Raw genomic sequence first — 72089 nt, 5'->3', positions numbered from 1 at the left:
ATGTGATTTCAGAGAGAATTGACAAAGTTTTCAAGATGGTTGAAATTCAGAAATCTGAAATGTCGAAGTTTGCTGGTAAAGGTTACAGAGGTTCTTATAACAATTCGGGTTCTTAAAAGAAAAACATGAAAGCTGGTTTGGGTTATAAGAAGGAACAAAATCGGAATAGAAGTAACAAGCAAAATTTCCAGACAACAACAAGTTTTGTTCAAGGAAAAAGTTTCACCGAAGAAGAAAAATTCAAAATTGGAAAACAATCTAATGCTGCGTTTGAGGCCATGAAAACGAAACAACAACAGCCAAAAGATGTGTCTAAGAAAGTTTGTTTTAAATGTGATCAAATTGGACATGTTGCGCGAAAGTGTCCAAATCCAAAGTCTGTTGATGTTAAAAATCAAAAATCTGAAAGTGGGAAACCAAGGTTAACCAGATTTGATTCGAAACAAACTTGGAGGTTTAACACAAACAGGTTTGCTTCAAATCAAAATTGGAAATCAAACCCGAATAGACAGACCTGGAATTTTCAAACACCCAGATTGAGAACAACACAGAGTCGGAAAACATCGGTTGGTGTGACAAAACCTTAAAAGATTTGGAAACCTAAAAATGTTTTTCAAACTCAAAAAGTTCAAAAAGAAACAAATTTTTACAAAAGAGGTACTCCGAAAGGTCATGTGTGGTCTGTTAAGAAAAGTATTGATTTAATGAAAGATGAGAATGTTGGTATGAAAACTGAGAAACAAAAACAAATTTGGAAACCAAAAACTGAAACAATAAGTTCAACTTCTGGGGTGAAAACGTCTGAGGATTCAGTTTTGGTTGCCTATGATGCAAATTTTCCATTAATCAAGGCTGAAAATTTTAAAATTCAGGTTGCTAGAATCAAGGTTACACCTAAGGCTGTTGAGGCCTGGGTAGACACCATGTTTGATTAAGTGGTTGGAATTGCCGGAGCTTCCTTTATCGCGAAGCATGAATCGGCATCTATCTTTATTGATTGAAATTTTTATGTCAAATTGGTTGTGTATTTGATAAAGTTTGTATGTGCAGGTGCTAAGTGCTGATGAAGATTGTGAGAGTGTTGCACGGGAAGAGGTTGAAGATCCCTGGTTTTGGTCAGACAGGGAGTTTGTTTGTTGTTTTGTATAAGTTTGTGTTGTGGTTGATGATTGTTGTTTGTTTGTTGGTTGTTTGTTTGTTTGCTTGATGATTGTGATGTTTGATGTTAGTTTACTTTGAATAAGTGGTGATGGACTATGCCGAAACCCTCACGGCGGAACAAACATGATTACTCAAAAGTTAAAGAACGGTTTTCTAATTGTTAAAATCAATGGGTTGTAAATCATGGGGGTACTTGATGTTATATTTTCTGCAAAACAAAGCATGAGAAGCAGAAAATGGATGGCGAGACAAAGCTATCAGTATCGGTTTGTCAAATTTCTTTAATGGTTTTGCATTTTAGGGGGAGAAATATTGTTAGAAAATACAAAAACATTAGAAAATTTGAAAAGGCCAAAAACATGATAAAATCAAAAATTTGAGTTTTGCGTAAAATGAGGAAATGATTGTACATCAGTAGACAGTTACAGTATGCTAAAGAATTGTAATGATTAAATAGCGTTAAACAGTCTCACTGATGATATGCCGATAGGTTTTTATACATTTAGTAAGCTTTTTCGGGATATAAACCTAAATTCTAACTTGCTTATTTCGTGGGGAACACTACTTGGATATATAGGTAACCCCTGAAATCTCGTTTGAAAGGTCTCGTATTCTGATATACTAGGTGTTTATACTCTATGATGTCTGGGGTATTATTCCGGGACTTCTGCTGAACGGTAGTTCTGACCTAGTCCCTGGCTAATACTTTATCCTGAAATGCTTGAAATATAGCATAAAGCCCTCAGCTGATTAGACAATAAAATTGATAATCAGTTGTTGTAGCTGAAAAGATTCTCTAAAGGGAACACACTGCAAAGTCGAAGCTGATATCTCTCTGCTGAACGGAAGTTCTGACCTGAGATCCCTCAGTTCTCGCATTTAACCCTTAATTTATGTACAGACATCATTGTAGTATTCTTACCTGTAAGACTGAATATAGGGATTCTGGATTCGGGAGTATATTCAAGAAGTGGGACACATGAATGAGTTTAAGTCTTAAAACATATAATTCGTATCCTGAATCAGTTGAAATTTGTATGAAAATTTAAATGGATCAGTATATCGACAATCTAAGTGAATTGTTTAATACTGAGTATGATTTAAAGCTTAACGGTACTTGTGACTTGTCAAAAACTGATATGATCCTCTGTTGCATTCTCAAAACAAAAATATTGTTTGTAAATATTGTTTGTATATATTTCTTTACAGCTTTATAATTTCAGAAAATACAAAAAGATTTTGCTTTCTGCGTTATTTTCGATAAACCGATGTTTGAAATGCTGAGTTTCAAAATCTGAGTAAGCTGGTTGTGTTTAGAAACAAGTTCATTAATTTGAAACTTGAAAACTTCAAAAACAGGTTGTGAATATCTTCAAAATCATTAATTTGGACGTGGATGATTAAATGTGAGGGAGTTGGATTCTTGTTTATTGCAATATATGTTGAGTTTGTTGATAGGGGGAGTAGATTAGAGAATTTGATTAAAATGTTCAAAATGTTGTTACTTATCATTTGTATGAGTGATTACAGGAAAGAATCAGATTACGATCCCGAAGAATCGAGTCTAAGGGGGAGTCTGAAGATAAGTTGTAAATGAGGAAGAGCTTGTAGCTGAAAAGTAAGGTGATGATCTCTAAAAGCACGGAAGCTTGATGAGAGAAGCTTGATGAGAGGGGGAGCCTACTGATGATCAAGTTGGCAAATGATCAAGACTGAAGAGGTGGCATAATAAAGAATGGTCACTGAAGACTTCGTCAATATCCGAGGGGGAGTCTGTTGGTGCATTATGTCTATTGACTTCGTCTTGTATCATGAAATAGAATAGGATAGGCTAGATTAACCAGTGCACGAGGTTCGAGAAACGAAATGTGATGAATTATCATGTTGGACCGCTTATATGAACAATGTTCATAAAAGCGATCCAAGCTAACTTGTCTGGATCGCTTTTATGGCAGTCCGTATAAGCGGTTCCAGAACTCTATATATAGGTGCTTGGTTAGTTCATTTGGTAACGGCTTGGAACTTGTAACGAAGTGCTGTCGAATTGCTTCCAGGTTGTAAACATTGTCAGAATCAATAAAGTGAAGCATTATATTTAGTTTGAGCATCTAATTCACTGATTCCGCCTTTGAATTGTAAAACGACTCTTCTGATCGACTCATTCAGGGTCAACGACGATCCAACAGAAACTCAAGTATCCCCAGTTGTTTAAGAAAAGTGCAACCACTACTGAGTCTGAAGCTACTGCAGAATTTCGGGACGAAATTCCAAACCAACGGGGGGATGATGTGACACCCCAGGAAAACCAGGAAACCACGCAACTTAACTAGCTTCCTCAGTAACCACGTGCTAAATTTCGGGACGAAATTTTCTTAACAGGGGGAGAATGTGACAACCCTCATGATTACATGTATCCGTACGATTAATTAATATTAAATTGTGCTTAATGATTGTGCTGAATTACTTAACTGCTTTCTGATTACTGTGTCATACTTACATGTGCTCTTTAACATACTAGTCTTGTGCAGAAAATTGACAAAATGGTCTTGTATGCTTTCCTAAGTGTTGGGAATTAGTAGTGACACAAAGAGTTACATAAAAGACACTATATGGAATAACTTAGCACTTTAACGAAACGGTATCTAACCGAACAACCGAACAATACCCGGGACACCAAAATATTGCAAGAAATATTGTTTAATTATTTCTTGGCTAGTCATGATCCCCGAACACCTTAACACCCACTAAATATCTAGTAAAATAACTAAACTAAATGTGCACTTGATTTTTAGCTAGTAAGTAACTAACTAGTTACAACCTACAATTAAACCCCCCCCCCTCCTAGCCTAGTAATAGGCCATACCATCACCACCTTACCTCCATGATTTTATTTCTTATTTTATTAGATCTTGTGTGATCTTGTGCACAAAATATTGAAAGGAAGATTATAAGTATGGTCCATGTCCTTGCAAGATCATTCTATATCATTCCCTTTCACTTCACAAGATAACCTCACTCATCCGTCACACTCTCCTCTCTCCCTCTCGGTTCACATTACAACTGCCACCACCACCACCTTGTCACCACCATATCATTCCAATTCCAAGTTCATTCAAGTCTAGAAGGTGATATATGGAGTTTGGAGCTTGAAGATCTTGGAGAATCCTTCTCATTTGCCTTCATCATCCACTCTTCAGCATCTTTTTCACTAGAGATCTTCCCTAGCCTTTGAGCTAGTTGTAAGTTCTTGATTAACCCTTGTTACTTCTATTTTAATGGTTAAAAGTTGTAGTATGTTGATTATATCAAGAACACCAAAGAACATGAGCTAAAAGTTTAAACATAAAGTTTACATAAAGATGAAACATGATGAAATGTTGTAGTATGATGTTGTTGTGAATACATTGTTGATTCTTGGTAATGTGATGTTAATCACTATATTGAACTTGTTAAAGTATGATTAAAAACATGGTTTAACAAGTTAGAAGGTGATTAGGGGATTACATGAAATAATCATCTTCTAGTTTAAACATGAACTTGAAGGAAAATGATTTTCTTGAAATATAAGTAAACAAGTAGGTTGATGATCATGTAGATCTGAGGTTTACAAAAGGCTTTTCAAAACAAACCAAATTCAAAAGTCGATTTTAAAAAGATCAAGACTTTTAGTTGCACTTACACCATTTTTGGTGATGAAATAAGTGTAAGAACACTTTATTTACAAGAAGAGTTCAAAAGATTAAATTTTGTAGAAAATGTTTACAAGTTGTAAACACTTAGTTCTTTCAGGAAAAGGAATTTTAAAGAAATGAATACACTTTGGAAGGTAACTAAGGCCACTAAACACTTTACCAAGTTACTACGCGTTTTTGTGAAATATCAAGTTCATGATTATTACATAAAGCATATAGTTTCTGCTCTTGGTGATGTAAAGTGTTTGTTGATGATTATTGTGATTATTTTGAAAAGAAAATGACATGCTAAATAGCATGGACACCTTCGTTTACAAAGGAAACTATGGTGAAATTTTCTAAAAATTCCAACACATAGAAAATATTTTCTAACAAGTGTATTTTTAACTATGATCTTCCGCAAAAGTCAGTGTGTGACATTAGAATTGTGTGGTATGTGATAGAATTAATGAGTAGATAAACCGTACGTAGGATACGTGTTATGCATGCACGAGAAACTGATTCTTATCTGTACCTTATTAGGACGTGTTTGATTCCTGATTATTAGAGTAACTAATTTAACCGAGCAAACCAAGGTGAGTTCACACACTTTCTAAGGCATGGGATTCCCGGTGGTTGGGAATGGGTTAATAGATTAAAACGGAACCTACATATCCTCCTTGGGTAGGATATGTACCGCCATCCTCCATAGGTAGGATGCCAATATTAATCCGGCGTATTTCTCCTTGGGTAGAATACGTACGGTCGTCCTCCTTGGGTAGGACAACAACCTTAAACTTACTATACAAAACTCTATCATTAAGTCCCTCATTTTTATGTCGACTTAATCGCCGGGCCAATGGCGAGCGGGTCATTAGTTAATAGCGCTATTAGGGTTGACAAGCCTCACACTCTGCCGGTAGGACGGGTGTGTACTAATGGATCTGGGCACTCAGTCAATGATGATAGACATTGACTTAGGGCACAACTTATGTCGCAACCCCCAATCCCAAATCCCCGGGAACGGGCGGCTGCGAGCCAGTTTCGGTGGTATCATGTTATTTGTCTTATTTGGCAGCGGAAATTTTCATCAGGACCGTAGTTAGGAAATATTTTATCAGAGTAAACCACCACACTTTATAACATTGAACACATGGGTAAAACCCAAGTTTTCAGTATACACACTTTCATAGGAATAAATCCTATTTTTATTTAAGAAAAACATCTATTTCTTTTATGTAACTTTATTGCCACTTTTCCAAGCCTTCAGTGCTGTCCAACTGGCTTCTATTTAGCTTTCACATTTTGTTACCAATCATTTTACAGTATTGAGGGCGCATCCGCAATTACATTTGTTTCCAAGATATAACAATTAACATCAGTGGTACTGTCATACTCAACTTGTGGAATGTTACCACGCTAGTAACAAATTTTGTATACAAAACCCCAACATACCCACTATAATTGTATTCTTACAAATACTCAATAACTGCTTTGTATATATTTAATTAAGTGAGGTTTTGTAAAAACATTTAACAAAAAGAGGATAACTCACATTGCTGTCTTAGGGTTTTTAGTAAGGATTTCCTGGGAATAATCTATCAATTACACAAATGCACGTGTGTTAGTATAATAACCCATTTTAACATTAATAATACCCTCCCCGAGACGGCATTCCAACGATTACGTCGGGCAGAACCACGACAGCCGTTACGGAACCCTAGATCAATCGGGCAGAGTATCTAATACGTCTCCAGGGGTTATAATACTTACATCGTAGCAGAACCTCGCTATTTAGGGGGTATAATACCCGTAGATTATGCCTACTATTCTGATTTTGAGATCGAGAAAAGAAAATTGAACGAGCAGACTGAAGGCCCGATGCCTCCTTTATATAGGGCTGTAATTAAAGTCTCTCACGGCCCGCGTAAAGGTAAGCCTAGGCTTACGCGGCCCGCGTAGTAGGGGAATAGTGTCGTAGGTGATCTGGGTCATCAATAGGTTCAACACGCGTTACGACACGTGTCAACACCGGGTTGTGCCACAATTTGGGACTCTCGTGGCCCGCGTTAGCTTAATATGGATCTCACGCGGCCCGCCTTAACTAAAGAAATCAACGAAATCAGGTTCTAACCTTGATACTGCCCGCGTAAGGTTGAGGTGGGTTCTACGCGGCCCGCCTCAGCTTAAGTAAACTTGTTTTTAATTTATTTTTAATGCTATATTGTATTTCGGGCTCGGTTTTCACATACGGGGTGTATAAAAAGACATATTTGGACATTTTAAAATATATTAGAGTGTCGGGAAAATAATCGAGGGTATCGGTTTAGTTAGGATTGTTACATCCTCCCCACCTTATTTTAGAGCTCGTCCTCGAGATCTACTGGAACAAATGTGGATATTTCTTTTGCATTTCTGATTCAAGTTCCCATGTGTACTCAGGTCCTCTTTTGGAGTCCCACTTGACTTTGACTAGAACTAATCTTTTATGCTTGAGATTCTTAACTTTCCTGTCTTCAATCTGTAGAGGCCTCTCTACAAACTTAAGTTGTTCATTTACCTCTATATCCTTAAGAGGCACTACAAGTGATTTATCAGCTAGGCATTTCTTGAGATTAGATACATGAAATACATCATGTATTCCTGTCATTTCCTCTGGCAGTTGTAACTGATAGGCTACAGGTCCTATTCTTCTAATAATTCCAAATGGTCCAACATACCTGGGACTTAGCTTTCCCCTTTTGATGAATCTAACCACTCCTTTCCAGGGAGAGACTTTTAACAATACTTTGTCACCTACCTGGAATTCTAATGGCTTACGTCGGTTATCAGCGTCTTCTGTCGATCACGTGCTGCTTTTAGTCGTTCCTTGACTTGAATGATTTTATCGGTTGTTTCCTGCACTATCTCAGGTCCAGATAGTGCTTTTCCCCAATTTCTGCCCAACAGACTGGGGTTCTGCACTTTCATCCATAAAGTGCTTCGAATGGTGCAGCATTGATACTTATGTGATAACTGTTATTATAAGAAAATTCTATTAAAGGTAAGTGATCATCCCAATTACCTCCGAAATCAATTACACAAGCTCTAAGCATGTCTTCCATTGTCTGGATTGTCTTTTCGCTCTGTCCGTCCGTTTGAGGATGGTCAGTTGTGCTTAGATTCAACTTGGTTCCCATTGCTTTTTGGAAACTTGCCCAAAAATGAGAGGTAAAACGGCTATCCCTATCAGAAACAATTGATAAAAGTATTCCATGTAATGAAACAATTTCATTTACATATAATTTGGCTAACTATTCCATACTGAAAGTTTCCTTCATTGGTAAGAAATGAGCTGACTTGGTTAGCCTATCTACAATCACCCAGATTGTATCATTACCTTTTCTTGTTTTGGGTAACTTGGTAACAAAATCCATTGTTATCAATTCCCATTTCCGAACTGGCATTTCTAGTTGTTGCAGCAAACCTGAGGGTTTCTGGTGTTCAGCTTTTACTTGTGAACAGGTCAAACATTTAGAAACATATGTTGCTATATTCAACAAAATTATAGCTCTTTTATAAAACTGGCAATTGGTGATCCCCGACGATGAGGACCCTCAAGTGGGTAATATTTAGATTTTATAACTTCTGAATATGAGGGAGCTTATGTCTCTGTCATATATTTTTATTCTCTTGTTTTTCTTAAATCTAGAACCCTAGCACAATCCTATTATGTTTTTCATTCCTATCCACCAGAAATTTTTCCTTAAATCCTGGTACATTTTATCACTTCCTGGATGCATTGTATACTTAGACTTATGGGCTTCTTCTAATATACGGTGACGTATATTTCCTAATTTAGGTATCCACATTCTTTCTTTATGGTCTCCAAATTCCATCTGTTCCTTGTTCTAATTCTTTAATCATTCCTTTTAAATTTTCAGTATCTTTCTTGATTACTGACTCTTGTGCTTCTTTTATCTGATCGTTTAAATCTACTTGTAGATTTACTTTAAGAGAACGTACCCTTTTTGGCTTTTCATGATATTTTCGACTTAAAGCATCTGCTACTACATTGGCTTTTCCTGCATGATACTGGATGTTACAATCATAATAACTAAGAATTTCCATCCATCGTCTTTGTCTCATATTCAACTCCTTTTGCCCAAAAACATACCTTAAACTTTTATGATTTGTAAATATGGTAAACTCACTACCATAAAGGTAATGTCTCCAAATCTTAAGGGCAAAAATTATAGCTCCTAATTCTAGATCATGGGTTGAATAACTCTCTTCATGATTCTTAAGCTGTCTAGAGGCGTAAGCTATAACCTTTTTACGTTGCATCAACACACATCCATAACCTAACTTAGAAGCATCACAATAGACTACAAAGTCCTCAGTTCCTTCTGGTAACGCTAGTATGGGTGTATGGGTTAATCTTTGCTTAAGGATTCTAAAGGCTTCTTCTTGTTTTGGTCCCCATTCAAACTTAATGGATTTACAGGTTAACTTAGTTAAAGGAATAGCTATTCTAGAAAAATCTCGAATAAATCTTCTATAGTAACCGGCTAATCCTAAGAAACTTCTAACTTCAGTTGGCGATTCAGGGGTTTTCCATTGGGTAATTGCCTCAATCTTTGTTGGATCCACATGAATTCCTTCATGATCGACTAAGTGTCCAAGAAATTGTACCTGTTCTAACCAAAACTCACACTTGGAAAACTTAGCGTTCAACTTTTCCTTTCTTAACAGACTTAATAGTAAGTGCAAATGCTTTGCATGCTCCTCTCTACTTTTAGAGTAAATTAGAATATCATCTATGAAGACAATTATGAATTTATCCAAATATGGCTTACATATTCGGTTCATCATGTCCATAAATGCGGCTGGGGCATTGGTTAAACCAAATGGCATGACAGTAAATTCATAATGGACATACCTTGTTCTGAATGCGGTCTTAGGAATGTCCTCTTCCTGTACCTTTAATTGATGATATCCTTATCTTAAATCGATTTTAGAGAAAAATCGAGCTCCTTGCAGTTGATCGAACAGATCATCGATTCTTGGTAATGGATACCGGTTCTTAATCGTGGCCTTGTTCAATTCACAGTAGTCAATGCACATACGCATTGATCCGTCCTTCTTTTTGACGAACAGTATCGGTGCTCCCCATGGCGATGAGCTTGGCTGTATAAATCCTTTCTCCAACAATTCGTCTAACTGTTTCTTCAGTTCCTGCATTTCAGCGGGTGCCAAACGGTAAGGTGCTTTGGCAATCGGTGTTGTTCCTGGTAGCAGATGGATTCTGAATTCAACTTCCCTGTCTGGAGGTAGTCCTGGCAATTCTTCTGAAAATACATCTGAAAACTAAGAAACTACTGGGATGTCTTTTAATTCTTTTTCTTTAGTGTTTGTTATTATGGAAATCAAATACACTATGGATCCTTTTCCTATATAACTTGCAGTTTTCATCACAGAGATGAATTTAGTGGATCTAGATGGTTTATCTCCTTTAATTGTGATCTTTTCACCCCTTAGTGATTTTACTTGAATTGACTTTTGATCACATAAAATACTGGCTTTATTGGCTATTAACCAATCCATTCCTAATACGACATCAAATCCTGCCAGATTCATTGGGTAAAGGTTTGCAATAAATTTTTGATTAAAAATTTCTATTCTTGCTCCCTGCAAGACTTCAGAAATCCTAACGGTTTCTCCATTTGCTGTCTCTACTAGACATTCGTGTGGTAGTTTAGTTAATGATTGATTTAGAAGTTCGCAAAATGAAGTATTGATAAAACTTTGGTTTGCACCAGAGTCAAATAATACTTTAGCAAAAATATCATTAACTAAAAACGTACCAGCTATGACGTCCGGGATCATCTTGGCTTCATCTGCAGTTAGAACAAATGCTCTAGCATTTTTAGGATTCTTGTTGTTTGCAGCTGGAGCCAATTTCAGACAATTTGTCCTGATGTGACCTTTTTTTCCACAATTGAAACACATTCCATTACTGGATTTCTTCTTGCATTCTTCTTCCTTGTGTCCTGGGGCCTTGCAGAAATTGCAGTGAATGGAGCATTTTCCTGAATGCTTCTTTCTGCAGGTTTTGCAGTATGGTGCAGAGGTAGAACCTACATTCCTACGGTTGGAATTCCCAGAACGGAATTCTTGGGTAAGCCTTTGGGTTAGGTTTCTCCTCTGATCTTCTTCTCTAGTACGCACCAGTACATCAGTCAAGGTATTGGCTAGTTCTACAGCTTCTTCTATGGTTTGAGGTCTAGCTGCCTTGACTACATGCCTAATCTCTCCAATTAATCCCCAGATGTAACGAGAGATTAATACCGGTTCAGGTGATGCAAGGGTTGGCACTATTCTAGCATATTTAAAGAATGTAGTAGTGTACCCCTTACTATCTACCCCGGTCATTCGAAGGTTCAGAAACTTATTTGCTATCTGCTCCTTTTCATTGGGAGGGCAGAACTTCCTTTCTACCATATTTTTGAACTCCTCCCATTCCATGTTGTATATCCTATCACTTCCTCTTGACTGGAGGATAGTGTTCCACCATTCTAGGGATGAGTTCTTAAATAGATTAGAAGCAAACATTATCTTATCTTCTTCAGCACACTTGCTTATTTTCAGAACAGCCTCAGTCTTCTCTATCCAGCGTAGAGCTGCAATGGGTCCTTCATTGCCCGAGAATTCTATTGGTTTGCAGGACCAGAATTCTTTGTAAGAACAACCATATGGCATGGTTCTTCTTCTTTTAGGAATGGGCACCTGAAGTATGGGTCCATTGTTCACGCTGTGTTCCGGTTCACTTGGTCGCTTACTATTATGCTTACTTTTATTATTCGCTTCTTGAACCGTTTGAATAATAAATAGCATTACATCTATAATTCCTTGTGCCACTATATGCTGAACGGCACTATTATCCATTTGGTTTCCATTGTTATTGTTGTTCGGATTCTCGTTATTCAGATTATCGTTATTCGAGTGGTTGTCGTTCTGAATATTATCATTCTGGTTTTCCTGATTCACTTCATTGTCCATCTGAATTTTAAACATTTACCAAATATTAATATCACCAATAATATTTGAATATAGCCAATCACATGTCACACACTTTTGGTCAAAAGCGTCGATCATTGCGACTTTTACTCTATTCATATATTATGCATCTATTACACACCAGTACTGAAATAAAAATTACAATACCGGCTGAAATTTAAAACTACACTACTAGTAGTAGGCATCCGTAGTTTTTTTTAACACACATACACACATATATTATTATATTATATTATTATTATTATTTCTACCATTTCCACCATCGATTCAGGGATATGGATTCATCCAAAAATCCATATTGCGTTCGTCGTATTTCCATACGAGACGCTCTCCCACCTGTCGCATTCTCTCACTGCTTTCTAAAATTTCCTCACCGAAAGTCCTAAGTTCCTGTACATTTTCTGCACTCATTGGGGGTGCAGGTTCTAGGACTGGGTTTGGAATCTGGGGTGCGGGTTCCTGATATGGAGGTATAGGGGCCGGGTATGGGTAAGGATTCTCTAGAATCTCCCTAATGTATGCATCGTTATTAAAATAGGGATCTAGAGTATCTAACCCTAGATAGGCTCCTAGGTTTTTCATTGGTACATCTTCGTGAATCGGGTAGCGTTGCACATAGTCCCTAACATCATCCCACCAGGGGTCGTAATTTGGATCTAGGGGATTTGGTGCAGGTACCCTAGGTATCTCCTCCGGGTTGAAATCATGCATTTCTACTTGATTTCCAAGGTTTTCTATTTCCATGGGTTGATCAGGAATTGGTGGTTGTGGTTGGGGTGTTAGCATTTGCTCCAGGTTAGGGTCAGCTGCAGTGGTTACTAAGATATGGATATTGGCTATACCCCTATTAAGCATATCCTGGGCATATGCATCGATTTCTCTTTTGGCTGCGGCTAAGGCTCTCTGGTCTTGTAACTTTTTCATACGTTTCCTACGCCCGTGTGCTCCCCTACTGAACCATCCCCTCTTTTTCTGAGGAAATGGCTCTTCAGATTGAGCCTTAAACACAAAGATTCCTTCTTCTGTATCAGCAGAGTACCCCGAAAGGCAGGCTGAGAAGAGGAGGTGCCTTCGCTTCTAGGCGAACCAGACAATTGACGATACGCGTCAGATGGTCCTTGGTCGCTCATACTGTAAACTAACAAATAGTCAGATAACACATAACAAGAAAATACAATTACGCACGTATTTTCGTAATTTATTTCCTAACACTTCGAATTTTGATGTCAGCAGAACACTTCTGTGGCTGAATCAGTGGCATAGCTCTGATACCACCTTCTGTCGCAACCCCCGATCCCAAATCCCCGGGAACGGGCGGCCGCGAGCCAGTTTCGGTGGTATCATGTTATTTGTCTAATTTGGCAGCGAAAATTTTCATCAGGACCGTAGTTAGGAAATATTTTATCAGAGTAAACCACCACACTTTATAACATTGAACACATGGGTAAAACCCAAGTTTTCAGTATACACACTTTCATAGGAATAAATCCTATTTTTATTTAAGAAAAACATCTATTTCTTTTAGGTAACTTTATTGTCACTTTTCCAAGCCTTCAGTGCTGTCCAGCTGGCTTCTATTTGGCTTTCACATTTTGTTACCAATCATTTTACAGTATTGAAGGCGCATCCGCAATTACATTTGTTTCCAAAATATAACAATTAACATCAGTGGTACTGTCATATTCAACTTGTGGAATGTTACCACGCCAGTAACAAATTTTGTATACAAAACCCCAACATACCCACTATAATTGTATTCTTACAAATACTCAATAACTGCTTTGTATATATTTAATTAAGTGAGGTTTTGTAAAAACATTTAACAAAAAGAGGATAACTCACATTGCTATCTTAGGGTTTTTAGTAAGGATTTCCTGGGAATAATCTATCAATTAAACAAATGCACGTGTGTTAGTATAATAACCCATTTTAACATTATTAATACCCTCCCCGAGACGGCATTCCAACGACTAGGTCGGGCAGAACCATGACAGCCGTTACGGAACCCTAGATCAATCGGGCAGAGTATCTAATACGTCTCCAGGGGTTATAATACTTACATCATAGCAGAACCTCGCTATTTAGGGGGGTATAATACCCGTAGATTATGCCTACTATTCTGATTTTGAGATCGGGAAAAGAAAATTGAACGAGCAGACTGAAGGCCCGATGCCTCCTTTATATAGGGCTGTAATTCAAGTCTCTCGCGGCCCGCGTAAAGGTAAGCCTAGGCTTACGCGGCCCGCGTAGTAGGGGAATAGGGTCGTAGGTGATCCGTGTCAACACTGGGCTGTGCCACAATTTGGGACTCTCGCGGCCCGCGTTAGCTTAATGGGGATCTCACGCGGCCTGCGTTAACTAAAGAAATCAACGAAATCGGGTTCTAACCTTGATACCGCCCGCGTAAGGTTGAGGTGGGTTCTACGCGGCCCGCCTCAGCTTAAGTAAACTTGTTTTTAATTTATTTTTAATGCTATATTGTATTTCGGGCTCGGTTTTCACATACGAGGTGTATAAAAAGACATATTGGGACATTTTAAAATATATTAGAGTGTCGGGAAAATAATCGAGGGTATCGGTTTAGTTAGGATTGTTACAACTTACTTTCGTCAGTTGTCGATATGGTAACGGTCTAGTGGTTCACATGGGGAAGCCCCCACTGGTTATGGTTTGGGAAAGAAGGAATTGGTTAATCATATTTTCAACTATGGGGTAACCCCCACGGCAAGTAAGCCAGCTAAAGACAAACCGTGTTTTCGAAAACAACTTAAAACAAACACCCAACTGTGAACTCGCTCAACTTTGTGTTGACTCCTTGTTACATGCCTTGCAGGCATTAGGTATCTATGGAGCTTGCACAAGGAGGAGGTCGTTGTGGGATATGGACTGTTATGTCCCGTTCTAAACATTTAAACTTTATGAACTTATTGAACTTAAGTTTTGGGTTTTACATTTTATGCTTCCGCTGTTTAATCTGAACTTGGTTAACTTGGTTGTGAACACCAATTATATTGTGTGGTTGAACTTTTAATTACTTTACTATATTGTTCAATATGATTGGTGGCTTGATCCTGGTCATGTCACGCCCCCAAGCGGTGATACTCCGCTTGTGGATTTTGGGGGTATGACATTAGAAAAAAGAGCAAAATAAGAAAAAGAAAGCTGAACCATCGCCTAGGAATCAAAGCGCATATATTTTAGCCTCGTCTTAAAATGCGCCTAGGCGCAGGAGAAGGACGCTTTTGATAACTGTGGAATCACAAAGTGCATACCTTCACTTTTAGTCACTTGCGCAGATCTGTCCTGAACCTATTTTGAAAGAATATGAGTACATCAATGGAGAATTTTCAGGTGAATATACAACGACCCAATGAATGTTCCTTATTTATGGTGAAAGAGTTATACTGGTCACCGAATCACATGTTTATACAATTTATAACACTTTATGTTGGAAGTTTTAGTATATTCATTATTTATTTATTATGTACTTTTTCCGGTTGGTTTTTACTTTTTTATTCTCATCAATGGGTCCCACTACCAGTTGTATACAATTGTATTGCCATTTATCTGACCTGATGTAATTTATGAAATGGTATGTATGAGTTGGTTGATTCAGGTAGCTTATCCGCACTGTGCTATATGTTTGGACATTGTTAACTTGGAGGTAGGGTTGTAAACGAACCAAACAAACGAGGTCATGTTCGTGTTCGTTCGTTAAGGAAATGCAGATGTTCGCGAACACATGTCGAACAGAAGTTTATGTTCGTGTTCGTTTGTTAAGGTTTTTCAGTTTCCCGCAAACACCAGTCACGAACACAAACAAACATTAAGAGGGAAAGAGGAACATTATAAAACATTAAAAACTTTTAACAAATTAACATAAACGAACGAACATGAAAAAACGTAAACGAACATATTACCGAACGTTCACAAATGCAGTCGAACGAACGAGACCTTTGTTCGTGTTCGTTCATTTAGTTTATCAAACGGAATATCTTGTTCTTGTTCGTGTTCGTTCATTAACTAAACGAACAAACATAAACGAACATCCCGCCAAACGGTTCACGAACTGTTCACTACCTGGAGGCTCTTTACTCGTCTTTTGACAACCTTTTCTTTGGACAATTAGCAAAAAGAGTTCAAAATGCCGAGACAAAGAATGTATCAGAAAACGGTAATTCAACTGCTGTTGAGAATGGAGAAGCAGTTGCAGACGTTAGAGAAACCGAATATATTCACTTGCATTTTGAAAACCAATACTTTTTTGTAACTACAGTTAAATGACAAATTCAGCCTCTCATAAGCACAGTTGTTGGTTTAACACTTCTAAGCTCTGCCCGGCCTCGTCCACGTGGCATTTTCTTTGATGCCAAATCTTCAACATCCTTGAGTTGATAATAATGAGGTGCAATTTCCACAAGCCACTCGGGTTTTATTTCACTCACCTGTCGCATGTACCCCTTACTTGTTTCGACCAGCTCGTGGTATATCACCCACCTTGGTAGTACCTTAACAACAAAAACCCAAACATCAATAACCAACACAAACAACCATCCTATACAACTTGCAATTCTACAAGTTCCTAATGTTACGACAAACTACCTGAGCTAAACCAGAGCTTGGGTGGATATGAACAACAGTCTGAGGATGTTTAACGCTCCTATAAGAACCGTACATTTGCAGCTTTGCTGAGTGAGGGAAGTATCCTGAAAAACATAAAAGGATGGTTTAGTACACAATGGTGGTTATAAACTATAATTTATAACTTATAAGTAATGTTAGTCATTCCGTTTTTGTACGACCTGAAGCTATGACCTTCTTAATTGCTTCCAAATCGCCAGGGTTTGATGTTAACTCGATTTCAACTCTTTCTAAAAGCCCCTTCAATTGATCTCTTATGTCTCGGGCACGCTTCATACTCCTCACCTGGATGTAATTCTCATAGCACCACTGAGTGGAATAGTTTGTGTCTTTCCATGAATTGTAAACCTATAATTATTAGTTACCAGCACACAAACTTAGACACTAAATGCTGACTATTAATATAAAATACACTTATGTATCTGCCAACATACCTTAAGCAGTGCTATGTGATCTCCAACATTACCCATATGAAAATTCGAGCGTGCATCGTCAGCATGAACTCGTTTATCTTTCGGACGATAAAAAATAGAACTTCCAGTTGACAACATGGCAGCAATCGAAATGATCTCATCTGAGCACCGGTACTTGTCGGATGCAACAATCATCTTGGACAACATTGGATCAAGTGGAAATTCTGCCATCTTTCTACCCACTCTAGTCAATTCACCATCTTTGTTAAGTGCACCTAACGCATAAAGTAGCTCCAAAGCTTTGAGTAATGCATCAACTGGTGGCGGGTCCATAAAATCGAAATCCAACAAGTCAGGAATCCCGAGGCTCTTTAGACAGAGAACAACATTGGCGAGGTTGGTTCGTTTGATCTCTGGGACCGTGCTCTCATCCAAATCACTAAAATAGTTGTAAGCAGTATATAACCTAAAGCACTTCCCAGGCCCCGTTCGTCCAGATCGACCCGCTCGTTGATTTGCAGACGCTTTTGAGATAGGCGTGACGTGTAATGATTCCATTCCCGTACGAGGGTTGTAAGATTTCAGCTTAACATAACCTGGATCAATCACGTATTTAATACCATCAATTGTTAATGACGTTTCTGCAATGTTTGTCGCAAGGACCACCTTGCGGGCCCCTCCAGGAGTAGGTACAAATATTTTAGCCTGAAGTTCAGTTGGGAGATTTGCGTAAATCGGACATATTATCAGTTCTGCTATTTTACTCCCTAATCTTCGTGTCCGGTGTTTAAGAATCTCTTCGGCTGTTTCGATTTCTTCCTGACCAGTGAGAAAGACCAGTATGTCACCATCGCCAGGTGGCTGCGTGACATGAATCTGAAGAGCTGTGACAATTGCAGCATCCAAGTAATCAACTTCTGGTGCTTTTGTGTAATTTATTTCTACGGGAAATTGCCTTCCTGGAATTTCAAAAATCATGTCAGAACCGAAATAGTGGCGGAATTTCTCTGCATCAAGAGTGGCACTTGAAATAAGCAACTTGAGGTCGGGACGATGCCGAGCTACATCCTTAACTAAACTGAACAAGATATCAGTTGACAATGTCCTCTCATGAGCCTCATCCACCATCACCACACTGTTTTCAAGTTGATTAATAGTTAGCCAATATATATAAACAAAATAGTAATACAATGATTAGCGATGACAGAATGATTAGATGATGAAGAAAACATACCTGTAACTTTTAAGATTAGGTTCACTAAGAAACTCTCGTAGTAACATGCCATCAGTCATATATTTAAGCACCGTCTTGTCAGAAGTACAATCTTCAAAACGTATCGAATAGCCAACCTGAAAACATAAAGCAAATACTTTCAAACTACCATATTATAGACCTATTAGAGAGAGTAAAATAAGCAAAGCAAAGCAAAACTAAAACAAATAAAACTATGAATACGAACTTTAATATGATGTTCAAGCAAACCGAGTCAAATATACTCTATGATGATTATATAATCAATGAAATGTGTATGAAAGTTTATGTATTCAGCATTTTTTAGCATAAATAAAGCAAGGATTCATAGAGAAAGCAGCCAATTGAAATGCTACAGTTCAAGCACAAAACATACCTCATGCCCAAGTTTGACTCCCATTTCTTGAGAAACTCTAGCGGCAACACTCATAGCAGCAACTCGTCTAGGCTGTGTACACCCTATCTGTATGAAATAGAAAGATACGTAAAAAGAATCATACTTTTCGTTATGATACCAAAATTCACCCATTATCATATCTCCGTAAAGCATCAAAATTATGTTCCCAAAGACAAAAAAAAAATAATAAGCTTGATAATTTGCGAAGATACCATTCCACGTTTTGTGTATCCAGCTTCATGGAGATATTGGGGTATCTGAGTGGTCTTCCCAGAACCAGTCTCACCAACAATGATAATAACCTAAAATGACAATAATCAGATATAAACCCACAATCTTAAGCGACAAAAAAAACAACCAACATGTAATGCAACGAACTCAAGTAGACCTGATGATCTTCAACAGCTTTGAGCAATGACTCTCGATAGGAATATACAGGTAATGTTTTTCTGTCTGCCTGAAGACCAAACATATAATTACATGTTAGAACATAACAGTTCAGGTAAATAATAAACCAATATACTAGTCAATGTTTTGTAAATGAATGAATATACCAAAAGCTTCTTATGTGCTGATTTTGCCTTGGATTTTTCATGTTCCTCTTGATATGCTTCGTCATCAACCTGTAAATTATAGAAACCCGATAGATTAAAGATTAGGTGAAGACCAAGAAAGAAATATCACAGCATGATAAGTAGAGTTCATACATGTTCACCACCCATGACTTGACCCTGTATGCACTCGATCTGGTCCTCAAACACAAAACTATAGAAAAGAAATACACATAATGAGATTTCCTCGTATCCATCCGATGCCCTATTCAAAAAGTCCACAAGAAAAATCTCTTAGTAATAAAAAAAAGCCAAAACTAGAAAACGCACCCGTAGTTTTCAGGCAGTTTTTTGTTCTTTGACCCAAATTTTAGTGTTGCTTTTCCTGCAAATTGATGTGACTCATTAGCTGACAAGTTAGCGATTACATATTAAAGATTAAATGTTAGCTTAGGTAACTCGAACATACTAATCTGATGATCCTCCCATGCTTCTTGTTCAGCAGACGGGTTCATCTTATCTCCATCTTTCAAGTCTCTGCAGTATAAGTAAACAAAATTATTTTAATCTCAAGTATAGCATCACGGAATAAGAAAACAGAATAATATGTTTGCAGTTTGCATGTAGGCACGTGCTATAACATGGACCGATGAACACTGGATTTTCACCTGTAGCGCTCCGTAGCTACAGCAAATCTTTTCTTTTGATTAACACCACCTTCTGCATCATAAGCATCAGGCATCCGATACTGTATTGTGTGGTAAATTCAAAAAATATTAGTACAATAAGCCTATAATATAATTAGAAAACATCGAGAGAGCTATCAAGAAGCAAAGAATAACCGTGTTCATGTTGTCATCCTCTTGAGACCGCTTCGTCACCACCTCATATATTTGCTTTTTATATCTCCAGAAATAAAAGACAAGTATCAGAAAGTGCGAAAACATAGAATACATGTATTTAGTAAAGCAAAACCATCAACACGAATTGAAATAAGATTTTAAGAGAATTACCTATAGTTGCGTTGTTCAATTTCCGATACTTTGACATCCCCAAATAGATTCTCTTCATCTACAATATCATCTCTGAAATTGAAGAAAAAATATGTGAACAAAACGAGAACAAACTATCATGTTCGTAAGTTAGAACAATCGCCATACGCTTATATTATAAAGAAATTTAACAGTACATGATCTTTTAACAATACCTGATTTCCTCTAATTTCTTCTGCTCTCTTTTCTTAAAATATTCCTGCCTCGAAAATCTCCTGAAAATGGATAAAGAGAAATTTTTCATATTAGAAAATCTTGTAGTTTTCAAAACATAAGATCTTCAACTGCTTTACTTAGTACTTATTACAGATAATTCTATGTAGTTAATATTCCGATATATCAACCGATATATCAATGATATATCGGTTATCGGTCCCCTGCCGAGATAGCGGTACTGGTGAGAATATCGGTACCGATAATATCAGCGATATTGTCCGATATTTGATCGATAAATCACCGATTTTCCCGATATCAGTACCATTCTTCTTATTTCTAGTGTTCATTTTTCTTCTTATTGCTGCTATTAGTGTTTTAAGTCTTAATTGTTAGTTGTTACTGTTAAATGTTAGTGTTTTAAGTCTTTGTCAGTTCTTACTTGTTACAATTGTTAGTGTTAAATTGCTATATATATAAATTTAGCATGATATTAAAATTACCGATATCCCACTGCGATAACCGATATCCCAAATATCGGTCCTTGACCGATATCCGATATTTTACCGCATTAACTACTCAGACAGATATTCAAATGGTTATTTAGGTATCACACTTAGTGTAATTGAAAAATAAAACTAAACTCTATAATATAACAAAAATATTAAAAGGTTTTTCTAGCGAAAGCTCAATTCAAACCTTATAGCTTCAATGCCGTCATCTGAATCATCACGGGAAACTTTTTGTCTAACTAGTCTATCTTCTTTAAGATTTACAGCTCCCTGCAGCACCACATACAGTCACAATCAGAACCAACTATTAAACGAGACACCAATACAGCAGCTTACAATTAAAAGATCAAGTTTCTATACCTCATCATCTTCATCTTCTTTGGTTTCTCTCTTCTTTCTGAAACTTTTCGCCTTTTTATCAGTCTTTTTAGACTTGACAGAACTGCCATGTTCGCCACTTTCATCATCGGCATCAGCCAACAGTTTGTAATTCCTCTGCTTTCTGGCTAGCATTGCTGCAGCCTCTTCTCGTTGTCGATAAACCTAAACAATAAGGTACCATAGTAACAATGATTTACTCTAAAAACAGCACTAACGGGCCATTTGAATTATTTAAGCACAAGGGGGGAACTCACATTTGATCCAGAACTCTTATGTTCAACCTTCCGAAATATCTCTTCAGCAAACGCATGTGTGTCGCTTAAAGATGACACTTGCATGTCTTTAAGATGATTATATACATCAGAAGGTGATGAAGCTTTCTTAGCTGAAATAGAATATTAAATAAAAACAATCAATATCTGTCTAAATCATGATATGTATATGTATAAAACTAGGCGCGAAGATAACTTACATAAACTAATCACATACTGGACCAATGTGGGCTGTGAAAATCCTATGAGGGACATCAGTTTATCTGAAACCCAGGCCTTCAAGTCGCTGCCCATGTCTAACTACATACAAAAGGCGCCAAAACACAATTATACAACTAATTATATACATATATCTTGATAGATACAAAAACAGTAATGACAATAATGCAATCATCAAATTCAATAAATACACGTGGATAGAGCATCCACAATGTTACCAGATTTCAAACTTTCACAAACTGTCACCTCAACGCCACATCAGATTTCAAATCTACAAACCTCCACAAACCCCATTAAAAATATTATATATGTGTGTTTGTGTGTATGGGGGTGCATATGAGTGAGGGGCCCCACCATTCGTCCGAAACGGTGTCTGGATTTCCAGACCAAATTTCCGGACTTGCTTTGCAAACGGCACCCACGATGTTGAACCTTGCCACTCGCGTCCGGAATTTTGATGAGTAGATTCGGATAACCCACAATGTACACATTGTTGGTGCTCTAATGGATAGCATAAGTTGTTATATAAGGTCTCATCACCAGTATTGGCTCATCCAGAAATTACATTGCCTAAAAAAGATGTATCAAGAATACCGAATTACATATTGCTAAGAATTGTAAACCACAAAAACAAAAAAACTTTACCAAATCACAAAACAGTTACGTAAAAATCAACCATAAGTGATTTAGTTTTACCATTAACCGCTCAAACCTAAGGGTTCAAAGCACATGATCATAATGAATCCATATTTGCCCAATAAGGACATACCAAACACTAAGGTAGTGTTCGTTTCACAGAATGGAATGGAATCTTGAGTGAATTGGAATGTTGATTTCACTCCTTATTTTGTTGGTTTCAACAAGAAAATAAATTGGAATTGAACAACAACATAAGAAATGGAATCCACATTCTAATTCTATCCAAATTTCATTCCATCTTGCAAAACAAACACACCTAAATTACAAATTAAATTTCAATTTCTGCGCGAATTCTTATTCCAATTCCAATTCCATTTACCTAAGTCGTGGTACTGTTAGGACCTCCTCTAGCAACCTGACCAGTGCTTGACCGTTAAAATAAAAAATATATAACATCAATCATCATGCGTCAATTCCTTCATAATCCTCGAACATAAAAGATACACGTGTACGTAAATATAATATTATTTCTTCATATCTCTTAATTATCATGCATGATTATTGTATCTCGAAAAGCTGTAGGAATGAGCGAACCCTAGATTGCGTTCAAAGACCTACAATATAATATTGTCACTAACTTAAATCCTATTCACTCACCATTGAATTAAGATCCATCGGTTTGGGGTATCAAGGCTTCATGCACCGTGTGGACCCCATCAAACCGATTGTCCTCTATGTAAACCCTAACCAAAGCTAACCGATTCAAACCCGATTTCATGAACCAACCAACGATCCCATCCAAACCGACGGTTCAACAGAGAATGGCGTACCTGAAGTGCGTGGAAGAGCCGTACACCTTCAAATTCCACTTTTTGCGTCTCCGAGGAAATTAAGCAGAAGCATGCACATGATCTCAAGGTAGGGTTTTTGTATATGGGGGCATTTGTATGTTCACCATATTTTAACTTGTTACCAAAGCAACCCAACACAAATTTGATTAATTACAATTTAGACCCTGATGTACAAGAACATCAGGGTTGTGTATGGTTTACTTTTAGAGTTAAACTAGAATTAAGCACCCCCGCGTTGCGGTAGGGGCCTAAAACTATGCCAAATAACATCAATGTCACACCTCTGGTATCGACAATCAACACTGAAGTTGCGGCGTGTTAATGCGGAAATATAAGACCGAAACATATAACATGAAAAAAATAACTATGTAGATTTAGGACACACGCGTTGCGACGAACTTGTTACATGGAAAAAATAGACGTAAAAACGTTGAACCACACACGCACGTTGCGCCGTGTTAACTCGCAAAATAACGTAAAAAAGAATAACTAAGTCAACGTAGGATCCGCCCGTTGCAGCGAACTTGCCAAATGGGGAAAATAGACACATTGCGACATACCTGTCAAATGTGAAAAAATAGACGAAAAACGTTGAACCACATACGCACGTTGGGATGTATTAGCTCGCAAAGTTTAGAACGAAACGTAAAACGAAAAACTTACGAAAGATAAAAAGTATGGGGACCAAAGTTGTAAATAAAAAAGTTTTGGGTTAAATTACAAAAGATGAAAAGTTTTGGGTTAAAACTAAACAAATTAAAAGTGTTAAAATATAAATGATTAAAACTTTTGGAATAAAAATGAAAATTCACAATTTTTTTGAAAATCCCCCTATGCTTGGAGTACAACCCATCATGCAAAAATTTGTTGCAAATTTATATTATGGAAATGCTTGGTTGGTCCCTGTGGTTTTCAAAAATTTCAGACTTGGTCCTAGTGGTTTACTAATTACACGCTTGGTCCTAAAAGTTGTCAAAAATGCACTCGGTTGGTCCCCAGCCCTAACATCAGTTAAATTTCTCAGTTAACTATGTGTGAAATGACTATATTACCCTTAAACAATTAAAAACCTAAAACTAAGAATTAAAAAATTAAAAAACCCACTGCATATCATCTTCATCACCATCATCATCTTCATCACCAACCATTTTTCATCATCATTTGGGTCTCAATGTGGGATGTGTTCCAGACAATCTCATCATTACTGCTTCAACCCAAATTCCACCATTTTTCTATAAAATTATCACTCAAATTCATTAAATTCTAATCCAAATCCCTCTAACAAACAAACACCTGTAATTCGGTTCCGGTGTGATTCGATCATTCGATACGGCTTTCCGATTAATAACCTTGCGAATTCGTCTCACTCGTCTTACAATATACCGTTAGATTTCTGCGCACCACCGCCTTCTCCGGTTTCCTCTGGCCATAAATCTTCGGTAGCGACGAAATCCTCACGGAGTTTCTCCACCGATCACTCCGTGTGCCGGATCTCGTGTTGCCAAATCGCGTATTTCCTCGACAAAATTCGAAGATCCAGAACCTCCCGAAGCTCGATTTTGAGCTTGTTAATCATGGAATTTCCAGTGAACTTTTGGCGTCGGTTGTGAAATCCGATGGCGGAGTGTTTGAATTGTCACCGGAGAAAAAGAAGGTTGTTTCAAGATCGAACGAGATATTGTATGGTTTCCCAGAACGAGAGACAGAGATGGGGTGTGGGTTTGTAATGAAGATGAAGATGATGATGGTGATTTCTTTGATTTCTCTGAAGATGATGATGGTGATTTCTCTGATTTATGAGGATGGTGATGAAAAACCTTCCAGCGAGAGAGAGGTGGATGCAGTGGGTTTTGTTAATAAGCAAGGGTATTTTGGTCATTTAACATGGACTTAACTGAGATATTTAACTGATGTTAGGGCTGGGGACCAACCGGGTGCATTTTTGACAACTTTTGGGACCAAGCGTGTAGTTAGTAAACCACTAGGACCAAGTCTGAAATTTTTGAAAACCACAAGGACCAACCAAGCATTTAACTCTTACTTTTATTGTTAAACTCTTTTTGTATTAACTTAACTCTCTTTTTCTCTTGTTATACATGTGGGACAACAATTGAATTGACGAACTGGGCTACTGTTCAATTTGGGCTCACTTGCTACTGCTGGACTCGCTGGATTTATGTGGGCTGGAATCGTGACACAATGGAAGAGATATATAACTCTCAGTTCAGAGTTATATAAAAGGGTTTTTAGTTCAGTCGGTTTAGTCAGTCAGTATTATTGATATTTTGTTCAAATTCTCTCTGTTTTCTCTCTTAGGGTTTCTAGGTGTTCGTGTCAGATCTTGTGTTGAGATCTTGATTGTATCAGTCTGTTCATCTAGAGGGTTCCAGATCATTGTGTTAATGATCTGCGTACCAAGATGTCGGTTAATGAAACATCATAACCATAACCTCGGTTTTGATAGTTATAGCGATCAATTTTGGGTCAATTAATCGTGGCTTTGGGCCTCTAGCTAAAAATATATGTTTGGGCCTAAAAGTTTGGGCTTCAATTTTTTTAACAAAAATAAGTATACCAAAAATTCAACCAAAATGATGTCATATAGTTCATAAGTTCAAACAAACATTCAACCAAAACGATATATGATAAAATCTATAAATTCAAACAAACATTCAACTAAAAACATAGAATGCTTTGGAAGAAACTGAAAACTAATGGTGAACTCTCAAAGAACAACTTGTATTTCACATTTTGAAAGGTTACAATATACATGCTATTTATAGGATAAGAAACTATATTCTAATAGGCAAGTTGCAGAATAATAGAAACCTTATCTACTGAAACAAATAATTGGCTAGCAAGTGGATATTATATCTATTTTATTTAACACTCCCCCTCAAGCTAGAGCATAAATGTTGACCATGCCCAACTTGTTACAAATAGAGTAAATTTTGTTTCCGGGCAAGGCTTTGGTGAACACATCTGCTAATTGATCTCCAGTTCTGACATGAGGCGTTGTAATCGTTTCATCTTCAAGCTTTTCCCGGGTGAAGTGACAATCCACATCTATGTGTTTGGTTCTTTCGTGAAACACAGGGTTATTTGCAATATGAATAGCTGCTGTGTTATCACACCATAAATTCATGGGTTTCGTTTGCCTAAACCCAATCTCGTTAAGAAGGTTTCGAATCCAAACTAGCTCACATGTGGTTTGTGCCATGGCCCTATACTCTGACTCTGCACTTGAACGGGATACCACATTTTGCTTCTTGCTTTTCCATGATACAAGATTGCCTTCAACAAAAACACAATACCCGGTAGTAGAACGTCTGTTTGTCGGGTCCCCGTTATAATCAGCATCTGTAAAGCCTTCTACTATATGATGACCATGACTTTGATACAAGATACCTCGATCTGGAGCACCTTTTAGGTACTTGAGGATGTGACAAACAGCTTCCCAATGTGCAGTTCTAGGGGATGACATAAACTGACTAACCACACTGACTGGAAAAGCAATATCCGGCCTAGTAATGGTCAGATAGTTTAACTTACCGATTATTCTTTTATATTTTTCTAGATCTTCAAGAGGGTCCCCATCATCTGCTTTTAATTTCATGTTCGGTATCATCGGTGCATCACAATTCTTAGCTTCAATCATTCCAGAATCTTTTAGAACATCCAAACAGTATTTCCGTTGATTTAAACAAATCCCTTTTCTACACCTAGATACTTCAATACCCAGAAAATACTTTAGGCTTCCTAAATCTTTAGTTTGAAAACGAGTTCCAAGAAAACCTTTTAATTTCTGAATGCCGACTTCATCACTTCCGGTAATTACAATATCGTCCACATACACAACGAGAATAATGCATCCCAATTTTGACGAAGTGAAGAACACCGAATGATCATACGAGCTTCTTTTTAAACCGAATTCAGTAACCACGGTACTGAACTTCCCAAACCAAGCACGAGGTGATTGCTTAAGACCATACAAAGATTTCTTTAACTTGCATACCTTATCCGACTCCCCCTGAGCAACAAACCCGGGTGGTTGCTCAATATAAACTTCTTCTTTCAAATCTCCATGCAAAAATGCATTTTTGATATCAAGTTGATACAAACCCCAGTTATACGTGGCAGCCAACGATATAAATATACGAACTGATGCTATCTTGGCAACAGGAGAAAATGTCTCTGAATAATCCATTCCATAAGTTTGAGCATAACCTTTTGCAACTAGACGAGCTTTTAAACGAGCGAGAGAGCCATCTGGATTAACCTTAATCGTGAATACCCATTTGCACCCAATTGCCTTTTTGTTGGCAGGTAAATTTACTAGGGTCCATGTACTATTCTGATCAAGAGCTTTCATTTCCTCAACCATAGCATTACGCCATCCAGAGTGGGCCAAATCTTCACCTACTGTCTTAGGAATAGAAATTGAATCGACAGTAGCAACAAATGAACGAGAAGTTGTAGATAACTTGTCATATGAAACAAAGGAAGCAATAGGATAGGTACATGTACGCTTACCTTTTCGGATAGCAATGGGAAGGTTATTGTCAAGAGATTCAGTGGATGAATCTGTCGCCGAATCGGACGGTTCAGGAACAGGATCTGAGCGATGTCGATGTTGATATACTTGAATAACAGGAGGTCTATCGGGTACGGGAGGTTGTTGAAGATCAACTTGAGGTTCCTGAGAGGCAATAGGTTGTTTAGATGTAGAGGCTTGCTCAGGTGTTGGTGAATCGGAAGTAGTGGGTGGTTGTGTCCATGGGGTTATAGAATGGGGATAGATGAGGAACTCATCATCTTCCCTTAATGGATGAGGATCTGATACAGGGAAGAAAGGAACATCTTCATGGAATGTGACATCTCGAGAGACAAAGTATCGCTGAAGAGTAGGGGAGAAACATCGATAACCCTTTTGGACACGACAATAGCCAACAAAGACACATTTAACCGATTTTGGATCTAACTTGGTAGGATGAGAATGTGTATCATGGACGAAACAGGTACTTCCAAATATTTTAGGGGGGATTAGATATAAAGGTTTTTCAGGACACAGAACCAAAAATGGGATATCTCCATTTAGAACAATCGATGGCATCCGATTAATAAGAAAGCAAGCTGTGGATACCGCATCAGCCCAAAATGGTTTTGGAACTGTCATTTGAAACAAAAGTGCTCTTGCTACTTCAAGAAGATGTATGTTCTTACGTTCAGCAACTCCATTTTGGGCTGGGGTATGGATACATGATGACTCGTGAACTATGCCATTTTGCAAACAGTAAGATTGAAAGGATTCTGAAAAATATTCTTTTGCATTGTCACTTCTCAAGGTTCGAATAGAGACATTAAAATGAGTTTTTACTTCAGCATTTAAGGAGCAAAAATGAGAAAACACTTCAGAACGATTTTTCATAAAATAAAGCCAAGTTACACGGGAATAGTCATCAATAAACGTAACAAAGTACTTAAAACCAAGTTTAGACGGAACAGGACACGGACCCCAAACATCGGTGTGAACCAACTCAAACGGGGATGTAGCCCTCTTATTGACTCTAGGACTTAGGTAAACACGTTGGTGTTTAGCAAGCTGACATGACTCACACTGCAAAGATGACAAATGAGAAAATTCAGGGCACAACTTCTTGAGACTTTGGAGGGATGGATGACCTAATCGACAATGTGCTTCAAACGGTGATGAATTTGAGCAGGCTAAAGAGTAAGGTGTATGAGTTTCAAGTATATATAGGCCATCAGATTCCCGTCCTTTACCAATAATCCTCTTCGTTGACAGATCCTGAAAAACACAAGAATCGGGAAGAAATAAGGCACTACAATTCAAACCACGAGTAATTTTACTAACAGATAGTAAATTAAACGGAAAATTGGGAAGGTTCAAAACAGAGGATAAATGGATTGATGGAGTAATGCTTGCATTACCAGAACCAAGCACTTTTGGAGTTGACCCATCAGCAATAGTCACATAAGGTGACGGTGCATGTTTTTTAAAATCAGAAAGGAGCTGAGGATCACCGGTCATGTGTTCGGACGCTCCAGAATCAATAACCCATTTTGGTGTAGTAGATACAAGACTCTTAGCAAATTTACCTGACTTAGCAAAAGTAGCAACTGGAGTACCAGTAGGATGAGAATTTTCTTCTGCTGGGACAGTGTTGTTGTCATCAAATGCAAGAGCAAGGTGAGCAGATCCTTTGGATTGACGGGCCAAAAATTTCTTGCAATTGTATTTGGTATGCCCGAGTTCATGACAGTAGAAACATTCAACTTGTCCTGGTTCTGTCCTCGTAGTAGAAGTTCGATCTCCATAATTACCACGTGAGCCACCTCTATGGCCACCTCGATAGCCGCCTCGTGATCCTCCTCGAAAGCCACCTCTAAATCCTCCTCGGCCGACAAGTGCACTAGTACTTGTTGGAAGAGCCGAAGGAGGTGGCGACGAGATGTTGGGTTCATGATGAAGAATACGAGCAAACGTCTCTTGTAGAGAAGGAATAGTAGGTTCATTCAAGAACTGAGATCGAATGACATCGAACTCTGGTCGCAGACCAGTCAGAAAACTTAATACAGCAATCTGTTCATGTTGGGTTTGCATAACCTGCACATCGGTACTGATGGGTAAGAGAGCATTCAATTCTTCATACGTTTTCTTGAACTCCATAACATACGTGATTATTGATCGATCAAGTTGCTCCCCCCGATGAAAAGACTTGCACACATTATATATCCGAGACATGTTACTTTGTCCAGAATACAAAAAATCCAAATAGTCCATCAATTCCTTGACATACTCACAGTGATTAATTAGTGAGATGACAGAGGTATCAATGGAGTTCCTAATTTGTAGGAACAACCGGGCATCGTTTTGAATCAAGTGATCTTTGGATTCGTCAGTAGGAGGATCGGACGTAAGATGCGAAGCCTTTCCAATACTTCGTAAATAGAGGCGAACAGTCTTGCTCCATTCAAAGAAGTTTGTGCCGTCAAGTTTGTTATCGGTGAGTCGAGTTGCTACATGAAGAACATCAGTAGAGTTGGTAGCAAAGCTCAGTTCACCTTTATTGATGACATTTGATGAATCTTTGAGTTCAGTCATTTTAACAATCGGGATTTAAACAAACAGGAGTAATGGCAAGTCGTATAATAAACCAAAGATTAGAGCAACAAAACAAAATCTGGAATGGTTGACCAGAATCAAAAGTTAATGTCAGAAATCTGGAAGTTTGACCAGAACTAAAGTCAACGTCAGAGGTCAAAGTTAGAAATCTGGAAATTTGACCAAAAGTTAAGTCAAAGTCAGAAATTAATGTTGAACCAGAAATCGGAGATACCAACCACAAATCTGATGTTTCAGAAGTTAAGTCAAAGTCAGAAGTTAAGTCAAAGTCAGAAATTAGTGTGAAGAGCCTAGAAATCTGATGATAATCAGATTCGGAAAAGGTGAAAAGAAAACAAACCAAAAAATCTGATGTGAAAATCTGGTCTGAAATTCTGACGCGAATACTGATTAAAAAAAAATCTGATCTGAAAATCTAATACGAAAATCTGGTCCAGAAATCTGATGGGCGAAAATCTGATGAAAAATCGAAATCTGGTAGTAAACACTAGATGCTGAAAACATTAACTTTCAAAGATCCCTAAGAAATAATACTGATTAGAAACAAATCTGGTGTGAACCAGGAAGTAACAACCAAACAGGAACTCAGACAGGCTTGTGCTGAAATAAGGATCGATACTTGTGCTGAAACAAGGATCAGAATCAGACCTGAAGACAGCCGTTATTAAGATAACAGGAACTCAGACTGGTGCTGAATAAAAAAGATCGATACGAGAGCCAATATAGCCATTGGCTCTGATACCATGAAAGAAACTGAAAACTAATGGTGAACTCTCAAAGAACAACTTGTATTTCACACTTTGAACGGTTACAATATACATGCTATTTATAGGATAAGAAACTAATATTCTAATAGGCAAGTTGCAGAATAATAGAAACTTTATCTACTGAAACAAATAATTGGCTAGCAAGTGGATATTATATCTATTTTATTTAACATGCTTAAAAATAGTGAAAAGTCTAAAATCCGACAAAGAAAGTTGGTTTTGTGGAAGTTTAATCTCAATTTTCATAAATGAAAGATTCTTCAATTGTTCTCTTTCCCGGTGACAAATCTCTAATTTATTCCATGAACTTAAGTATCTTGTAGATCTTTTGGTGAAGTTCGTATCCAATCTTGTAAACAGATTAATGACTCGGTGGTTTTTGGCATAAGAGAGCTTCTATATTTATCTATGACCTGCCCACCGGTACTAAAATCGGACTTATATGCCACGATTGAGATCAGCATCCCTAAAACATGTCTATCAAGTTGAGAAAGAACAAGAAATTTCTTTGAATCTAACTTCCACACCTGACACATCAAACATATCATCTCCTTTTACCATTTTATCGGTTCTGCCGCACAAATACATATCAAGTTCACTGGTATTAGCCTTTTTTCCGTTTTTTTCCTCTAAATACTTCAAATAACCCTCCTCTAAATCAACAACCTTCACACCATCAACCGAACTATAAAAAGAAAGTGTATTTTCTTTATCCATCATCATCTAATAAACATTAAACAATTCTCCTAATGTTATTTTCACTTGACCCACTACTTTCTTACCTTCCTAGGAGTCCTCGCTACATATCAACTCTAAACAATAATTGAGATAATGCATTTTTAAGGGCCTAAAACTTATGTCACATAGAATAATATATTTATATCGGCTAAATTTTCCCAATATTTTTCATACTCTATTTTCATTGACTCGACCATCCTTTTTTCACCCCGTTACTACTTAAGGACATCTTTGCTATAGTGGTATGTATTGTGCAAAGCCCAGTAATCAATACATTTGCCATCACATATTTAGAACCGAATTTTATAGTCACATTAAACCATATTCACGGAAACTCCATAAATAACCTATCAAAACAACAACAAAGAAAATATATCACTATTAAACACAATATAGAAATAAAAATAATCACCAAAAGACCTTGCTTTCTTTGAATCCGATGTGTTGGGTGCCCCAAAACTCTATCACTGTTTTTTCTCTTTCTCATGCTTCCCTCACCGTCTTCATTTTGTAACGGAAGTAGGATTTGTAACTAAAATCAACATCTTGAAGTCTAGGAAAATAATCATATAAGACTAGTAGTGATAAATGGAAATAAAAAAAACATATAGAATTATTGAAAAATAATTATACCTATCAAACGCTTTTTCACAAATAAGTGTCGCATCCAACATTAGCAATATCGAATTCCACCTTATTTCAATATCTAGACACAGCTTTCTCTTGCAATCAATCTTTTCTTTCTCCACGCTATCTTTGAAACTTAGATATTGGGAAGAGGAAGATCTCAAAAACCTTACAACGTTCTAAATCCTACTTATGGAATCGATTTATTTTTGCAAACCATCTTTAACAACAAGATTAATTATATGGACATTATATCTCAAATGCAAATAATCTTCATGGGATAAATGACTGCTTAAGTTCTTATATAAGGTCTCATCACCAGTATTGGCTCGTCCAGAAATTACATTGCCAACAAAAGATGTATCAAGTGTACTGAATTACATATTGCTAAGCCACACACATTACTTTAACAAATCATGAAATAGTTTTGTAAAAATCAACCATAAGTGACTTAGTATTACCATTAACCGCTCAAATCATTTCCACACTGGAATGTCAACATTTAAGGCTAGTTATCAAGCGAGTTAAGCTAAGCTGAGTCGACCCAACCTTAGCATGAGTTCGAAACAAAAACCAAATTACAAAGGAACTTACCTAATCACTCTTGGTTCTCGTCGACTCTCAGTTAGGGATTTCGGTTGACTACTATTCCATTGATTTAATACTCACAACCCCACAAATCCGCCATTAAACAAGAGGAGGCATGTTTAAAAGGGTTCGTAAGTTAACCTTTGATTTTCATAATACGCCGCCACATTACGGTTGACATAACATGTCAAACACGATACGGTAAGACACGATAATCCTTACCATGTTTGAAACAAAAGTTCATAAAAGTCAGATCGATCAAAAAAGAACACTTTCAGGTCAATCAATCAAATGAAGCTAAACATCAACAATTACTTTTAGAGATTAACACTTAGGCTATAGGGTGTGGTCATGACCCTCGTGGTCATAATGATCCTCTACATTAGCGCCATGTCACCCACTTTTAATCCATCATCCAAAACCACTATCCCAAGAATGTGGTCATGCCAACCATGGTTGATGAGACAAGAGGGTGGTGTAGCAATCCATTAATGATTCTACGTCACAATTGATATTTTATTTATTTAACTATATGTGTGCTACTCAACTACAGCAAATTAACATGTAGGGGTTATGTTTGCGTGTTGAGGTGGTTAAATTATCGCTTTTGTCATATTTGGACTTTATTTTTTGCATTTTATCTTTCGGTTGTTATAGATTATTTTTGTCGCATGGAGTCCGTAATCTACTCCACAATTGCCTCTTCCATTTTTATTTACAAATATCTTGTTTCCTTTATGTTAGGGGTGCTAAACGGGTTGTGTTTGCGGGTTGGCGAGTTCAACCCAACCCGAACCCGAACCCGAAAATCGTATAATACAAAAGAACCCGAACATGACCCGAAGTTTTGTGGGTTGACCCGAACACGGCCCGTTCAACCCGAATTTTTAATTTTTTTTTCTGAAATTAGTATATTAAAATTAAAATTTACTTAAAAAACACAAATGTGTACAACACAATTATATTTAAGTTACAAAATCTTATGTTAATTTATCTTTTTAAGTTATAATTATGGCATAAAATACACACCCCATTTTATTTATAAAATAAAATATATTGTAAAAAAATAATATAATATAAATGTGTTAAACGGGTCAACCCGTCAACCCGACCAGGTTGACCCAAACCTGACCCGTTAAACTAAACGGGTTTGTGGGTTCAACCTGAAACTGACCCGAACCCGTTTACATTAAACCAAAACCTGTGAATTTCGTATTAGGTTCAGTTCATGTCAGAAATTCACACCCTACTTTTTTATGTATTGCTCAATATTAGGAGCCTGATTTTATTTCTTTTTCATTTATTAGTAATCGGCCCTTGTGTATAAAAGGCTGTCTTTTTTTGTAATCAGTACACAATTATGAGGTATCATCAAATTATAAAATACCATTATAATCAAAATTATAAATATTACGACTTTATTTTTTACGTTTTATCTTATGGTTGTTATAACACACACTAGTACTGTAACAAACCGAAATTGACAAAACTATCGCTGCATTCCCGTGGAAACACACGGGTTGAACAAGTAGCTTTAGTAACATGTTTAATTAAAAAAAAAATATTTACCAATCAACCCCAAAAACGACATTCCCCCGTACTACACAATGCACGATCCGCCACTCCAAACCGAACCAATCAAAGCCATTTATCACTCATCACACGGATCACAATCGTGCGGTTCTCCACCCCTCACCTCTCCACCAATCAACGGCTAAAAACACCCCTCCAAAAAACACAAATCCCCCACCACCACATATATATACACACCCACCCCACCAATATTTCAAAACAAAAAACCCAAATTCATTTCTAGGGTAGAAAATCTAGAGAGAGAAAATGTCAGGAAGAGGAAAGGGAGGCAAGGGATTGGGAAAGGGAGGAGCAAAGCGTCACCGGAAAGTTCTCCGGGACAACATTCAAGGCATCACGAAGCCGGCGATCAGGCGTCTTGCTCGAAGAGGAGGTGTGAAGCGTATAAGTGGGTTGATCTATGAAGAGACACGTGGAGTGCTGAAGATATTTCTTGAGAATGTTATCCGTGATGCGGTTACGTACACTGAACATGCTCGCCGGAAAACTGTTACGGCGATGGATGTTGTTTATGCGTTGAAGCGTCAAGGCCGTACTCTCTACGGTTTTGGTGGTTAGGGTTTTAATTTAGGGGTCAGGGTTATTGTCTTGTTAATCTTTTATTTGGTTTTGGTATTAATCGATGTTATGAACCGATGTTACATGTAACTGGTGGTTTTAATACAATATTAGTTTAGTTATGAACAATTGTGATTGCATTTTCATTTTCTTGTTTTTTTTACATGTAATTGGTGGTTTTAATACAATATTAGTTTAGTTATGAACAATTGTGATTGTATTTTCATTTTCTTGTTTTTTTAATGCAGTTAGTTTGATTTTTAGTTTTTGTATTTGCAGTTCTTTTTTTTCTAGTTAGGGGTTTGGTTAACTGCTGATCTAATATCTGACTATAATTTGTTGTTTATATTAGATCTGGTCTATTATCTAGTGGTTTTGGTCTAACAAGTTTAGTTATGTAGATTTTAAAATTAAATTTCGTTGGTTTGTGGTACTATGAATTAGCCACTAATTAATTTGGTGATTTGTTTTGTTTTAATTTATTCAAAACAAATGCTCTGTTTTGTGTTCGTGTATCCCAATTAGTGTTGTAACAATGAGATTTGAGATTTTTATATGTAATCTTTAGTTATCTAAACACACATTTTTATATATGGTTTTTCAGGGTAGACATGTTTTAATCCCTCACTTAAGTGGTAAGAATTTATAAGTTTTGGTTGAAATTTGGGTGTGATCTGGCTAGAATTTGATTAGAATAGGACTGGCTTTGACTGCTTAGAGATTAATCGGTTTAATCGGTAAACATCTGATTAGTGGATGATCGATGATTAATCGGATGATAGTCGGTTTAATCGGTAAACATCTGATTAGTGGATGATCGATGATTAATCGGATGATAGTTGGGATTTTTATAAGACCATGCGTAATGGGGCGTTTTTTTTTAAAATTTTTGCCTGAAAACGCCCTATAACGCCCCTACCCCCATTACAGGGGGCGTTATGAGGCGTGATTTTCGAAAAAAAAGCTGCCCGGCGTTTTAAAAATAACGCTTAAAATCGGTGGGGGCCACATCTTTCGACCGTTGCCTTCAACGGTAACTTTCTTTATTTATTTTTTTTTTATTTTAAATAATTCCCACTATATATATTTAACACACATTTACACCATTTTTTTATACAAAACTTCACAAACTCTCCCACTTTCTTCCAACTTTTATAAAAAAAACCCACTTTCTTCATATTTTTATACAACCATGCATCCTTTCCGCCCTCCTTTTGGTGTCCCCGCTAGACCCGCAAACCCGAACACAACCCAACCGCAAACCCCATTCAACCTTCAAGACATGGACCCGAGCTTTTTAACTTACGCGGCTTACTTAAGTGGCGCCCCTCCGTTTGTTCCTCCAAGTTTCGGCTATGGTCAAGCCGGCGGGTCTCAACCGTCACAACCCGAAGCCGAACCCGATGTGGAAGTCGTACCGGAGACGCAACCCGAACCGGTGCAAGAAACATCGAAACGCGGCAAAAGGTCGCATAAGAAGAAGGATAAGGACGCTCCGAGGCGTACAAAAAATATAATCAAATGGACGAAGGAAGAGGAATACACGTTGACTCGGGCGTATGTCGACATTTCGGAGGACGAAGAGACGGGTAAATATTTTATATAAATATTATTTTACTTACTTTGTTATTTTATTTTTTAACAAACAACTTATTATTTTTTTTTTGTAGCAAACTTTCAAACGGGTCCGGTGTTTTGGGATAGGGTTCGTGCACTCTTCTTTAGCACGTGGGGTCAAGGCGAACATCGGGACAAAGACTCGATTTCTAGCAAATGGACCGACATAAACAACAAGTGTCATGCGTTTCAAGAAGTCTTCCAACGTAACTACGATAATCGCCCGAGTGGTGAAGGTGACGTGGGGGTTTTAACGAAGAGTTTGGAGGAGTTCGACAGGACAAAAGGCCCTTTCGCGTACTACAAGTGTTGGGAGCTACTTCGAAAAAGTCCAAAGTGGGCGGTAGTTAACCCAATGACGTCTAGTAGTAGACGTCGGGCTAAAAGGTCAAAAACTTCATCCTCCGTTGACCCGTCAACTCCGACATCGGATGCCCGCAATGTTGATTTAAACGAGGCGGTGGACGAGGGCATTCAAGAAGAGTTGGCCCGACCCGCCGGTAGAAGAAAGGGAGCCGGGAAAAAAACGCTCGAGTCGTCTTCCGATCTCGAGTTAAAGGATGATTTCGAGGAGATGAACCGTCGTCTCCAAGACATTCGAGATCTCGGCCACCAACGTTATGAAATTATGAAGGAACGAATGGCCGAAACAAAAAAATTTAACGAGATGCAAGAGGCGAGGCAAATGGAAAAGGACATCGAGTTTTTGTCCAAACCTATCGACCACCTACAAGGCGATGCGTTGATCCTTGCGCAAATGCGTCGCCAAAAAATTAAAGAAAAATATGGACTCTAGATGATATTAATTTTTAATGTTTTTTTTTTTTTTTTTTTCAGTTATTTTTCTGTTTTTTTTTATTTTCAGCTTTTTTTTTTCAGTTTCGGTTTTTTTTTTTTTTTTTTTTAATTTTTTTTTCAAGTAATGTAATTTTTTTTTTAAATTAATGAATGTTATTTTATGTTTTAAATTAAAAAAAAGATAATTGTGAAATGATTGTAAAATGATTGAATGGGGCATTATGGGGCGTTATACCACTACACCACTTTTTCTATAATGCCCCCATGCTGACTAGGACGCCACATGGCGCAAAACGCCCCATGGTGGGGGCATTATAGTTGATCACCACTACACATGGTCTAACCATGATCCCAATAATGCGGTATCAGAACCAACTGGACACAGCTGACGTGAGTTGCGTAACTTCTCATTTTTGTTTTGGGTTAAAAGAGTATCAAATGATGAATGGGATGGCATGTACATTATTCAAAAGGCTGTTAGAGAGGCGACCACAAATAACCGTCTTACGATATTAACATTTTTTTGAAAGGTGTGAATTATTTGCGAATGTCAGGAGCTCTAGCATACGTTGTCTTAACCGGGTCCGCGTTAGAGAGTCCTCTCACACATGGATCCCCAATTTAAACCCCTATCACCTAGACTCAAACTTGAGACCTTGAGGGGAAAACTCACCCGGACCCACCAAAGGTGGAATTTAAATATCCGTGGCCACCACTAGAGCACTAGTGATGGTTGGAGATATTAACATAATAACGAGAAAAAAAGGGCATGTGGTGAAGTTGTTTCTGATGAGACTAGAATGTGTTATGGGGTCTCACCGTATAAGTGTAGTGTTGTAAACACAATTTGGTCATCCGAGGACTGAATGTTGTATGACCATATGCAATGAAGATGATGAAGAGGATTGTAAGCTGTTTAAGGCCCTTTTTTCTAGTGACATATAAGTGCAACATATGGTTCATTGGCAGCGGGTGTTCGAATCAAATGCCTGACCAAAGATCCGTGTTTAAGATCTGGATGAAACAAAACAAGTAAAGGCGCAAATGGGAAATGGAAAAGCCGTGATAGTTGGAGCTACGTGTGACTTGATAGTTGGAGCTACGATATATGACCCTTTCTAACATGTTTTCCTACGTTGCAGCTCTAGTTAAGGCGCTCAAGAAAGGTTAGATTTGGTCCACAAGACTCTCATACCCAGACCTAACCACCAATGTAGTAACATTTATTCAACAAAATGTTTTTCATATATCCGTCATGCATGACTTCATTATTGTCAAAAATATGGTATATTTATATATTTATATATTCAAACGAATATGAACAGTTTACAAGAACAAATCTGATCAAAACAGATTATAACTCTCAACAACAAACACAACTAACCTATTAGATCATTAACACGACGATCTATATTTACTAAGGGGCTGTTTGTTTACCTCTTAATGAGGCTCTTAATGGTTCAGACCTCTTACTGGTTCAACACTTAATGGTTCAGATTGTTTGTTTCACGAGCAGATGTCTGAATGGTTCAGACATTTGCCTCCGAATGGTTAAGATTTATGCAGAGTCTGAATGGTTAAGACCTCTAATCTGAATTGGTTAGACATTTGCCTCTGAACGGTTAAGCATTATACAAGCTCTTAATGGTTCAGACCTCGTTCAGCACTTAACCATTTAGATGCTGCCAAACAGCCCCTAATACTTGATCTAACAGGTAAACGAACAAACATTGTTCAAACCCTAGAACGAATTAGAGAGACTGTACAAAAGAGAGGAAAATCCTAGAAGACGACTGTCGACCGAGAGAGAGGCGACTTTTAAATATCTCCCACACAAGTCTTCTTAAGCCCAAACTGTTGCTAAACTTCTAAGCCCATAAGAAACAACTATCCAAGCCCATGTTCGAGTGCAACACTTCAACTTCAAGCCCAGCACTCCAAAGCCATCCATCAATCCAAAACCATACAATCATAAAAAACATTAGAAAATAATAATATGTTTGACATTAAATAAATTGAATTTAGGCATACATTTCAACAATTATTATATGGACCCACAAGAGTTATTCACGATATGTATTCACTTGGTTACAAATATGCACAAAGATACATTCACCAAGTCTGTTTACGTTTATGCACACTACTATCTTGAATGTACTTCGCATTTTACAAACATGGTGCAAGATTAGGGCAATTGAACATTGATTCAAGAGTGTAAAGGTTTGTAAGATTGCTTAAGGGTCAATAAAGAAAATCACATATACAACCACAATGATTCTCATATTATCAAAGAGTTAAAATCTTTGCCAAAAAGTGTATTCTATTTGTTTCCGCTACAATCGTTTAAATAAGAAAGAACAAATCGTTTCATAGTTCATACGCCTTGAAGATCTTATAAGCATCCAAATACAACCCAAAGTGAAATCAACTTTTAAATCAATATATATCTTTTCCATCCATTCATATTGCTTTAAATCAATATATACACTTTCAGCAGCGGAGCTTGACCAAAAGTTTCGAGGTGACGGAAAGTCATAAGACCCAATTTGTATATTGTATAAATATTTAGGCAAAATAATTGTGGGGACAATCCTATATAATTTTAAAATTTTTAGACGAAAAATAAGAAATTTTACACTCCTAACCGAAACATTCGGGGGGGGGGGGGGGACCCCTCACTTTACACTAAGCTACGCCATTATACACTTTAACCTACAACAATCGTGCTCTTTTTCATTGTTTTCTAAGGTGATTATTTAGTCGAATATATACTAAGCTTAAAAGACTACATTCATGTTGATATTTTAACAATCTTGCTCTTTTTCATTGCTTTTATATATTTTTTTCTATTATTTTAACTTAATATTTTTTGGTGTATACGGATATTCTTTTTTATTTTTTTATTGAACACAAAATAAAATATCAATCCTACAAGTAACATTTAGGGGTTGTTTGTTTACCTCTTAATGAGGCTCTTAATGGTTCAGACCTTTTACTGGTTCAGCACTTAATGATTACTGTTTGTTTCACGAGCAAATGTCTGAATGGTTCAGACATTTTCCTCTGAATGGTTAAGATTTATAAATAGTCTGAATGGTTAAGACCTCTAATCTGAATTGGTCAGACATTTGCCCCTGAATGGTTAGCATTATATAGGCTCTTAATGGTTCAGACCTTTTACTCCTTTTACTGGTTCAACACTTAATGATTCAGACCTCTTACTGGTTCAGCACTTAATCATTCAAATGTTGCCAAACGGCCCCTTAAAGTGATGTAAAAAGAAGTCGGTAACCGTTCTTGTGTTTGTCGTACATTCACTATTAAAAAAAGTAGCCTAACAATCTGACATACAATTTTGAATACATAAAGAGAATTTAATTCAGATCCTCCACTCAAAATGTTCAAATTCCCCCCATGCTAAGAGTTCATTGTTCTTCAACGGGTTCCTCCTCACAAATAATCATCGTGAAGGGGGGACCCCTCACTTTACACTAAGCTACGCCATTATACACTTTAACCTACAACAATCGTGCTCTTTTTCATTGTTTTCTAAGGTGATTATTTAGTCGAATATATACTAAGCTTAAAAGACTACATTCATGTTGATATTTTAACAATCTTGCTCTTTTTCATTGCTTTTATATATTTTTTTCTATTATTTTAACTTAATATTTTTTGGTGTATACGGATATTCTTTTTTATTTTTTTATTGAACACAAAATAAAATATCAATCCTACAAGTAACATTTAGGGGTTGTTTGTTTACCTCTTAATGAGGCTCTTAATGGTTCAGACCTTTTACTGGTTCAGCACTTAATGATTACTGTTTGTTTCACGAGCAAATGTCTGAATGGTTCAGACATTTTCCTCTGAATGGTTAAGATTTATAAATAGTCTGAATGGTTAAGACCTCTAATCTGAATTGGTCAGACATTTGCCTCTGAATGGTTAGCATTATATAGGCTCTTAATGGTTCAGACCTTTTACTGGTTCAACACTTAATGATTCAGACCTCTTACTGGTTCAGCACTTAATCATTCAAATGTTGCCAAACGGCCCCTTAAAGTGATGTAAAAAGAAGTCGATAACCGTTCTTGTGTTTGTCGTACATTCACTATTAAAAAAAGTAGCCTAACAATCTGACATACAATTTTGAATACATAAAGAGAATTTAATTCAGATCCTCCACTCAAAATGTTCAAATTCCCCCCATGCTAAGAGTTCATTGTTCTTCAACGGGTTCCTCCTCACAAATAATCATCGTGAATTTCCACCGCATATCCGCTCTGAGGTTCCACCCAACGTCAGCCTCTTGAATATAATATCATGATTGCTGTCAGGTGAAACCTCAAAGCGGGTATCCAGTGAAACTTCACTTTAAAGCAACAAGGCTTAGTATGAAAAAGAAACTCAAATTAATGAAGTTTCAATGACGCTCTTTAATGAGGGTTGAGAAGATTTGGGAGAAACACAGCTAAAAAGAGTCGTTCCTTTAAAGACTTGCACTATTTAGGGTTAATTAAATCAGAAAAGATGTGACCACATAGTTAATATATAGGTGTAGTAGTGGCGTTAATGTAGCAGACTAAATATTAGAAATCCACTAAAATCGGAAATCCACTTTTTGGTATTTTGTTTTTTATGTTAAATTACTTTGTATTTTCTAAAATTAACAGTTAACATAAGATATTTATTTTAGTTTTTCTTTGTTGTACTTCAAAGATATTATAAGAACTACAATAACATTCGGTTTCTAAATCCAGTTGAAACAGTCTGACCGACAGGGGCGCATCTTTAACGGGACCCTTGAACTTTTCGCTCATTAGTGTTATATATGTAGTTTTTATATATAAATTTTTGGGTATATACGTTTTCGATCCCCTGGATCTATAGAAATTTTTGGGTATATACATTTTCGACCCCCCTCCCGTCGAAAACGTCAAGCTTCGCCACTGCTGACAGTTTTTCAAAATTTTAATTGTTCTATTGTATTTTTGTAACATATTTTACTTATATTAGAATTAATTGCATGGTTAATACCTGAGGTTTACTTATGTTGTCATTTTAATACCTATTTTTTTTAGAAATTACACCGCTAGTACCAACTTTTACAAATTGTTTCACCATTAGTACCTAAGGTTTACTTATTTTGTTATTTTAATATCTATTTTTTTAGAAATTACACCATTAGTACCAATTTTTACAAGTTGTTTCACAATTAATACATGTGGTTCTAGAATTTGTTACATGATTATTACCTGTGATGTACTAGGGTTGATATTATGGTTTGGTTTATATATATATATATATATATATATATATATATATATATATATATATATAGGGAGCCGCTAAAATAGGAACCACCTCCAGTTGTAAGAACCACGAGAACCACTCTCAACCAATCAGATTAAGTCAACTAAAAGGGTATTTTGGTCTTTTACCCCATATGTCTAATCCCCCTTCTCTCTCTTCATTTATTGTTATATCATCTCTCCTCTTTATTTGTCAGTCATTGTCACCTCTCCTTTTTTGTCACTCTTCTCTCTCTATTTTGAATACTAAACTACCATTTCTATTCTTCTTCTTTCGAAATGCTCTGCACCAAGAAAAAACTCAAAACAACCACCTTCTCTCTTCATTTTCCACTCTCATCTTTCTCTCTCTTAAAAATATAAAACCAGCATCTCTCTCAAAAATCATTCACCGCACCGGACCTTCTATCCCTCCGGTCGTAATTCCGGCGCCCCATCATCTCCATCAACCGCTACCGCCACCGTCACCACACCTCCACCGTTCCCCAAATCAAAATCCACCATCATCCCCATCTTTCCGGTCGCATCCGCCACAGCCCCACCCTCCGTCTTTTCTCTCTTTCCTCCACCCTAGAAACTCCTTCATCGATGTTATTGATGACACGAGCACAAGAGTTTTGAAGGCGATGATATTTTGAAGATGTTTTGGAGGTGGTGGGGGAGGCTGTTGATCGATGGTGAGGAGCGACGGTGTTGGTGGCTGGTGGAGAGGAGCGACGGTGTTGGTGGCTGGTCGGCGACGGGCTGACGGCAGCGCCGCCGCGGACAGCGGCGGTCCTGGTCTCCCGACGAGTTGTGAATGTTGAAGATGATGATGTTTCAGCTCAGAGTTGTTGCTCGGGTCGACTTTGGATCTTGGGGTTTGAATCTGGGGTTTTGTTGGGTTTGAATCTGGGTTCAGGTTTGTTTCGGTTGTTGATTTGTTGGTTTGATCTGTTGATTTGGTGGTTTGAATCTGGGTTTTTGTTGGTTTGAATTTGGGTGTTCTTGAATCTGATGATGGTATTTTTGGTATGTTAAATGTTTGATCTTTGTGTCCCTGTTTGTTTGAATGTTTGATCTTTGTGTCCCTGTCTTTTGCTTGTGTTCCTGTTTTTGGTTCTGATCTTTGTGTCCCTGTTTGTTTGCCGGTGATTTTTGATGTTTTACGGCCGATGATTCAAAAAAAAAAAAAAAAAACAGGTGATTTTTGCCGGTGATTTTGATGTTTTGCCGGTGATTTATTGATGTTTGCCGGTGATATGGTTGTTGGTGCTTTCTGATCTTAATCTGGATATTTGGTTTGATTTTGAGTTTAGTATGTTGGGGATTTTGATCTGTGGGCTTTGATTTGTGATATTTAAATCTGTGGGCTTTGATACGATCGATGGGGTGGCGATGATGTAAAAAAAAAAGAAACAAAAAACAACGTAGATTCTGATGACGATGGCGCGGCAAGGACGGCGGAGGGTAGGGTTTCTAATCCTGCAACCCCACTTTTGCAGCCTCTATGATTTATCGGATAATCTGAGCCAAACCCCGTTTTTTTAGACCCCTTTGTTTTTTATGTTTGTTGGGTTTTTATATTTTTTTGAGGCGTCGATGATGATAGCAATCTATCTGAGACGCCTACCGAGTAGCGATTTTCTGGGTGCGTTCGTTTTTACGTAGAACGTTAAACGTTGTACGTAGAACGTAAAACGTAAAAAGTTTAACGTGAAACGTAAAAGTTTGACGTGAAACGTAAAAGTTTAATCTGAGCCAAACCCCGTTTTTTTTTTCCGAGATACCCTTTGTTTTTTATGTTTGTTGGGTTTCTATATTTTTTTTTGAGGCGTCGATGATGATAACAATATATCTGAGACACCCCCCGAGTTTGCGATTTCTGGGTGAGTTCGTTTTTGCGTAAAAAAATCTGTAAAAAAAATAACCCGTAAACTTTTTTACGTAAAACGTAAAAACGTGAAGCGTAAAAAGTTTTACGTAAATCGTAAAAAGTCTTACGTAAAACGCAAAACGTAAAACGCAAAACGTAAAACGTTTTACGTTTTACGTAAAACGTAAAGCGTTAACGTTTTACGTTTTACATAAAACGTAAAAAAGTAAATTTTTTTTCGTAAGACGTAAAAAGTTTTACGTAAACCGTAAACCGTAAAAAGTTTTACGTAAAACGTAAAAAGTTTTTCGTAAAACGTAATTTTTTTTCATAAAACGTAAAACATAAAGTTTTTTTTAGTAAAACGTAGAAAGGTTTACGTAAAACGTAAAAAAGTTTTACGTAAACGTAAAACGTAAAAAGTTTTACGTTTTACGTAAAAAGTTTTACGTTTTACGTAAAACGTAAAAAGTTTTACGTAAAACGTAATTTTTTTTCGTAAAACGTAAAAAGTTTTTCGTACAACGTAAAAAGTTTTAGATAAAACGTAAAACATAAAGTTTTTTTAGTAAAACGTAAAAAGTTTTACGTAAATGTCATTTAAAAACCGGCGCGTAAAACGTAAAAAACGTAAAAAACGTTAACGTAGAAAACCGGCGTGTAAAACGTAAAAAAACGTTAACGTAAAAAACCGGCGCGTAAAACGTAAAAAAACGTTAACGTAAAAAGCCGGCACGTAAAACGTAAATAACGTTAACGTAAAAAAAAACGGCGCGTTGAAAAAAACGACGCGTTGAAAAAACGAAGCCAAAAACCGGCGCGCAAAAAAATTCGGGACGCCAAAAACCGGCGCGTAAAAAATGTCACGGTAAAACGGGACGCCAAAAAACCGGTGCGCAAAAAAATTCGGTTTGTTAAAAAAATGTTAATTTAAAAAGAGATTTTAATAAAAATATTCTTTTAATAAAAAATTATCACAAAATCTGAATTAAAAAAATGATTTTAATAAAATTTTGTTAGACAAATCTGAATTTTGAAATTTTTGTTTAACATAAAATTCTGATTTTTTAATATAAAGTAATTAATGAATAAAACAAAAAGACAATTAAATATAATATATATATAAAGACAAAATAGTGTAATTTTACTATACTACCCTTTTGGATTATAATATTAAAGACATAATAAGACAAAATCTATTTAATATTAATTTTAGTTACTTTAAATCTCATCCATCCATCTCCTTGATCTAAAGGCTAGAAAGTGGTTCCCTCAGTTCTTACAACTGGAGGTGGTTCTCATTTTAGCGGTCCCCTATATATATATATATATATATATATAGGGTAAGGATAAATCGAAAACCCACTCCAGTTGACTAAACCCTGAAAACCCATTAATCACCATTGATCAAAGTTGATGGATGGCTAGGATTAACTTTTGCCCCATCAATTGCTTTTGTGTACTTTGTCTTAATTTTTTAATGTATTTAATGTAATGAATGGTAATATTGGAACAAAGAAAATGCAGTAAAGTACTGTCACCTATTAATTTATGTTTTCTCTCTCTCTTGATTAAAGTACTTTTCTTTCATTATTTTATGTTTTCTCTCTCTGATGATTAAAGTTCTATCACCCATTAACAAAGATATTCAAGCAACTATCAACAAAAGCACTGATCAAACACACATAGAGCAAAAATGTACAAAAATCTCAGTGAAAAAAAAAAATGTAACACGGATACAGCAAAAATGTACAAAAATCTGTGACAAAAATAAAATGTAACATGGTAAAAACAAAACCAAAAAATCCATAACATATAAAATTCTCAGATTCAACACAGCAAAAAGTCTACATAAATCTCAGGCATTTTTGCTTTGATTGATTGTTACATTTCTAACACAAAAAAATGTAACAGACATTTTTTCTTTGATTGTTACATTTCGTAACTATGTTCAACATCAAACATCTTTTGAATCATCTTCAACATCTTCAACATCATCTTCAACATCTGAAACATCATCTTCAAAGTGTAGATTTCCAAACAAAGCTGAAAAAACAATACTTATTCACCTTCTTGAACAAGATCTAAAACAAATTTTACACAAAAAATGATGTAATCAATAATAAAAACAACAGTCTAAAAAAGTGTACAACACACTTTATTTTCAGTAACGTGCATTATTTATGTAACACGAAAAAATGTAACATGCATTTTTTAATTATCAATTTATGCCAGAAACACAACACACTTTATTTTCAGTAACGTGCATTATTTATGTAACACGATAAAATGTAACTATTTATGTTTTTTTTAGAATTTTTAAATATGTAACTAACAAAACATATTAGAATTGTTATATTACTAAACCCATCTATGTTGGGTTACATAAAGATGTTACACAAAAAACAAGAAAAGTAACTTCAATTTAATTCAATAAACAAGAACTTAAATCAAATTGTTTCGATTTGTTCAGAAATCTGAAACAAATTTTACACAAAAAAATGATAAAATCAATAATAAAAAGCAATATGTATAGAAAACAAGAACTTAAAAACCTTCATCTTCTTGAACAAAAAATAAAAAAAGTTATAGATCCACAAAAAACAACAAAAATGCAGAGTAAAAAAATTGCAGATTTGCAAAAAAAATCTTAAAAACATACATATTCACCTTCTTGAACAAAAAATTCGAACAAAACCCTTCAGCATCCTCAAAAAACGTAAAAAAGGATGTGTAATTTTACTGGATCTTTGCCTGGTTCGAACAAAAACATCATCTTCAACCTCGGATTTGCAGATCCATAAAACAAGAACTTAAAAACCTTTATCTTCTTGAACAAAAAAAATTGCAGATCCATAAAAACAACAAAAATGCAGACTAAAAATGCAGCCTAAAAAATGAATCAAATCGAGCACCTGAAATTGGCTTTGGCTTTGATTATTCATGTTTTCAGCTAGACCCTCCACCACCGTAGCTCCCAACAACCACCACTACCACCGGACCACCACTTGCCACCATCCTTCATCAACCTTCAACGATCACCACCCACCTGCGACCATCCTTCATCAACAACCGCCAACATCAACCCACCTGCCACCTTCCTTCAACAACAACGACTGCCATCAATATCCGCCATCAACCCCACCTGCCACCATCCTTCATCAACCTTCAACCGTCAATTTGAGCTATCCTCTTTTGTACATGAAAACCCCAAAATTTTATTTCGAACAAACCCTAACCTTCCACCAAATCTGCAACCACCATTGCAGATCTGGTTCCCGAAGAGAGAGAGAGATGGGAGATGGTGGAAAGATAGAGGAAGAGTGATGTTTAATTCTAATTATTTCCGATCCGGATCCGGATCCGACTGTGGGGTTTGAAAAGAAACATGATGGATCCAGATCTAGATCTTGAAGGGTTTAAAAGAAACATGATGGATCCAGGTCTAGATGACGGTACAGATCTAGATCTAGATGGCGTCTACATCGATCTAATGCTCATCAGTTTCTCCGATTTCATTTTTGTTCTTGTTTTCTCTATAATGGAACAAGAGAGAGAGGGAAAGAGGAAAAAGTGTGCTAGAGAAGAGAGATGATGGAGGAAATGATCTGGTGAGTTTTGAAAAGGTTTTGTGAGATTTAATGGTAGAGAGAGAAAATGGTATTAAATGAGAAAGATGACAAGAAGAAGAAAAGTCTGTGTAAAGACTTACACATTTCCATTCAATCAAAAAGGTAAAAAGAAAAAGACCGTTATGCCCTTTCCTACTCTCAATCTAAATACATACGTGGATCAATTCTAGCCACATGTGTGAGTTTTCAGGGTTTAGTCAACTGGAGTGAGTTTTCTCCTTATAATTAGCCTATATATATATATATATATATATATATATATATATATATATATATATATATATATATATATATATATATATAATTATTTAGTCCAAGTCATATATTGTCATGCATGGAGGTAGGAGGAATTCCATCCAATTAACCTCATTGTACGGATTCACCAAAACACAAAATTATCAACTTAGTTGATGATTTCGGTTGGTCATGAATATGAGAAAAATGAAAGTGTATAATTTACTAAGTAGCCAAGTGAGGTCAACTCGACATGTGCATACCCAACATGGAAAATGTTGGAGACGAGGTGGGGTTAGCTCACTTTGTTTCTTGGAAGCTACCTAGAATGTACATCATCTAAATCATCAAGTAACCAAGTGAAACTCAAACTAGACTAGTGCATTCTAATCATGGTAAATGTTTGGAGACTTTGTGTAGTTTGGACACTTTGTTACTAGAAAATTTACTTGATGATTTAGCTTACAGAAAATGGATTAACTAACTAAGTGAGGTAGTGGAATCATAGTTGGAAAGCTAAGGCACTTTACCAAAATACAAGTCTCACAACATTGAAGGTTGTGGGACTTGGATGGTTTCAACACTTTGTAGGCTGTTTGTAAACCTTTAGGGCAGTAGGTTCTTGAGGTTTTTGAGCCTCTAACTGTCACACCCCAACCGATGGCGGAATCATCGGGGCGTGGCACTGAGCGAAACAAATTGTCCAAGAGAATCCATAACAATTATTAATGACAATATATTTAACGTTAATGTCCCATACCATTAACATATAAAGCAAAACAGTTATTACAGATATAAATCTCATAAACAAAACACTGTTCCGACAACTCAGATTTATTTAGTGGAGTTTCTAGACTTCTTACCCGATTCAGCAAGCATAACATCCTATCAATCTGTCACATACGTTAAAATAAAGTCAATACATAAAATGTAAAGGTGAGTACACAAGTTTGAATAACGTATAGTAGAGAAAGTGTTTACGCATAACCAACATGTGACACGTAACAGGCGATGCAAGTAACTATCACAACTATGTTCACAGTTAACCACAAGACTGCGTTATAGAGTATGCGCGACACATGTCCAGCGGACACGTGAAGTAAAGAGTTGTGATCCCCAGCAGCCCGTGTCCACGACAGGTGCTGAGTCCAAACTATAGTACTATCGTTGCTAGAGGCGGTATAGTGTAACACTATCTAGCATAGTACAAGCATTCAAAGCACACGTATAACATGCGGGAACGGTTAGCGTTAAAAGGGTTTGCGTTGTGTGTTGTTGTGTTTAATATAGAGAACGTATGTAACACCCAAAAGTGCGTTAAATGAAAATGGGTTCGAGTATACTCACAGTTCGTGTTTAGCTAGTAAACACAGTACTTGGATTGAACGGAGCGCGTGGGAGTTAGCCTGAGCATAGAACAGTAGCGTAAGCGTTGAACAGCGTGTAAACAGAGTGTCGAATGGCGAGTCGAATGAATGGGGATAACCCATCCGAACGGATGGTCATCCGAGGGGATGGTCATCCGAGCGGATGACCATTCGAACGGATGGCCATTCGAATGAGGTGTGGGTGTTTGTAAATCGTTTTGAAAGTTTGAAGTTTTTGTTGTAGGGTTTACAAAGAAATGTAAAACATAGATGCCAAGTCATCCGGTCGGATGGTCATCCGGACGGATGGCCATTCGATCGGATGGCTATTCGATGGAGAGGCTGATAGTTTGAAGTTTTCGTAAAATCGTTTAAGTATTGAAAGTTATAAAGGGGCAAACCACTTGGTCGGATGATCATTCGATCGGATGGTCATCCGATCGGATGGCATTTTGAGTGAGTAATCTTTTACTTTGGAACTTCGTAAAATTTTCTAAGTTAAAAGTTTGCGATTTAACGGAGACGGCGTGACGACGTGTCGAGCAACGGAAACACACCAAGGACCAGCTCAGTCGATCGGATGGGAATCACCCCAGTCGATCAGACTCATTGTTCTTGGGTGAAGTTTCATGTTCAACCCGTGAATCGGTCATCTCTCTGGTGGAAATCTGTTTTCAAACCGGCTCTCAACTAAGAAAGGAGTAGAGAGTCTGAATGAGTATGGATTCTTCGTGATATCATCTCTGACCGCGAAATTATATGTCAACACGGGACGCCTCGTGATATCATCTCTGACCGTGATGGTCGGTTTACCCCGCGTCTTTGGGAAACGTTTCAATCTGCTCTTGGTACTACTCTTAATCTAAGTACCGCTTTCCATCCCCAAACCAACGGTCAGACTGAATGCATGATCCGTACCTTAGAAGACATGCTTCGATCGTGTGTGATAGATTTCGGTGGTAATTGGGATTCACATTTACCTTTAGTCGAATTCTCGTACGATAACAGTTATCATTCTAGCATTCAAATGGCACCATTTGAGGCACTATATGGAAGAAAATGTCGATCGCCTATTGTATGGCACGAGATCGGAGATGCGCAAATTACCGGTCCTGAGTTATTGCAAGAAACGACTGACAAGATCCTCCAGATACGAGACAATCTGTTGAAAGCTCGGAGTCGTCAAAAGAGTTACGCCGATAGACACCGCTAGCCCCTTGAATTTGACGTTGGCGATCACATACTCCTAAAGGTTTCACCTTGGAAGGGGGTGATCCGATTCGGCAAGAAAGGAAAGCTCGCGCCTCGATATGTTGGACCCTTTAAGATTCTGGAAAGAATTGGCAAAGTGGCCTACAGACTCGAACTACCGGAGGAACTTAGCAACGTTCACCCGACTTTCCATGTTTCGAACCTCAAAAAGTGTCTAGCCGAGCAGAAATTATATGTACCTCTTGAGGATCTACAAGTGGACGAAACATTACACTTCGTGAAAAAGCCAGTCGAGATCATGGATTGAGAAACCAAGAAACTCCGACGCTCACGCATTCCCATAGTGAAGGTTCGCTAGGATGGCAAACGCGGCGCAGAGTTCACCTGGGAACTCGAAAGTGACATGAAGGCTAAGTATCCACAGCTATTCGTTACGCATGCGCCTTAATTTCGGGACAAAATTCCCTAAAGTAGGGGAGGCTGTAACAACCCGACTTTTTGAAGTCAAAGTACAAGTCAAAGTCAAAGTCAAAGGAAGAAAAGATTGCTAATCAGATCTGACATTTCTTGCTTTATTATTGCTTGTACTCTCGAACCTCGATAAGCGATGTATGTTAGTTACGCTAATGTGTTGTACGATTTGTAATTTGTGAAGTAACAATGCGATAAACGCAATTAAACGCTAATCTACTTAACAATATCTCATCGCTATCGCATCGCAACTCGAATCGCAGTTATTGGTAATGTTCTATGCGTGTATGTGTGCCCTTATGTGTTATTTGTGCATGTTTATTTATGTTAAAGGTGTTATTCACAAACGCAATCGCAACTCTATCGCAACACAATCTCATCGCACGAAACAAAAGTCGGAAACTAACTCGCACACGCCGTTCGATCGAACGACCGTTCGATCGAATGGTCATCCGACCGGATGACCATCCGATCGGTTGGCCGTCCGATCGGAAGGCCGTCCGATCGGAAGGCCGTCCGACCGAACCACTCCTCACCGCCTCTTCTCCTCTTCACCTATAAATACCCCACCTGTCATATCACTGTTCATGATGTGACAGCTCCCTCCGACCCAGCGCATTCTCGGCCACTTTTCTCTCGATTCCTCGCGATTCTTGTAAGTTTCCACTCCAAATCTTGGACTTCTATCATCTACACACACTCTTCCATTGATTTCACCAACAAATCACAACTTTTAACCATGAAATCCACTTGATTTGGGCTGTTTTCGAGTGACGTCATCCAGGGTTCATATAAACACCGGAGTATGATCTCATCTTACCAAAAACAACTCAGGTCTAAAGGATTTCTACAATGTTTAAACACTAATTTTGCCTAAATCTAAACATTTTTCAAGTGTTTCAAACTTTTCTTCAAACGTTCTTAACTTTTTATTCAAACCCGATAGAATCTGAGCTCGTTCGTGCCTTCTGCTCGTCCCCTAGTGAAGTGCCGGACTGAGAATGGATTCCTATCGGAGAAGACGACCGATTCATCGGTTGAACATGAGACACCATCAAGAACAGTTGGTTCGGGTCGCACGGGGTGGTTCCCGTCCGAGCAGACGAGCTGGACTTGATGAGATCTCCGTTGTTTAACACGTCATCAGACCGTCTCGGCTAAACCTCAAAACTTTTGACTTAACTGATTTTACAAGTTCTTCAAACGAAACAGGTCGCTCAAACGGATAGCCGTCCGATCGGACCATCATTCGCTCGAACGACTATTCGACCAGGTGACTTGTGATTTTTCAACACTTAAACAAATTTTGCAAAACTTCAAAGAATGTCAGTTTCAAACGAAGGGCCATCCGACCGAACGGTCATCTGTCCGGATGACCATCCGACCGGATGACCTGATATATAGAAACACTTCTCATTTTCACATATGCTATAAAGAAAACTTCAAAGTTCAAACAATACACAAACACATCCCTCCCAAACGGACGACCCTCCGATCGAATGGTCATCCGATCAGATCACTGTTCGTCACTCATCCCCTCAACGCACTATTTTACACGCTTTTCGACGCTTACACTATCGTTCTCTGACTAGGCTAATCTCTCAAGCGCTCCCTTCAATCCAAGCTTGTGTTTATTTATTAAACACGAACTATGAGTATACTCGATCCCTTTTTGCTTTACGCACTTTTGGGTGTTACATACGTTACCTATATCAAAACACATCGATCACACAACGCAACACATTTTATACGCTAACCACTCTCGCATGTTATACGTGTTATTCGATGAATGGTTGTATGTTATGTTTACACAGTGATTGTTGCCTGACACCTTAGCAACGATAGTACTATAGTTTGGACTTAGCACCTGTCGTGGACATGGGTTGTTAAGGTTATTTTTTCACGTGTCACAATGGTGATATGTGTTGCGCATTCTACAACTCGCAGTCATGCCTGCGTGTATTTCAATGTCGATAGCTTACATGCTTCACATTTCTACGTGTTACATGCTGGTTAGGCGTAAATCGCTTTCGCTACTATTATACTATTAAACTTGTGTACTCACCTTTACACTATGTGTATTGACCTATTTTAACGTATGTGACAGGTGTTTAGGATGTTGTGTTTCGCTGAACTCTGTGGAATTAAGCTAGGGGAGTCCAGAAACAAACTAAATAATATTTGAGTTATCGAAACAATGATTTGTCTTTAAGAACTATGTCTGTAATAACTGTTTTACTTTATATGTTCATGGTATGGGACGTGACTGCTAAATATATGGTAATTTAATAGTTGTTATGGATTCTCCTGGACAATCTGTTTCGCTCAGTGTCTCACCCTGATGTTTCCGCCATCGGTTGGGGTGTGACAGTTGAGCCAAGTCTGCACCAAGAAGAGCACGCGTAGACGTTTTTTAATGAAACGTCTCCGAAAAAACAAACAGTCTGCAGATGACAATGTATGCGCATGTCGCGTGATCTGAGCGGCGCAGACAGAAGAGCCTGCACATATCTTTTTTAGAAAAACAAACACCACCTTAGTCAGCTCATGACCTTGTTATATGAATTTAAATTTAGTGTAAGTATTGATAAATAGAGATGGAAATCTGATCCCATTGGCTCTTTCTATGTGGCTACTGTTAGGAAATCATTATCAGAGGTTGATGCTCTAGACGATAATGGCCAACGCCTTTATTGGAACAATTGGGCTCCACCGAAAGTTAATTATTTCGGGTGGAGAGTCTACCTAAGCAAAATCCCTTCTAAGCTCGTTTGTCCGTCGTGGTGTTGATGTCCTAAATCTGTCTAGCTGTTAGTGTGGTTTTGCGGACGAATCTTCTGATCATTTACTCATCTCTTATACGATAGCCAGGTCCATTTGGTGGTGCATTTTCATTTGGCTTTAATTACTGGTTTCTGGTCCGATGTTCCGGATGTCTTCTTCAAGCTTAAAGGTTCGATGATGTGAAAGAAGGTGTTTGGGGTGAATGGGTGATCTGCTTGGCTACTTTATGGGAAATATACGGTAGAAATGAGAAAATTTTCAACAACAAGAATGTCTCAATTGCTAGAACGATGTATAACATCAAAGAGTCGTCTTTTCTTTCGATTTGAAGTAGGTCTAAATTACATGCTTTAATTTTGTTGTTTTTATATTATCTTTTTGCTTTTTATATTTTTGAAAATTTTATTTTATTTTTGTTGATTTTATATTATCTTTTTGCTTTTTATAGTTTTGAAGATTTTATGTAAATTATGACGTAAACGACTACTGTAATTCGTAAAACTAAGATATTTTTAAATGAAACCACACTAAAATAGCAGGTATTTCTTTATTATATTATCGTTTCATACACTATTTGTATTCTTAATATTATTTATCATATTCATATATGAAATCAAGAATCTTTTATTCAAGAACGATTGTGCCATCATCACCAACAAACCGCCACTATGACAACGATGAAAACAAAGAAGGAAAACTACAAAATTAGGAAAAGAAGCTAAATGCATAATGTCAACCATGATGTAAAACATATAGTTGTAATTATAAAGCGTTAGTTAAAACAATTTATCTGAAATTATTAAAATTAATTTAAAAAAACTACTAAATAATAGATATATAAAATTTACTTTGATATATACATAACAGTTAATTACTGTTTTCGTTCCTATGGTTTGTTAAAAATCACTATTTCAGTCTATTAGTTTAAAAATTGCGATTTCAGTCCATGTGGTTTCACTTTCGTAACTATTTCAATCCATTTATTCTATAAGTACAGGGACTGAAATAGTTACGCGGTGGACTGAAATGGTTACGAAAGTGAAACCACATGGACTAAAATCGCAATTTTTAAACTAATAGACTAAATAGTGATTTTTGACAAAAACCATAGGGACGAAAACAATAATTAACTTTATACATAAAAGAAGAAGGTTTTATTATTTTATCAAAATATTAAAATACCATTTTCCCTAATAATAGAATAAAAACTATTGCTTTTTGGTAAGCACAGCCTCCACATAAACCTACCCTCTATTCAAAAGAGGTGGGGAGTGACCACACGAGATAGCGATCCTTGAATTCGAACTTGTGTCGTATCCTCAACCAATTATGTCATGAATTAAACTCCATATTAAATTTCACTTGGGCCCACAATATTTTGTTTTTAAAAACTATTGAGGATGATTAAATTTTATTTATCAGTACAATGAAAGATCCTATCGAGATTTCTAAAGTCAAACTTTGACTAATGACCCAAATAACAACAAGACGTGTCATACCCATGAGGGCCTCAAAAAGTCACAAGTCACAACAAAGCGTGATTATGGGTCTTCAACAGTTAATATAATAAAGTATTATGATTGATCAATTATGTGGCATATTATACAGAAAGTGAAAATAATTAAAGTAATCTAAGATCTCAAATTTCACAATTTTTACAATGCCTGTTTTTGTTTCTCTACGGATTAAGAGTTCAAATATTACAAACAAGTTAAGAGTAATGGTGTGGCTAGTTGGTTGCGGCATGGTGTGGCAACCATGGGCAAGTTCGGCGGCTCCACTCCTTGGGTTTCGGCAGGTTGTGGCAAGCGGCAAGTGGGAGCTTGCTTTTGCTTCCCTTGCCGAATTGATCAAGAGGTTGAGGGTGGGACCCTTTCAACATTAACCAATCACATCGTAGTTAATATTTTTAAATTAATTTAAAAATTGGTTGTGGCATAAAAGGCATATGAATACTTGTGATTTGTTAGTCGAGTTGTTTTTTTTTTTTCGTTTTTTCGGGTTGTTTTGCTTCCAGTGGCTTGCTGGCTCTATATTTATATATAGATGTTTTGCCGTTCAAAAAAAAGTTGTGGCAAGTAAACAACAAGTAGTGATGAAAGCTGATGTGACGCTGATATAAAGAAGAGAGGTGTTACGGCAAGTGCAGCAAGTCACTGACTTTTAAATATCACAAGACAGAAAAGCGTACCCATTTTTAGACTAACTTATTTAACCAACTTTTCTAATTAGATTTTTCAGTTTTATACTTCATGATTTTATTTCACTAAGATAAGCGAAAGAAAGTTGTACATAACTTAAAAATGGTAACTAAACTAACTACTCTATCTTTTCACAACTCTTGATAAAGCAATTAAAATTTTGAAATCTATTTTTCTTTGGGTAAATGGGGCAGTAATACTCTAAGAAGTTTTATTAATAAAAAATTACATAATACAACATTGTAATGTTATTGGAGATTACTAACATTATGAGTGAAGCCTATATGTTGGGAGTGTGCTTATTCTAGAAGACTGGGTAATTAAGTAAATTCCTAATTAAGTTTGTTGGTAAAGTCATCACATAAGAAAAGGCTAAACACACACACAAAGAAATTCTTGTTGAAGAATTGATGGGATCTCTCAAAACCTTTAAGATGAGTCTGACTGAAGATTATGTAAAATTTAAGAGATTGCATTCAAAGTCAAGAAAGAGCAAACCAACCCTGATGAGACTGTTGCAAATCTTATCAAGATGTTCAACAAAGCCATGAAATGTTTCAAAAGGTGTGATAATGATGGGCTTAGAGAAGAAGAATATAATAGTTACTACCCTTAATCGTATGTAACACGGTTTGATTGGTCCGACCAGTTTAGCCAATGACGTTGTTGATTCATCATCAATTAATAAAAATAGAGTATTAATATATATGTTTTAAAATATGTCTCATACAATAAGTTTACATAAGGCTTAAACATTTTATCTTTGTTTTTTTGCTTATTTTATCTTGTGTTTGGTATGTTTATTATTATTATTATTGTTATTATAATATATTTGTATTCTTGTATACATGTGTTTTATACCTAGAAATTATCATGATAAGAATAAGAATACCATACACTAAATGACATGGGAATATGCCACAATGAAGATGGCTATGTGTTGCCAAACCCATCATCCCTATATTGTATTTATATTATCCTATGTATACTTAAATCACGAGTGCATGTACATTTTTAATGATATATGATTTCTTTTTGTAGATATTATATATATGTCTTCATACATCTATACACTTTGACTCCTTTTATACTTTAAATTTCACCATCATTAACTCCAAAACACACACCCACTTTGTAAACATGGATGTCAACAATGATGATCATCAAGAACTAGAGTCACTCGAGACACTTTCCCTCACAGATTTCCCACTAACAAGAGATGAAAATTCATGTGGTAAAGATCATGATCCTGATCATAACCATAGACCTCCACCATCACCTAGCCAAGATTTATTTGAATTCTGTAGCGGCGAATCCAACCGGTTTTATGAACAACAACACATGATGTCTGATGCAGAAGACATGATTTCTGGTGGCAAGCTCGTACCCACCAACTCGAAACACCCTCAACGCGCGCGGTGTGAGTCTATGCGCGAGTTAAAGAGCACCAACGACAAGGGAACCGCGAGTACTCAACTCTTTAGAAACAGCTACTCTTTTGATTCCAAAAAGCGCACCCGAAACCTGAAGTTGAACTATGAACCAACCGCGGATAACAACCGCAATAGTTTGAGTAATAAATCGTCTTCTTCGAGGTGGACGGATCTTGTGTTTGCGCCCTTGAAGGTGCCTGCAGAGATGGATCTTAAGGACATCAGGAACAGGCAGCTTGTTCAAAACACTTCAAAATCATTGTTTCCTACAGTTGAAGGTGGTGAAAGTTTTGCGGTTAACCGAGTTGGTCATCACCGGAAGACTTCATGGGGAGTGCTTGGATTCCTTAGCTGTAAAAGGTCCGGCAGTGTTGCCGTGACGATGCCGTAAGTTGATGAAAAATTAAGTGTAAAGAATTTATGACTCGTTGGTGCCCTTTCTTTTTCACAACAATGCCGTATGGGGTACAAAGTGAATATTATTGTATTATAATTTGGAGTTTTTTCTCTTGTTTGGTAGTTGCATTGATTTCAGGCTTTCATTACAATCATTCCACGCATAAAGGCTGTATACTCACTCCGGATGTACTTTGTTTATATCATAGTCTTTTAAAGTCCTTCTACATGATTGTATGTGGTTATAAACTAATAAAATAAATCAGCAACATTATGTTGTTCTATAAAGAGATCCCCAAAACCATATGTATTTGTTTGAGCCATCCTATTTGTTAATTATATATGTTTTGAAACCAATCATCGGAGTGATATTTCTCTAATTACCATAAACCTTGTTCGAAAGTTAGTTATGGGTCATTACTTAGGTTTTACGATTTCGTATGACTTGGATAACTTTCTAAATCTTGTGAACTCGTTTCCATATTAAAGTGCTTTGTGGGTGCACGAAATCAATAATCGGATAAGACACAAAGTGTTTTTCAAGAATGAGAATGAAATGATTGGATTTATGTTAGACAGACCCGAATGATTCATTTATATAATAGTTGTACCATCACATTGATTTTGTTGCAATGTTTGAAAGGGTTGATGACCGTTTCGTTCAACTCCGATCATGCAAAAACCTAATTAACATAGTTAGCTAGGGTAAGTTAGGTTTCGTATCCGCATGAGCATGTGGTCAATATTACACAAGTTGTTTGATTATCTAAACTATTTATGAAACAAATGTACATAGCAATTATGAAGTTTGCAATGATTTGTTCTTGATTTGATTAAGAACGTTGATGTTAATGAAAGGTTGAATAATTGCAAACAAGTATTTAAAAGAACTGATCACACCCAGGTTTCAGATTACAAGTAATTAGGGCAAACTTACATAAAAGGTTTGATCTTTAATGAAATACAATTGATTTCTTGAATTTGTTAATTTGAAAACCAAATTGGAGACATAAACATTTGTCTGTCATATGTAAATGGTGCAAGAAAACCTTCACGATATGAATCCTGAACAAATGTATGTTTTATGAATCAAGAACAGTGAACAAAATTTAGGATGAATCAAAACTAATGGTAATTATCATCTCACAATGTCAATGATGCAAAAAAATCTTCACTTTCATGAGTTCATAACAATACTAGCAATCAATTCATGCAATTTCAACCAATTGATTACAAAGTTTATGTATCAAACCAAACATGTAAGAAAAACCCTAAAATTTGCAACCTACACCTGGGGAATGATTTTGAAGAGCTTAGCCACTCATGATGGATGATTGATCTTCAAAAACCTTCATTGAATCTTGAGATACTTGATGGAATACGAAATCAGATGGATTTGAAGGCTAAAAATCAGCCCTAGGAGCCATAAATGGAGTGTGCGGTGAATGGCATTTAATCCTCATTAACACTTGGCAAAAGAGGGATTTCACGTCAATAACTAACATTGTATGCAACTTGTGTCCTCAACGATGAGAGTTGCTCCCCCTGCTTTCTTTGCTGACCTACGTCCCTCATGACCTGATGGGGACGCAAGTTGCGTCCCTGATGAAACAACTTGCATCCCTGAGGAAGCAACTTGCGCCCTCACAAGGTTCTTCTCCTTTCTTCATATGACCAATCCTCGTTGCTTCCATGTGCTTCCAATCTCACAATTAACTTTCGAAAAGCATTCATTTAAGCTCCATTAAGCCCCCAAGCATACCATTTTCTCGATAGCTTCATTTCAAAGCCTCGCGAAGCTTTCAAAATGCACCTTAAACCTGTCGAGTCCTGCAAAATACAAACCATCTCAAAGTAGTGTATTCTAATACTCAATTTCACATGAATTGGCAAAATTAAATACGTTAAGATTTGGAAATTAACCAAACCATCAAGGGTATGATCATTAGGATGTTATAATCAATCATTATAACTACTATATAGTTATCAAATGCATCAGTACCACTAATAATAATTTTCCCTTGATACGCACTTGCAACTGATAACCATTTGCCACTACCACTGATCTTTAGTTACCACTGATGATCGGTTACCACTGATCTTCAGTTACCACCGTTCATTAATTCCACTGACTACCGGTTTGTTACTGTCAAATTAAGTTAACACTGCTAGGCATTGCCCCAGACCCTACCAAGGGGGTGTAGCCCCCTTGGAAACCCAAAGGTATAGGGAGTGAACCCCCCCCCCCCCCCCCCAAAAAAAAAGTCATTGGGGTTCCATAATTCCATAAAATACAATAGTCTTCGACAAGCGTGTATTCCACACCTCCTAACGTGCACCATTCTATACTGTAGTTTATCATTATATAACGTTTAAGTTAATCACAGTTACTCAAAATATCTTGATGACACGGAATTCATGGATTTTAGTCTGGCAGAAACATATGGTTGTTGTCACGACAACGGAATATCAAGAATATAGTGCCTCCTCTAGGGTCCTTAAGATCACATGTCAGGAACAATAAATTATAATTATGGGTTTGGATAGTGTTTAATTTTAGACCTCCTGTTGAGTTAAAGAAAACAAGTCATTAACCACGATCTCACTCTTACTACATAAACAACTTCATCTTAACGAACATTTGTATTTTTTTTAAATCAATAAAATTTCTTTAGCTCGTTCATGGGCTAGCCTTCTCAAATACATCATGTGAACTACATTATATTCCTTTACCTTATAAAAATATTGGACTATTAATTTGTTTTGCAATTGTTTGTGATGTTTGTTTGGGTCAAATTCCCTAACAATCAAAATCATAATCTTAGGGTTCTAGTATTCTTTAGGAGTGACAGCAAAAGATGGTAAAGTAAGATCACTAAGTTTGGTGACTCGTTTTTTTGTTTCTTAAGATGGAGTTTGAGGATTACTTGTTGCATTAGAGATAAAACCCGAGAATGAAGTATAAGGATGAAAATTATTAGATAGACAATTAATTAGTATGATTAGGTTATATTTGTTGAATACTTATGGTTTGATCAAGACATTGTCCACTATGTATGAGAAGTCGCTCCCATCAAATAAGGATTCCTTGATTCGACACTAGCTTTGTCAATAAAAAAATGAAGGAGGTTGCTTTTACACACCATGTGAATAAACCAAATACAATTCTACCTCAGTCAACTCATGTTGCTATTATGCACAATGAAAAAGTACAAAAGCTTATATTATTTTCTCCATAGTCAGAGAGTTGGCGTGAACATGTCACATCAGTTAGTAGTTCGTCTAGAAAAACCTTTTAAAGGAATTTATGATTTGATCATCCTTCGTAAGAAGCTCTGTGGTGATTATTCTAGTTCTTAGGATTAGGAAAGCTGACATAGTGTCACACCCCAACCGATGACGGAAACATCGGGATGAGACGAAAACAAGATTGCAAGAGATTTCATAACACTATGTGACAATAATTAATTTAATTCAATTTTCATTTCATAACTAGATTGTCATACAAGATTAAATAAAAAGACACAATTGTTTCATAACATAACATAACAACAAAATAGATAAATTAATCTAGGTGTGTATCTAGTCCACCCTAAATCTTGTTTCATCTTGTAACATCACTTCATCAATTAACCTGCAACATGTATTAAAATAGAGTTCAATGCAAAAGCAGAGGCGAGTATACAAGTTTTATCACATAGCGTAAATAAAATAAAAAGTGCTCATATCCAACATGATCATAATATATGAGTACTAGTATGCAAATATGGCGTACAATATGTTCAAACCCAAGTATACAACGCGTTAAAATAGCCCAATCCCAATAGAGTAGCGGGAGGTAACATGTTTAACTTAACAATACCCCAAGTCTAACGGGCGGTGTATTAATCCTATAGCGCTATAATTGTTAAGGGAGGCTAGCAAAGTTATTGAGCATATAACGACCAAATAGTTTACATAGCATACGAGAATAACAAATATCACACATAGTTTCATGTTAAGCATGGATAGAGTATGTTTAAAATAGTTTAAGTGTCATTTTGTATAATATACATGTTGCATCCCAAAGTGGTAAAGAGTAAAAAGGGATTGAGTATACTCACGGTTTTTGCAAGCTTTCCTACTTGATATCCCGTGAGTGTTGGTTGTTTAGTTTGGAGGACCTTGTCCTCCTACACAAGGGAACATAGGTGTGTGAGTTTGGGGAAAACGGAAGATTATGGATTCGGAATTTAAAATGCAAGAACATAGTCATAGGAAAATAACCATCCGTCACATATGATGTTTAGATGGTATACTTACTAACTTGATAATGTCCACTTGTTCATCATCAAGAGTTCAGTTTATTTGAATGTTATATAAGTATTACATAGTATATTATATCATATATGTCAAGTATGAGGTAGAAGACTAAGGTTTTCATTTAGGCACCTCTAAGTATCATAGAAATCATACATGAGGTAGGAAGAATAAGCTTCCATTTAGGTACCTCCATTGTTCACCACTACACTTGTTGTTATGAACACCAAGGAGGGTCTTGAACTTACAAAGAAAATGAAATGCAACAACTATCTTATGAGAAAACATCAAGAAGTGAGTGGATGTTTATAAAAGATAGCCCAAGCTAGTCTAACCATCACACTTTTATCAAGCTTCAAGCTTGAACACTTCTTGTGGGTAAAACCCTAGCTAAAACAGAAAGTTTGTGAGGTTTTAACGTATGATTTAACATGTCTCAACCTTGTTTTTAAGCCCAACTAACCATTCATTTGATTATGAGCATTAGGACATAGGTTTGAGATGAGAAAACTCAAGTTTAACTAAGTTTAACAAAGATTAAATGAAAACATAAATAATCAGTGAACTTTGGAGCCTTTTTGCCAGAGTTCCAGGGACTTATTTACTGTGAAAACCCATGGAATCCAAGCTAAGGTCAATCCAAGCACATAGGAAAAAGAATGGACTAAATCGGATAAGAAACGAGTGAGTTATGCTCACTTTAGTGAAAGGTAGTGCTTCTGTCCGAACTTGAGGTTTCAGCTGCGTTTTTGGTGATTTGAGAGAGATTTAGAGGAGTTTGTAAAGTGATTAGGGCTTGGATTAGTGTGGTATTTATAGGGGAAGAGTTGGGGTTAGTGGTTGTGAGTTATTACTGCAAGAAACACAAATAAACAACCAACTAACACACTAAAATGGCCAATCCCGTAACCAGAAACATGCTGGCTGCGGATTACAACCTCTGGCGGGGCACGAGAGAGACCAGGGGGCGGTCGCGGGGTGCCAGAGACCATCAGGCCAGCACTTCAAGTTTTAGAGATGACAGTTTATAACTTAGGGTTTAGGGTATTTTATGTAATAAAAACATAGTTTAAGGGTATATTAAGTATGAGGAACATAAACCAAGTATAATTAGGCGTATGAATGTCGTATTTAAGTATCGTTTATGATCAAAACACGTTTTATGCATAAGTTTCACATATTTGCAAGTTTAGTACATAGTTTCCAAGAATTACGAGTAAGCATCAATTGTTTCACGAAATTGAATGTATGAGCATGTATAAAGTATGTACAAGATGAATTTAAAGAAATACGAGTTTTATTTATGATCAAAGTCTCGGATTTTACAACGATTACAACGAAAGAACGATTACAAGAACACAAGACTTCAAAAAATAGAAATACAAGCAAGACCTTCTAATTATGGAAAGTACAAAAGAGTGGGGCGTTACACATAGGACATGTGGGAGGCAGATCTAGCTCCAGAATGAAATGAAATGAAATCAAAAGTCAAGATGGGTGTATAATGTTTGAATTGAAACCAAAGTGCATCCCTATTCATGAAAGGGCACAAAAATGAGAGTTGCAGCCAAAGATTCTAATGATATCCTGATTTAAAGTGTTGCATATGCTATTAGAAAAATTGTGCTCGAGTTGAAGCAAACACTAAGGCAACGGTGCTTGTAAACCTTGTATCAAAATCAAATTTAGTAAAAGCCTCACTAGTTTGATAATGGGCATTAAATGGTCACAAAGACCAAGTGAACAACATGTTATGTCATGCGTGTCTTCTTTATTATTCTTGCACTTTAATTCATATACTAATTGATAATGGGTATTTGTTTGGGTAAGATGTCCTTTCAAGAGTTACTTAAATTGTGTCAACTAATCCTAATCCTGCTTTGTTTTGTTGTATGCATAATGAATAAGAAAATATGTACTCTAGCGATAGTAAATATGAACAATGCCACACCTCGTGTTCTCTTTTTCTCTCAGATCTGCAAAACCATAAGCACATTAAAAGGGGTCAGGGACCGGAGTCATTTGAACCTCCGTCTGACCCTGAAGTTAGTATTGGATTCAAAATCATAGACATGTATGAATATAAACATGATAGTACGTTGAGAGAATTCTAGGATTATGAGACAGCCTGTTGAATATTGAGAAGGAGACTCATATTTATAGTTAGTGGTGATGAGGGTTTTCTTTATGTTTTAGGGATAGGGATTGAAGACCTATCTGATTTAGGTTGATATATCTCTCCACCTTGTTAGGGATATACCAACAACATTTGAATATTAAGGGAAATATCTCCAAAGTCTTCAGAGAGAGAGAGAGAGAGAGAGAGAGAGAGAGAGAGAGAGAGAGAGAGAGAGAGAGAGATTACGATTGATATGGATAAGTATCTGTGACAACCCGAGATTTCAAGACCTTTCCTCTAAGCGTTACCTATTTTATATTCATGTTTTATACCTTTTATACATTGGATCATGTGTATTACTTGGAATAATTTTAGTATAAGTTGTTGGCTTAATGTTTGAGCATTCAATAAAATCCTTTAGTGACGAAACCCTTTTCACACTGTTGTTCGACGAAACATGTTCAACGAAACTTGTGGAGTTTCGTCATATGCATACTCGACGAAAATGGGAGTTTCGCCACTACCTTGGCCGACGAATGTTGAGTTTCGTGTAACACCCCAAAAACGAGTTTGGTAATCAAACTCCGTTAATATTACTGACGGGTAAAATACCGTAAGTGGTAAAAATTCACCCGTAAATACTAGGATTTAAATAAATAAATCTAATATTAATTAAAAGGAGGATAAATACTTTGAGAAAACAAAAGTATATAAACGGCCCGAGTTAACGGGACTTAAAGTAAAAACAAGATGTGATTTCCCCGAACCCGCCAAGTAACTAGGAATATCAACCTAGTTAATTAAATATTGTTAAAATGCCAATGAAACTTGATTAATAATACTCTTTATAAAAAGTTGAACAAGTGAGGGGACTAAACATGACAAAATTGAAAATAGTTTTATTTAATTAAAACAAAACACCAAAACACACACTTCAAGTGTGTGTTTGGTCGACATTTCCCAGGAGCCAAAAGGGGTTCTATCAAGTGAACCCTAAATTCAAAAAATTGATCAAAATCAAGGAGAAATCAAGCCAAGAATTTGGGGCTTTTAATAAAATCGTGATCACCAAGCTTAGGGGATCACAAGGTATGTTGAATTTTGATGATTAGTAATATTTCGAAATTGTGATGAACTTGCATGAACGAAATTCTTGCATGAATGTTCAATGTTATAGTGATATTAGTGTGGGTACAAGTCTAGGAACAAATCCTAGATGCAAACTTGTAGAATTGTGTCATAAACTAGTGATTAATCCAAATAACCAAGTATGAGCTAAGTGGGTTTTGTTTATTTAATGAAATTGATGTTGTATTGGTGTTTATAAACACCATACTAACTTGTATGAATGAACTACTTGAACAAAATGGGGATTTGTTAAGAGTTCATACTTGATTTGAAGTGGGTCTTGACACAAGAATTAAACTCATGATTTATGATTTAGTTCAATAAGAAAAGTAGTCGAAGATTCATAAGGTGTGAAAGTCATGATTTAGAATGACTAATCTAACAACCTTGTGAATGATGAATGATAGTTGGTGCTTAACAAGCTAGGTGAAGCATGGGGAGCAAGTGGGTCGATTGAAGCAAGTGAGAAAAGAAAAGCGTAATTCGGATGTGAGGTAAGTCAAAACTTACACCTTTTATTTGATATCTATTGGTTTTATAGATTTTGAATAATCAAAAGTCACATTTTACTTATGATGTTTCGACCCGACATGCAAGGTTCGGAACAAAAGACAATAATGATAAACCATGTTGAATGGTTAAAAAGAGCTAATAAGGTCATTTAGTCATGTAATGATTAATAAATAAATGGTTTTGAATGATTTACCTTATAAGGTAAATCAATACAATTAATAAGGGTAAAACGACAATGTAGTCACTCGTTGACGACAACCGTTAGTTTTTGAAGGACAATTTATGGCATAAGATATAAAAGGGTTAAAATAATCAAGAAATAGATTTATAAGTAAATTGACCGTACGGTGTAAACCGGTACAAGTCATGTAGACGAGATGATAATAAATCCATCTCGTAAAAGTAAACGGTCATATAGACCAAACGGGTCAAAAGGTGAAAATATCACCCTTTGACAATATCGGCTAATGTTTTGTCGAGTTGCATGATTACAGGAATAAATATCGATTGAATGATGACATCGCTATTACTTAGCGCCACTAAGGCAAGGTATCGTAACGGGTCAATACGTTGATCCGAGCCAGGTTTGAGTAATGATTCAACTCATCATGTAGAATTTGAGGTTTTCTAAGAGTTAAACAAGGTCAAATTGGATATTTGGTTATCTTAAAGATAAACCGAATAATTCAAGTTTTAAATGTAGTGTTTTAGAAACATAATGGTTTCTAAACAAGGTTATAGTTAAAAGACCAGATTTTTGGGTCAAACAAGTATCTGAAAGTCCTTCGTCGTAAAAGAAGGACCAAAATTGACCAAAACGCCCTTGAGGCTAAATTGAACAAACAACCCTTAAAGATTGTTTGGAAACGAGTTTCATGATTAGATAAATACTTAGAATAACTGTAGAAGTTGAAAGATGTTATACGTTAGTAAAATGGCTCTATTTGAGTCTTGCCGTAAAATAATAATCCGAGGGGTAAAACTCGGAACATACAGATATCCACATTAGATCCAACACACATATAGTTGTAGTTGAAGATTAATTGATAAGAAATGTAGGAATAAGATGATAGAAATGAATGAAAGCGATTTCAGGCTTTAAGTGCTTAAAATACCTTTAACGGGTCAAAATAAGCATATGAGCGAAAACGGGTTTAAATTGTGTAATAAACCTGTGATTAGAACCTAATATGGTAGATAACCTTAATTTGAAGAAGTGTATGTGATATAAAGATCAAACAAATATGTTTGTTTGATAAAATGCATAAACGGGTTAAAAGTCGATAAAAAGGTAACGAGTCGAAGGCTTAGAAGTCTCAAAATTTATTATGATGGATGTTGGATTTTAACTCCATATGATGGAGAATTAAATTACGGATGCGTAGGAAAAAGAATCGGTTAAAACGGATAAAAAAACGAGAGAGTTATGCTCGTTTCCGTGAAATCGGGTCATGCTGGGTATGTACAGCAACATAAAAGAAACATTCTGCCAAAAAGGGGGCTAGGTGGGGCGTCTAGCCCCTAGGCGTGACGCCTAGCCCCCCTGAACATGAAAAACGTTTAATTTTGTTTGTTTGACCCATATAACTTTTTTAAACTTGTTATTTAACTATCAAAACTAACTTTTAAGTTGGTTTTGATCACAGGTGATTGCCAAGAGTGTCCGGATGAAGATCAAGCTCGAAGAAGAACCGAACACGATAAAGTTAAAAGCTTCCGCGCGGCATTTCTTCGTATCTTTTAAACGACGAATTCAATTACATTAAGTTGTTCAAACTTTTAAATTGTAAAAGTTTTAGTAAACTCGTATTGACATACTTACGTGTAATCGTAAAAACATGCATTTTTTTACGAAACTTATATTAAAATATTGTATTTAACAAGCAAGGGTGTTACATTTCGTCCATAAAGGCCGGCGCAAATGCCTTGAAATCCCAAGAAGGGCCAGGGTCTAGTATATCAACATAAAAACTCATAGGGTATTTCATTCTGTAACGTAACTGACATCTTGCAACCCTAGACTTCCCTAAATCTAGCGACGGTAGTTCCCTCATCTCTCATTCGAGACTCTCAAACCCTAAGCACCACCGATCTACACCACATCAAGGTTAGTGTATAAACGTTGTTACTGAATGGATTGTTGATGATTACGGTTCTGTTATTACTGTGGTGTCGAATGGATAAGGGTTAGAAGTATAAATCCGATATTTGCATGTTAAAGGTTTGACAGTTGATTCATGATCTTATGTACAAACTAGATTGGACATGAGCATGCATATGTATGTGTTCTGATATGTGTTGTGATGATCTATTGTTGTTTATATGTGAATCTTTAATAACTGTTGGATTTAAATGAGATGTCAAGGTGTTGTGATGCATAAGAAATAAGAATGTTAAAAGAAATATGTATGTTTGAATTGTCAATACCCTTGTTGCATGTTGATGATAGTTGGGTGCTGAATGATTGATCGATGATCATAATTGGTGATGATCATTGGGGTTCTAGAATATGTCAAACTGTAATCATTGGATGGATCTGTAACTGTTTGTTCCACAAAACATACAGGAGTTTCGCCACAACATATATCGACGAAACATATAGGTTTCGCCGATAAGCATAACGACGAAACACATGGGTGTTTCGTCACACCTCATCCTGATAAAAGTTGACCTTTCGCCACAAGAAGTGTTTCGCCGTGTAGGTCTCTGAAGTGAACAGTAGGAGCATGTGATGTTATTTTTAACAGATACTTGTGTGTGTGTGTGATCTATGATGCATGGTAATAAGAAACTTGGTGCGATTATTTGGTATAACGATCTCATCTGCTACGTTATGTGCTGATTGTGACAATCGAACAAGATGTGAACTTGTAATAGAAAAGTGTACTGGCTACTGTTATACTGTGAACCGGTGTATGTGATGCAAACTGTGTGAAAACAGTAACTTGTTCAATCATGAAACTGATATTCATTGGTAACCACGTTAGGGTTGGTTGATTAACTTAGAAACAGGTAACTAAACAAACCGAGCAAACCAAGGTGAGTTCACTGCTCTTTTTCCAAGCATGCATCCTGGGGAGGAATGTCAGGTTATTGGGATGTTTGTTATTACACTCTTTTCTATCGATAAGACCCCTTACATCTACCGATTAGTTGTCGGGGAGGCAACGAGGTTATTAGTTGATAGCGCTATTAGGTTTGGCACCCTCACACCATACCGGGGAGGACGGGCGTGAACTAATTACCTTAACCACTTGACCAATGTTTTGATAGAGACATTGGGGTTGGGCAAATACATCTAGTAGCCATCTGCGGTAATCGAGTTAATAACAACATCAAATCAAATCATTGAACTGTTTTATACTCATATCTGGTAACTAAACGCGTTAACAAAACTTTGAACTCACCAGCGTCGTCTAACACACTTGTTTGCATGCTTATAGGTCATTAGATACTTGATATGGACTTGCAATCTGGGAGTGCTGGAGTGGTCATGGGTCGAGACTCTTGGATACTTGTTTCGCTGATTATGAACATATGTTTTGAAACAATTGATTTACAGCTTACATTATGCTTCCGCTGAACATTTACTTTGGTTTAACTTATGACCTGGATTTATATTTTGAAAGGAATAGAATGTTTACTTAAATACTATGCGTAGTTCAACGTGATTGGTGGCTTGGATCCTGGTACGTCACACGTCCCGCGGTGATTCCGCATGTAGTATTTTGGGGGTGTGACATATGCAATGTTGCATATTTATTTGATTAGTTCTGATCGAACTAGGTTTTATGTGAGATGTTCGGTTCAATAGAATTAATTCAGATCATACCTTATCACATAACTTGCTAGGCTCACTAGCATAAAGTGTTTTGTCGAAAACCGAAGGCATTGTCTAGTCATTTTGTTTGGGGATTGACTTTTTGGTTAAGTATATTATAACAATAGTTGGTATATGCTTAGGCTAGAGGGTGTGGTTTAAAGCCCTATGGGCTTTATTACGCCACGTAAGCGTCACGTAGGTGACACATAAGCAGGGGGCTTTATCGCTAACTTACACGGTGTGGAATAACGCCCCTTATAAAGCCCCTTTTTAACTATTATTAAAAAAAATAAAAAAACTCTGATTGGTTTACATTAGGTGGGGCCCCTTGATTTCATCTCTCGCGCGCGTTACTTGAAGACTTTATTGGAGAAAAAACTTTAATTCATTGTTGTGTTTTACAAAGAAAAACAAGAGGCCTAATTATACACAAAATAATAATCTAAAAAACGGAAACATATTAAATGGTCGGTGCTGGAAACAGGCTGGCGAATAGCCAAAAATTCGTGGTTCAAGAGTAAGAGGAGGAGGGATTTTGGCAAATTTTTCTAGGGCTTGTATGGGGGTTTTTAGTTCAAGAATTTTTGTAGGAAGTTGATTTATAAGGTATACAGAAGAAGAAACTGCTTCGGGCCAGAAGAATTTAGGGACTTTGGATTCGATTAGGAAGGCTCGAGTCATTTCAAGAATTATACGGTTTTTGCGTTCGACGACTCCATTTTATTCAGGAGTATGTGGACAGGTGGTTTGGTGAATTATCCCCTTGGTTTGGCAAAACTGTTTTATGGATGCATTAACGAATTCCCCCCATTGTCGGACCGAAGAATTTGAATTTCTTTTTTGAAATTGAGTGTGAATCATAGTATGGAATATAGTAAATTTTTCAAAAACTTCAGACTTGTGTTTCAAGAAATAGACCCACGTCATACGGGTACAATCATCTATGAATAGCAAGAAATAACGAAAGCCTTGTCCCCCCGTAATAGGAGACGGACCCCATACATCAGAATGAATTAATGAGAAAGGTACATTAACTCTTGTATTATTTGGTTTGAAAGGTTCTCGATGGCTTTTAGCAAGAAAACAAGTTTCACAATTTATTTTATCACGAGGAGAAAAAAGTTTAGGGAATAAAAGATGTAGATACCCAGAGGATGGATGTCCGAGACGCCTATGCCATAACCATGCTTCCCGGTTTGTAGTTCCATGAGCCAGCATCACAACCTCATCCACATAGTACAACCCCTGATGCTCAGTGCCACGTCCAATAATCATCCCTATCCTGACGTCCTGTAAGATACAAAAAGTGGGATGCATTAGCACTATGCAATTTAGTTCTTTTGTCACATGACTGATTGATAGTAATTTATGTGACAATGATGGAACATAAAGGCAATTTGAGAGTTTTAACGTTGGGGAGATTTCAATTGTCCCCCCCCCTTTCTGCACGTATAACCTCTCCGTTCGCAGTTTGAATATGAGTTTTCTGCGGTTTGGATGTTGACACCAAATCAGAAATTTCATATGTCATGGTATCGGTTGCCCCACAATCGAAAATCCAAGGTTTATTTTTTTATAACAGTTCTGTACCGCATTTGCCTTTCCCATTTTTCTTTTTCTTTCGCCTGTTTCTACATCAACTCCTCACCT

At 36.8% G+C, this 72089-nt stretch overlaps 3 protein-coding genes and 1 long non-coding RNA gene across 5 annotated transcripts; 2 read left to right on the top strand and 2 right to left on the bottom strand.

The window, feature by feature from the left end:
* Positions 1-16114: 16114 nt before the first annotated feature.
* On the bottom strand, positions 16115-23352 carry LOC110886153 (pre-mRNA-splicing factor ATP-dependent RNA helicase DEAH1). Of its 2 annotated transcripts, none has more exons than XM_022133915.2 (22): positions 23204-23352; positions 22089-22304; positions 21716-21815; positions 21498-21628; positions 21223-21405; positions 21050-21132; positions 20353-20412; positions 20159-20230; positions 19988-20051; positions 19814-19893; positions 19615-19682; positions 19476-19530; positions 19302-19359; positions 19149-19217; positions 18983-19051; positions 18807-18896; positions 18574-18660; positions 18180-18295; positions 16967-18080; positions 16694-16880; positions 16494-16597; positions 16115-16399 (listed from the first exon to the last, which is right to left on the bottom strand). In XM_022133915.2, the coding sequence occupies exons 2-22, from the start codon at positions 22089-22091 to the stop codon at positions 16181-16183; spliced, it is 3012 nt and encodes a 1003-aa protein (XP_021989607.1). In that variant the 5' UTR covers positions 22092-22304; positions 23204-23352; the 3' UTR covers positions 16115-16180. The 2 variants fall into 2 exon arrangements, with proteins under 2 accessions (XP_021989607.1, XP_021989609.1); XM_022133917.2 differs by having other exon boundaries at positions 21716-21811.
* Positions 23353-34873: 11521 nt separating this feature from the next.
* LOC110886154 (histone H4) lies at positions 34874-35388 on the top strand. The gene has a single exon (XM_022133918.2). It carries the CDS (start codon positions 34931-34933, stop codon positions 35240-35242), a length of 312 nt encoding a protein of 103 aa, XP_021989610.1. The 5' UTR covers positions 34874-34930; the 3' UTR covers positions 35243-35388.
* An 11410-nt stretch (positions 35389-46798) lies between these two features.
* On the bottom strand, positions 46799-48207 carry LOC110883095. Its single transcript, XR_002560358.1, has 2 exons — positions 47743-48207; positions 46799-46873 (listed from the first exon to the last, which is right to left on the bottom strand). It is a non-coding gene; the product is annotated as an uncharacterized LOC110883095 (long non-coding RNA).
* A 9661-nt stretch (positions 48208-57868) lies between these two features.
* On the top strand, positions 57869-58552 carry LOC110883004. Its single transcript, XM_022130870.1, has one exon. It carries the CDS (start codon positions 57869-57871, stop codon positions 58550-58552), a length of 684 nt encoding a protein of 227 aa, XP_021986562.1.
* Positions 58553-72089: the final 13537 nt, after the last annotated feature.

Source organism: Helianthus annuus, chromosome 10, assembly GCF_002127325.2.
Source record: "Helianthus annuus cultivar XRQ/B chromosome 10, HanXRQr2.0-SUNRISE, whole genome shotgun sequence".
NCBI classification, from domain to species: Eukaryota; Viridiplantae; Streptophyta; class Magnoliopsida; order Asterales; family Asteraceae; genus Helianthus; species Helianthus annuus.
Note: the sequence above shows the minus strand (reverse complement) of the source record. Positions and strands in the feature narration are given on the sequence as shown.

Coding starts and splice junctions, on each gene's coding strand:
- LOC110886153 (XM_022133915.2), bottom strand. Junction 20,413..21,049: donor GACGGCATTGAAGCTATAAG/GTTTGAATTGAG, acceptor ATCCATTTTCAG/GAGATTTTCGAGGCAGGAAT. Junction 16,881..16,966: donor ATCACATAGCACTGCTTAAG/GTATGTTGGCAG, acceptor TAATAATTATAG/GTTTACAATTCATGGAAAGA.
- LOC110883004 (XM_022130870.1), top strand. CDS start 57,869: ATGGATGTCAACAATGATGATCATCAAGAACTAGAGTCACTCGAGACA.
- LOC110886154 (XM_022133918.2), top strand. CDS start 34,931: ATGTCAGGAAGAGGAAAGGGAGGCAAGGGATTGGGAAAGGGAGGAGCA.